This window comes from Hemitrygon akajei, chromosome 7 (assembly GCF_048418815.1).
Source record: "Hemitrygon akajei chromosome 7, sHemAka1.3, whole genome shotgun sequence".
Lineage (NCBI taxonomy): Eukaryota > Metazoa > Chordata > Chondrichthyes > Myliobatiformes > Dasyatidae > Hemitrygon > Hemitrygon akajei.
Window position 1 is genome coordinate 113,882,384 of NC_133130.1, and position 72,089 is coordinate 113,954,472.

At 43.8% G+C, this 72,089-nt stretch overlaps 2 protein-coding genes across 2 annotated transcripts; one reads left to right on the plus strand and one right to left on the minus strand.

Annotated features, from left to right (window-relative positions):
- Positions 1-17,473: 17,473 nt before the first annotated feature.
- LOC140730039 (histone H3) lies at positions 17,474-17,979 on the plus strand. The gene has a single exon (XM_073050184.1). The coding sequence runs from the start codon at positions 17,507-17,509 to the stop codon at positions 17,915-17,917; it is 411 nt and encodes a 136-aa protein (XP_072906285.1). The 5' UTR covers positions 17,474-17,506; the 3' UTR covers positions 17,918-17,979.
- A 12,909-nt stretch (positions 17,980-30,888) lies between these two features.
- Positions 30,889-34,087, minus strand: LOC140730834 (uncharacterized). The gene is made up of 2 exons (XM_073051776.1): positions 34,060-34,087; positions 30,889-32,948 (listed from the first exon to the last, which is right to left on the minus strand). Exon 2 carries the CDS (start codon positions 32,532-32,534, stop codon positions 31,074-31,076), a length of 1,461 nt encoding a protein of 486 aa, XP_072907877.1. The 5' UTR covers positions 32,535-32,948; positions 34,060-34,087; the 3' UTR covers positions 30,889-31,073.
- Between the last annotated feature and the right edge of the window lie 38,002 nt (positions 34,088-72,089).

The window sequence follows — 72,089 nt, forward strand, 5'->3', positions numbered from 1 at the left end:
CGTCCTTGGCTAATTTTCCCACAGAAGTGTCATTGCCTTCTTCTGGGCAGTGTCTTTACAAGACAGCAACCCCAGCCATTATCAGTACCCTTCAGAGATTGTCTGTTTGGTGTCAGTGCTCACATAACAAGGACATGACAGGCACCGGCTGCTCATACGACAATCCACCACCAGCTCCCGTGGCTTCACATGACCCTGATCGGGGAGATAAACAGGTATAATACCTTGCCCCAGTCTAGGGGGAGCGTTTGCTACTGCTGTTCAGGAGGATTTAAACTAATGTGGCAGGGGGATGGGAACAAGTGCAGAGAGACAGACGGGTGTAAAATGAGGGTAGAAGCAAAAAGTAGTAAGGTGAAAGGTAAAAGTGGCAGGCAGGCAAATCCAGGGCAAAAAGCAAAAAGGGCCACTTTTCAACATAATTGTATAAGGGCTAAGAGTGTTGTAAAAACAAACCTGAAGACTTTGTGTGTCAATGCGAGGAGCATTCGTAACGAGGTGGATGAATTGAATATGCAGATAGTTATTAATGAATATGATATAGTTAGGATCACAGAGACATGGCTCCAGGGTGACCAAGGATGGGAGCTCAACATCCAGGGATATAATGTCAAGATAGAAAGGTTTTTATCACAAATAACTCTTCCAAAATTGAATACGGAAGAACAGAAGGGATTAGATATGCCTTTTACATTAAAAGAGGTTGAAGAAGCTCTAGGATCATTTCAAAGTAATAAATCTCCAGAAGATGGTTTTCCGCCTGAATTTTATAAAAAGTTTAAAGATTTATTAATTCCTCCTTTTATGGAGTTAATACATCAAGCGGAAAGAACGCATGAACTTCCAGAATCTTTTCCGACAGCTATTTTAATAGTATTGCCAAAAAAAGATAGAGATCTTTTAAAGCCAACATCATATAGACCTATTTCTTTGTTAAACACTGATTATAAAATAATAGCAAAAATCTTATCTAATAGATTATCTAAATACTTACCAAAATTAATACATATGGATCAAACAGGATTTATTAAAAATAGACAATTGGCAGATAATGTAACTCGATTATTTAGTATAATTCATTTGGCTCAAAAGAGGGAGGAAATGAGTGTGGCAGTTGCTTTAGATGCAGAAAAAGCATTTGATAGATTGGAATGGGATTTTTTATTTAAGGTATTGGAAAAATATGGATTAGGAGTATCTTTTATAAAATGGATTAAAAATACTAATCCCAAAGCTAAAGTAATAACAAATGGTCAAATTTCAACACCATTTCAGTTAACAAGGTCAACTAGGCAAGGTTGTCCATTATCACCTGCTTTATTCGTGTTGGCGATAGAACCATTAGCTGAATTAATTAGAATGGACCCAGATATTAAGGGCTTCAGAGTTAACCAGGAGGAATACAAGATTAACTTATTTGCTGATGATGTTCTGCTTTATTTAACAAACCCATTGCACACGTTGCGTAAATTATCCTCTAGATTAGAAGAATATGGGAAAATATCAGGTTACAAAATAAATTGGGATAAAAGTGAAATTTTACCTCTTACTAAAGGAGATTATAGTCAATGTCGATTAATAACTCAATTTAGATGGCTGACAAATGGTATAAAATATTTAGGTATAAGAGTTGATAATGATATAAAGAACTTATATAAATTAAATTACTTACCATTATTGAAAAAAATTAAAGATCTTGATAAATGGATGATATTACCAATAACATTAGTAGCTAGAGTAAATACCGTAAAAATGAATATATTCCCTAGACTACAATACTTATTCCAATCACTACCAATACAACTACCCCAGAAGTTTTTTCAAGAGTTAAATAAATATGTGAAGAAGTTTCTTTGGAAAGGTAAGATGTCAAGAATATCGTTGGAAAAATTGACATGGAAATTTGATCTAGGAGGGTTACAACTTCCAAATTTTAAGAATTATTATAAAGCAAATCAACTTAGATTTATTGCATCTTTTTTTGAGAAAGGTAGACCGGCATGGATTAGAATAGAACTAGATAAAATAGGAGAAAATACACCAGAAGATTTTATATATAAATGGGAATCTAAATGGATACGGGAAAAGAAAGAATCTCCTATATTAAAACATTTGATTGACTTATGGAATAAGATAAATGTTGATGATGAGACAAAGAAATCTTTATTAGTTAAGAGATCTTTAATTCAAAATAGATTTTATTCCTTTTACAATGGATAATCAACTTTTATATAATTGGTTTCAAAAAGGGATTAGATATATAGGAGATTGTTTTGAAGGAGGTATATTAATGTCATTTGATCAATTAAAGAATAAATATAAAATATCAAACAACACTCTTTTTTGTTATTTCCAATTAAGGGCTTATTTAAGAGAAAATTAGGTCAAACAATGTTATTGCCGAAATCTAATGAAATAGAAACTTTAATTCAAAAAGGAAAAACTAAAGAATTTATTTCTTGTATGTATAGCTTGATTCAAAAACAGGCAATTAAACAAGGAATCCATAAGTCAAGACAAAAATGGGAAAGTGACTTGAATATTAAAATTGAAGAAACAAATTGGTCAAGACTATGTCTTGATAGTATGACAAATACAACAAATGTCCGGTTAAGATTAGTGCAATATAATTTTTTACATCAATTATATATTACACCACAAAAAATAAATAAATTAAATCCAAATTTATCTGATCAGTGTTTCCGATGTAACCAAGAAATCGGTACTTTTTTACATTCTACTTGGTCTTGTTCTAAAATTCAACCTTTTTGGACAAATTTAAGAATTTTATTGGAACAAATTATTGGAACACAACTTCCACATAATCCAATATTATTTTTATTAGGTGATATTGAAGGGATAAAATCAAAACCCAAATTGAATAAATATCAGAAAGAATTCATAAAAATCGCATTGGCAGTAGCCAAAAAGGCTGTTGCAGTTACTTGGAAATCGGATTCATACTTAAGTATAGATCGTTGGAAGAATGAAATTTCCAGCTGTATTCCACTTGAAAAAATTACTTATAATTTAAGAGATAAATATGAAACATTTTTGAAAATTTGGCGCCCTTATTTACAAAAGACAGGATTAAATATATAGGTGCTCCGAAGATAAAATAATTGGTTATTTGGGGAAATAAATAAATATATATACTAAAGTTATTACGAACTCCGTGGAGCATGTGGGGATCTTCCAATATCCAGGCACCCTCTCTTTCTTTCTTTTTTTTTTCTTTTTCTTTTTCTTTTTTTCTATAGAGATGTTAGGGGGAGGGGCTAAGGGGAGGGGGAAGGGTATATATTTTTTTCTTTCTGTAATCATTTGAAAACTCAATTAAAAAAGTATTTTTTAAAAAAACATCCAGGGATATTCAATATTCAGGAGGGATAGACAGGAAAAAAAAAGGAGGTGGGGTAGCATTGCTGGTTAGAGAGGAGATTAACGCAATAGAAAGGAAGGACATTAGCCTGGAGGATGTGGAATCGATATGGGTAGAGCTGCATAACACTAAGGGGCAGAAAACACTGGTGGGAGTTTGTACAGACCACCTAACAGTAGTAGTGAGGTTGGAGATGGCATTAAACAGGAAATTAGAAATGCGTGCAATAAAGGAACAGTAGTTATAATGGGTGACTTCAATTTACACATAGACTGGGTGAACCAAATTGGTAAGGGTGCTGAGGAAGAGGATTTCTTGGAATGTATGCGGGATGGTTTGCTGAACCAATATGTCAAGGAACCAACTAGAGAGCAGGCCATTCTAGATTGGGTATTGAGCAATGAGGAAGGGTTAGTTAGCAATCTTGTCGTGCAAGGCCCCTTGGGTAAGAGTGACCATAAAATGGTGGAATTCTTCATTAAGATGGAGAGTGACATAGTTAATTCAGAAACAAAGGTTCTGAACTTAAAGAAGGGTATCTTTGAAGGTAGATAGATAGATAGATAGATACTTTATTCATCCCCATGGGGAAATTCAACTTTTTTTTTCCAATGTCCCATACACTTGCTGTAGCAAAACTAATTACATACAATACTTAACTCAGTAAAAAAAAAATATGATATGCATCTAAATCACCATCTCAAAAAGCATTAATAGCTTTTAAAAAGTTCTTAAGTCCTGGAGGTAGAATTGTAAAGCCTAATGGCATTGGGGAGTATTGACCTCTTCATCCTGTCTGAGGAGCATTGCATTGATAGTAACCTGTCACTGAAACTGCTTCTCTGTCTCTGGATGGTGCTATGTAGAGGATGTTCAGAGTTATCCATAATTGACCGTAGCCTACTCAGCGCCCTTCGCTCAGCTACCGATGTTAAACTCTCCAGTCCTTTGCCCACGACAGAGCCCGCCTTCCTTACCAGCTTATTAAGACGTGAGGCGTCCCTCTTCTTAATGCTTCCTCCCCAACACGCCACCACAAAGAAGAGGGCGCTCTCCACAACTGACCTATAGAACATCTTCAGCATCTCACTACAGACATTGAATGACGCCAACCTTCTTAGGAAGTACATTCGACTCTGTGCCTTCCTGCACAAGGCATCTGTGTTGGCAGTCCAGTCAAGCTTCTTGTCTAACTATACTCCCAGATACAGGTATGAGACATGAATTAGCTAAGACAGACTGGCAAATGATACTTAAAGGGTTGACGGAGGATATGCAATGGCAAGCATTTAAAGATCGCACGGATGAACTACAACAATTGTTCATCCCAGTTTGGCAAAAGAATAAACCAGGGAAGGTAGTGCACCCGTGGCTGACAAGGGAAATTAGGGATAGTATCAAGTCCAAAGAAGAAACATATAAATTAGCAAAAAAAAAAGCGGCACACCTGAGGACTGGGAGAAATTCAGAGACCAGCAGAGGAGGACAAAGGGCTTAATTAGGAAAGGGAAAAAAGATTATGAGAGAAAGCTGGCAGGGAACATAAAAACTGATTGTAAAAGCTTTTATAGATATGTGAAATGAAAAAGATTGGTCAAGACAAATGTAGGTCCTTTACAGTTAGAAACAGGTGAATTGATCATAGGGAACAAAGACATGGGAGACCAATTGAATAACTACTTTGGTTCTGTCTTCACTAAAGAGGACATAAACAATCTTCCGGAAATAGTAAGGGACCGAGGGTCTAGTGAGATGGAGGAAATGGAGGAAAATACATGTTAGTAGGGAAGTGGTGTTAGGTAAATTGAGGGGATTAAAGGCAGATAAATCCCCAGGGCCAGATAGTCTGCATCCCAGAGTGCTTAAGGAAGTAGCCCAAGAAATAGAGGATGCATTAGTGATAATTTTTCAAAACTCCTAGATTCTGGATTAGTTCCTGAGGATTGGAGAGTGGCTAATGTAACCCCACTTTTTAAAAAAGGAGGGAGAGAAAAACCGGGGAATTATAGACCGGTTAGTCTGACATCGGTGGTGGGAAAAATGCTAGAGTCGGTTATCAAAGATGTGATAACAGCACATTTGGAAAGAGGTGAAATCTTCAGACAAAGTCAGCATGGATTTGTGAAAGGAAAATCATGTCTGACGAATCTTATAGAATTTTTTGAAGATGTAACTAGTAGAGTGGATAGGGGAGAGCCAGTGGATGTGGTATATTTAGATTTTCAAAAGGCTTTTGACAAGGTCCCACACAGGAGATTAGTGTGCAAACTTAAAGCACACGGTATTGGGGGTATGGTATTGATGTGGATAGAGAATTGGTAGGCAGACAGGAAGCAAAGAGTGGGAGTAAACGGGACCTTTTCAGAATGGCAGGCAGTGACTAGTGGGGTACCGCAAGGCTCAGTGCTGGGACCCCAGTTGTTTACAATATATATTAATGATTTAGATGAGGGAATTAAATGCAGCATCTCCAAGTTTGCAGATGACACGAAGCTGGGCGGCGGTGTTAGCTGTGAGGAGGATGCTAAGAGGATGCAGGGTGACTTGGATAGGTTAGGGGAGTGGGCAAATTCATGGCAGATGCAATTTAATGTGGATAAATGTGAGGTTATCCACTTAGGTTGCAAGAACAGGAAAACAGATTATTATCTGAACAGTGGCCGATTAGGAAAAGGGGAGATGCAACGAGACCTGGGTGTCATTGTACACCAGTCATTGAAGGTGGGCATGCAGGTACAGCAGGCGGTGAAAAAGGCAAATGGTATGTTGGCATTCATAGCAAAAGGATTTGAGTACAGGAGCAGGGAGATTCTACTGCAGTTGTACAAGGCCTTGGTGAGACCGCACCTATAATATTGTGTGCAGTTTTGGTCCCCTAATCTGAGGAAAGACATTCTTGCCATAGAGGGAGTACAGAGAAGGTTCACCAGATTGATTCCTGGGATGGCAGGACTTTCATATGAAGAAAGACTGGATCGACTAGGCTTATACTCACTGGAATTTAAAAGATTGAGGGGGGATTTTATTGAAACGTATAAAATTCTAAAGGGATTGGACAGGCTAGATGCAGGAAGATTGCTTCCGATGTTGGGGAAGTCCAGAACGAGGGGTCACAGTTTAAGGATAAAGGGGAAGCCTTTTAGGACCGAGATGAGGAGAAACTTCTTCACTCAGAGAGTGGTGAATCTGTGGAATTCTCTGCCAGAAGAAACAGTTGAGGCCGGTTCATTGGCTATATTTAAGAGGAAGTTAGATATGGCCCTTATGGCTAAAGGGATCGGGGGTATGGAGAGAAAGCAGGTACAGGGTTCTGAGTTGGATGATTAGCCATGATCATACTGAATGGCGGTGCAGGCTCGAAGGGCCGAATGTCCTACTCCTGCACCTATTTTCTATGTTTCTATGTTTCTAACCTGCCGAGTAGCAGAGAGAAGGAGCGCCTTACACCTGTGGGCCAGTGTTAGAGTGGGAGACTTTGCTCAACAGGGTTAGACAAGCACAGGTTGAGTTCTAAGTAAGTTTGTAGTAAGTTATTTCTTCTCTTTCTTTGTGTGAGATTTGGGAACTCCGGGAGACCTAGTCTCCCTGATACTGTATCTGCATGAAGTGCACTGAGCTGCAGCTCCTTAGAGACCATGTTAAGCTGGATGACATTCAGCTCGAATGGGAGAATGAGGAGGTGATAGATAGGAGCTACAGTGAGGGAGTCACTCCAAAGTTGCAGAAGGCATGTAGCTGAGTGACTTGCAGGGGAGGAAAGGAGGATAGGCAGCCAGTGCAGAGTGCTCCTGTGGCTATTCCCCTCAACAACAGGTATTCCCCTCTCTGGATACTGTGGCTGGGGGGTGGGGGAGGTGACCTAGCAGAGGAAAGTCACAGCAGTCAGGTGTCTGGCACTAAGTCTGGCTCTGTAGCTCAGAACTGAATGGGGAGATGGACAAGCTGTCATGACTGAGGATTTGTTGATTAGGGGAACAGAAAGTGAGGGTAAGACTAGGATGAATTGGCAGATGAATGCATGGCTGAGGAATTGCTGCAGGGTGTATATTTTCAGATTTCTGGATCATTGGGATTTTTCTGGGGAAGACATGGCCGTACAAACGGAAGATGTTACAAGATGTTACACCAGAACCCAAGGGGGGATATGTGGGCAGCTTTGCTACTTCTGTGCCGAGTTTAAACTATTTTCGCAGGGGCTTAGGAAGCCGAGTGATATGGCTGAGGATGTATATACATGTAGATACAATGTGTAGTGAGACTGTGAGGAAGGACAGGCCGATGATAGGTCAAAATTGCAGTCATTGGGATGAGGTGTAGTGTACCCTGGGGGCAAAAATTGAAAAGGGTGTTGGATGCAGGACTGAAGATGTTCTATTTGAATGCACACAATATATACAATAAGATAGATGATCTTATAGTGCAGTTACAGATTGGCAGTTATTATGCTGTGGGCATCACTGATTCGTAGCTGAAAGAATATCACAGTTAGGAGCTTAACATCCAAGGATACACATTGTATTGAAAGGACAGGCAAAAGGGGTGGGTTGGCTCAATTGGTAAAAATAAAATCAATTCCTTGGAAAATGTTGCAGCCTTGAGGGGAGAGTTAAGAAACTGCACAGGTAAAAAGACTCTTATGGGAATTAAATATGTACAAGCGTCTGAACAGTAGCCAGGATGTGGGCTGGAGATTATAAGGGATAGAAAAGGCATGTAAAATGGGTAATGGCGGATTTCAATATACAGGTAGATTTGGAAAATCCAGTTGTGCTGGATCCCAGGAGGCAGAATCTATTAATAAGGAGAAGGTGCTTGGGAAGCTGAAAGATCTGAAGGTAGATTAAATCCCCTGGACCAGGGTTCTAAAAGAGGTAGCTGAGAGATTGTGGACTGATTAGTAATGATCTTTCAAAATTCACTAGATTCTGGAATGGTTCCAGTGGACTGGAAATTCGGAAATATCACTCCACTCTTAGGCCAGTTGTAGGAAATTGTAGGCCAGTTAGCCTGACTTCAGTGGTTGGGAAGATGTTGGGAGTCATTATGAAGGATCTGCTTTCGGCACGTGATAAAATAAACCAAAGTTAGCATCGTTTCCTTAAGAGAAAATCTTGTCTGACAAATTTGCTGTTGTCGTTCACTTGGATTTTCAGGTTGGCGCGTATGAGGCTGTTTAACAAGATCAGAGCCCATGGCATTACAGGAAAGATAGAAACATGGATAGAAGATCATCTGACAGGCAGGAGGCAAAGAGTGGGAATAAAGGGCACCTTTTCTGGTTGTCTGCTAGTGATTAATGGTTTTCCACAGGGGCTGGTGTTCGGACTGATCCTTTTCACGTTGTATGTCAATGATTTGCTTGTTGTAATTGACGCCTTTACTGCCAAGTTGGTGGACATAAAGGTTAAGTGGGGGGGTCAGGAAGTGCTGAGAAAGCCGAGAGTCTGCAGAAGGACTTAGATTGGGAGATTGGGGAAAGAAATGGCATTGGAATATAGTGCAGGGAAGTTTATGGTCTTGCATTTTGATAGACTATTTTCTATAAGGGAAGAAAATTCAATATCCTTGGTGCAAAATTCCCTAAAAGTTAACTTGCTGGTTCAGTTGGTGATAAGGAAGGCAAATGCAACATTAGCATTCTTTTTGAGAGGACTAGAATACAAGAGCAAGGATGTAATACTGACACTTTATAAGGCATTGGTCAGCCCACACTTGGAATATTGTGACCAGCTTTTGTCCCCTTGTCTAAGAAAAGATGTGCTGAATTGAAGAGGGTCCAGTGGTGGTTTACAAGAATGATTCTGGAAATGAAAGGATTAACATACGTGATGTGTTTGATGGCTCTGGGCTTGTAATCACTGGAGTTTAGAATAATGAGTGGGCATCTCTTTGAAGCCTATCAAATACAGTGGATGTGGAGAGGATGCTTCCTATAGTGGGTGAGTCTTGGACGAGAGGGCACAGCCTTAGAATAGACAGATGAACATGAAGAACAGAGATGAAGAGGAATTTCTTTAAGCAAAGGGTAGTGAACCTTTAGAATTCATTGTCACCAGAGGGCTGGGGAGACCAAGTCATTGGGTATATTTAGAGTGGAGATTCTTTGGTTTTTGATTAGTCAGGGCATCAAAGATTACAGGAAGTGGGCAGGAGAATAGGGTTGAGAGAGATAATTATCAGCCATGATGGAATGGCAGTGCAGACTTGATGGGCCAAATGGTCTATTTCTGCTCCTATGTCAGAATTCCCATGTCTAATTCTTTCACATAAAGGTGATCTGGTTAACTTTGGGGGATTTGAAATGCCTATTGGTGTGACCCTATTCCCATTACTCCTCTGTGTGATTTACCAACATACTTGCTCCTCAATCTCCCACCAACTGCTGGCAGACTTACAATATAATCGCTCGCTGCAATGTGTATATTTTATTTATTCCTAAACTCCACTCACACTGTCTCATGTGAAGAACCTTCTGAGACATCCGTTCTCATGACTGCAGTATGGTCTCCTTGATCAATAATGCAGCATTCCCCCATCCCCCTTTTTTATATCCCTTCCTGTCACATGCAAAGCTTCTGCATTGTCTGGAACAACATTCTGTGGACAGGTGACGCAAAAACATTTTGGCAGAAATGCACACCACTATGTTTGGAGTGAAAGGGGCACTGCACACCAACACCAAAACCACATCCCAACTGTGAAGCATGGTGGAAAGAGCATCATGGTTTGGGGCTGCTTTGCTGCCTCAAGCCCCGGACAGTTTGCAATCATTAAAGGAACAAGGAATTCAAAATTGAATCAAGACATTTTACAAGAGAATATCAGGGTAGCGGTCCGTCACCTTGATGCACCATCAATAACTCACTCTGAGACGTAAAGGCGAGGTATCGGCTTTTATTGACTGGAAGAAGGAACAAGCAGTGATTGACCACCATACTACATCCTGGAGACAGAGAGGCCAGGCTCAGACCTCCATCACTTTTATACAGAGGTCTGTGGGAGGAGCCACAGGAGCAGTCAGCAGGGGGTGTGTCCAGACAGGTATATGTAGTTCACCACACACCTGAAGCTTAATAGAAGTTGGATGATGGACAAAACAATGATCTGAAACACAAGAGTAAATCAACAACAGAATGGTTTTTAAAAAATCTGTTTTGGAATGGCCAAGTCAGATTCCAGTCCTTAACTCAATTCAGATGCTGTGGCATGACCTGAGGAGGGCTGTTCTTGTAAGTATTCCGGAGAAACTATAGAGGAATGGTCTAAAATTCCTCCTTGCCATTATGCAAGTCTGATCAGCAGCCACAGGAAATGTTTGGTGGAGGATATTGCTGCTGAAGGAGGTTCTGCCAGTTAATAAATACAAAGGTTCACATACTTTTCCAGCCTGGATTGTGAATGATGAAACAATAACGACATGAAAAGTGCAATTGTTCGTGTGTTATTAGTTTAGGTAGATTGTCTTTGTCTATTATTGTGATTTAGATGAAGATCAGACCACACTTTATAAGTAATTAATGCTGAAAAGCAGCAAAGGGTTCACAAATATTGTCCAACTTTATGAAGTTAGGAAGAAAGGTATCAGACAAGAAGGCTGAGGTTTAAGGAGACGAGTAAGAAGTTTAGTGGGGATCTGAGGAAAAATTTCTTCGCTCACCCAGAGAGACGTTATAATCTGGAACACACTGTCTGGCGGGGGCTGGGGGGTGCAGGTAGGTGTTTAAAAACCATTGGGATGAGCAGGTGAATTGCCAAACCATGGGAGGTGACAAACAAGTGCTGATTTATTGGAGACAGATTCTCGATGGTCGGCATAGACACGATAGGCTGATCTTGTTTTTCAACTGCGTAAACCATGGACTGTGAAAGTGTAGTGGGTGATAAAGGTCAAATAATGAACTACCTCTCTCCAATAATGTAGCAAAATCTCCCCGCTCCCCCATCACTGAGTGTGTTAAACTGGGATGCATCGACATCACTCTGTTTATTGGTAAATTTGTCAACCACTCTGGATAACATTAAGAGAGAGGACTGACAGCTCAATCACAGTGTGAGGGTTCATGTTTCTCCTCAGAGGACGAGGGGTTCAGTAAGGCAAGCTCAGAGCTGAGGACTAAGGCAGCCAAAGTCACTGCACAGATCAGTGGAGTGTCATCGAGTCATAGAGTTGTACAGCACAGAAACAGGCCCTTTGGCCCATCATATCTCTGTTGACCCTAATGCCCACCTATACTAATCCCACTTTCTGCATTACTTCCATATCTCTCTGTACCTTGCTCATCTAAGTACTTCTGCACATGCCTCAGATGTTGTTACAGTCCCTGAAAGTAGCAGATAGGATTGTGAAGAAGGTGTGTGGTCTTCCTGCTTTCATCAGCCAAGGAATAGAGTACAAGTGTTGTGACATTGTGTTTTAGATGTAAAGCTAGATGGTTAGGCTGCATTTGGAATATTGTGTACAGTTCTCGTTGCCACACTGCAGACGCGATGTGATTCAGCTCGGTTTGATTTTGCTGTCGTGAAGGAGACTGAGAGGTGACGTGAGAGGAATGGAGAATGATGTGGAGCATAGACTGGATAAATAGACAGAGTATCTTACCCATGGTACAGGTGTATAAAGCTACAGAGCAATGGTTTAACGTGATGGTATGCAGGATGAAGAGGATCTGAGGGGTGAATATCTCACACAAACAATAATTACATCTCGAATAAGGGAACAAAGGTAGTGGTGGAGGCAGGAACCCAGGAGATCTCTGTTCAGTAACACATCTCAGGACCCTGTCATTCACTGTGTGCACCCTGCCCTGGTTTAACTTCCCAAAACATGGTCATTGATTTGTACAACATGGAAATAGCCGTTTGGCCCAACTGGTCTGTGCCGACCAAGTTGTGGACCCAAACTGAACCCAACCTGCATTGGGCCCACATCCCTCTCAAGCTTTCTTATCAATGTACCTGGCAAAGTGACTTCACCCACCTCTACTGCACTGTTTGATAGCTTATTCCAGATACCCACCATGCTCTGCATGAAAACGTTGCACCTCAGGACTTGTTATATCTTTATATTCTCACATTATATTTATGTCCTTTACTCCTGGACTTCCCTACCCTGGGGAAAATATCTGTGGCCTTTCATCTTATCTATGCACCTCATCATTTTATAAACCTCTATAAAGTCACTCCTAAGCCTCCCACATTCCAGGGAAAACAGTCCCAGTCTAGCCAGTCTCTCCTTATACTCAAACTCTTCAGTCAGAGTCACATCCCTGTGGGTGTTATCTACTCCCCTTCCAGCTGAAATGACATCGTCCCCGTGACTCAGAGACCAAAACGGCACACAGTGCAACAAGTGCAGTCTCTCCAACATCCTGTGCAGTTTATTCATTTATCTAGAGATACAGCGTGGGACAGACCCTTCCGGCCCAACCAGCCACACCACCCAGCAGCCCGCCTATTCAACACTAGCCTAATCACAGGAACATTTACAGAAACCAATTAATTGTGACTGATACGTCCTCAGATTGTGGGAGAAAACCGGAGTACCCAGAGTAATCCCACGCGTTCATGGGGAGGGGGTACGCTCCTTTCAGATGGCACCGAAATTGAACTCCAAACCCCAGATCCCTGAGCCGTAACAGTGTCGTGATAACTGCTCCGCTGCAACACGACATCCCAGGTATTGTACTCAACACCCTGACTGGTGACAGCAAACGTACCAAATGCCCTCTTCACCACCCTGCCTCACTGCCCACTCGACCCCTAATACTGGAATTTTCTGATTGGCGGCCAGTGGCTAATGGGGTTCCACAGGGGTCAGCATCAGGACCACTTCTTCTAATATCAAATCTCAGTGCTTTGGGTGTTGGAACTGACGTCTTTCTGGTCAACTCTGAGGATGATACGAAGTTAGGTGGATTGGTAGGTGGAGATGAGGAAGCAGAGAGTGTGCAGTAGGACTCAGACAGATTGGGAGAATGGACAACAAAGTGACAGATGGTAGTGTAGCAAAGTGTATGGTCATACTTTCTGTGGAAAGGAAACCAGGATGTCAAAGCATGAGATAGAATATGAATATGAGATAGAAACATAGAAAACATGCAGTACAATAAAGCTGTGCCGAACATGTCCCTACCTTAGACCACCGGCAGCCCATTCCACACACTCACTACTCTCTGTGTCCACTTAACCCTGACATCTCCTCTGTACCTACTTCCAAACACCTTAAAACTATCGTGTTAGCCTTTTCAGCCCTGGGAAAAAGCCTCTGACTATCCACATGATCAATGCCTCTCATTATCTTGTACACCTCTATCAGGTCACCTCTCATCCTTCAACACTCCAAGGAGAAAAGGCCAAGATCACTCAACCTATTCTCATAAGCCATGCTCCCCAATCCAGGCAAATTCCTTGTAAATCTCCTCTGCACCCTTTCCATGGTTTCCACATCCTTCCTGTAGTGAGGCGACCAGAACTGAGCACAGTACTCAAGTGGGGTCTGACCAGGGTCCTATACAGCTGCAACATTACCTCTAGGCTATTAAACTCAATCCCACAGTTGATGAAGGCCAATGCACCGTAACCACAGAGTCAACCTGCACAGCAGCTTTGAGTGTCCTCTGGACTTGGACCCCAAGATCCCTCTGATCCACCACACTGGCAAAAGTCTTGCTATTATTGCTATATTCTGCCATCATATTTGACCTACCAAAATTAACCATCTCACACTTATCTGGGTTGAACTCCATCTGCCACCTCTCAGCCCAGTTTTTCATTCAATCAATGTCCCGCTGTAACCTCTGACAGCCCTCCACACTATCCACAACACCCCCAACCTTTGTGTCATCAGCAAATTTACTAACCCATCCCTCCACTTCCTCACCCAGGTCATTTATAAAAATCACAAAGAGTAGGGGTTCCAGAACAGATCCCTGAGGCACGCCACTGGTCACCGGCCTCCACGCAGAATATGACCCATCTACAACCACACTTTGCCTTATGTGGGCAAGCCAATTCTGGATCCACAAAGCAACGTCCCCTTGGATCCCATGCATCCTTACTTTCTCAATCAGCCTTGCATGGAGTACATTATCAAATGCCTTGTTAAAATCCATATACACTACATCTATGGCTCTACCTTCTTCAATCTGTTTAGTCACATCCTCAAAAAATTCAATCAGACTTATAAGGCACGACCTGCCTTTGACAAAGCCATGCTGACTATTCCTAATCATATTATGCCTCTCCAAATGTTCATAAATCCTGCCTCCCAGGATCTTTTCCATCAACTTACCAACCACTGAAGTAAGGTGTATAATTTCCCGGGCTCTCCCTACTCCCCTTCTTGAATAAGGGAACAACATCTGCAACCCTCCAATGTTCCGGAACCTCTCCTGTCCTCATTGATGATCAAAGATCATCACCAGAGGCTCAGCAATCTCCTCCCTCACTTCCCACAGTAGCCTAGGGTACATCCCATCCGGTCACACTGACTTATCCAACTTGATGCTTTCCAAAAGCTCCAGCACATCATCTTCCTTAATATCTACATGCACAAGCTTTTCAGTCCACTGCAAGTCACCTCTACAATCAGCAATATCCTTTTCCATAGTGAATACTGAAGCAAAGTATTCATCCAGTACCTCTGCTATCTCCTCCGGTTCCATACACACTTTTCCACTGCCACGCTTGATAGGTCCTATTCTTTTAAGTCTTATCCTCTTGCTCTTCACATACTTGTAGAATGCCTTGGGGTTTTCCTTAATTCTGCCTGCCAAGGCCTTCTCATGGTCCCTTCTGGCTCTTCTAATTTTATTCTTAAGCTCCTTCCCTGCTAGCCTTATTATCTTCTAGATCTCTATCATTACCTAGTTTTTTTAACCTTTTGCAAGCTTTTCTTTTCTTCTTGACTAGATTTTCAAAACCCTTTGTACACCACTGTTCCTGTACCCTACCATCCTTTCCCTGTCTCAATGGAAACAGAGTATTGTAGATACTCTACGCAGAACCCCACACAAATATCCCCTGAACATTTGCCACATTTCTTCCATATGTTTCCCTGAGAACATCTGTTTCCAATTTATGCTTGCAAGTTCCTACCTGATAGCCTCATATTTCCCCTTACTCCAATTAAACATCTCGTTAACTTGTCTGTTCCTATCCCTCTCCAAAGCTATGGTAAAGGAGATAGACTTGTGATCAGCCTCTTCAAAATTCTCTCCCACTGAGAGACCTGACACCTGACCAGGTTCATTTCCCAATTCCAGATCAAGTACAGCCTCTGCAGGCTTATCTACTTATTGTGTCAAGAAACCTTCCTGAACACACTTAACAAACTCCACCCCACCTAAACCCCTCACTCTAGGGAGATGCCAATCAATATTTGGGAAATTAAAATCTCCCACCACAACAACCCTCTTATTATTACTCCTTTCCAGAATCTGTCTCCCTATCTGCTCCTCAATGTCCCTGTTACTATTGGGTGGTCCATTAAAAACACCCAGTAGAATTATTGACCCCTTCCTATTCCTAATTTCCACCCACAGAGACTCCATAGACAATCCCTCCATGACTTCCTCCTTTTTTGCAGCCATGACACTATCCCTGATCAACAGTGCCTCTTCTCTCCCTGCACTTTCTGGAACATCTAAAGCCTGGCACTTGAAGTAGCCATTCCTGCCCCTGCACCAGCCAAGTCTCTGTAATGGCCACAACATCATAGCTCCAAGTGCTGATCTGGCAGGAAAGGTTAAGGAGTCTCCCAAAGGTTCTCTACTCAGTGTTAATTAACTAAGGAGAAAATCATGGCTCAAAAGATCAGGGAAACAAGTGGAGATCTTTTGTAGGACATCCGTGTTACCAAGGAGGAGGTATTTGTAACCTTACGGCGCATTTAGTTGGGTAGAAGGCCAGAACCTGACCGAGTGCTTCCTTGGACTTTCTGGGAGGACAGTGTACAAATTATGGAGCCCCTGTGGAGACACTTGCTTCATCATTAGCCACCCGTGAAGTTCCTGGAGACTAGAATGTGCCATTGTTATTCAACTGTTTAAAAAGAATAGCAAGGATAAGCCAGGGTAGTCAGCCTGACATCAATACTGGGGAAGTGACTGGAGGGGATTCCGAGGGACAGGAATCACTGGTATTTGGAGAGTCAGGGTGTGATTAGGAGTCAGCATGGCTTTGGTGTAGGAGGAATAGAGGCTGGTGACTCATGGTGTGCCTCAGGTGTTGGTGTTGACACCCTTGTTATTCATTTTTCTATATAAACGCTTTGAATACAAATGCATGAGACATGGCCAGTTTCTGAATGACACAAAATGAGGTACTTTTGACAATGAAGATGATTATAGGGGGATCTGAAACAAAACGGCTCTTTTAAGAGCCACCCACATCTCCCAGGAAAGAACTAGGAATTAGGCGGTTATAGTAAAGTCGAGAGTGAGCTGAAAAATGAGATGATGCTGTCTCTCTACTTCTCTCGGGCTGGTCAGGGCTGTGTGTATAAAAGTAGACAGCAGCTTTGACATTGAGTAGCGACAACAAATAAAGATTTTAACTATTTGATTGGAATGAATGCTTTTGTAGACATATCGAGCCGCATTTCAGTTCAGCGCACCTCTTTGAAAACCTTCTGCCCCCAATCATTTGTAAATTCAGTAAATTAAAAGCAATCTCAATCCTCTCGTTTCCGGCAGTACTGAATTCACTCACCTCGAGAAGCTATTCAGTAAAAGTATGTAAAAATTCAGATTAAGCTAATCGTTGATTTAAATGAAGGTGAAATCTGATCATCCATGATTCTATTTATTATAAGAAACCTGGTTGCTCTTGAAATTGGCGGCAATTTGAAATTGAACTGCACTCACTGCAGTCTGATTGGCTGAATTCTGACCCTTAGTCACCAGTTTCCATATTTGGTCACAGGCAACATTCCCCACCACCTCCTCCCACCGACCAACTTCACACTGGAAAAGACAGCCAATAGAAACGCTAGGACCCTGTAATTGACATCTTCCTTGCAACCAATCAGAAGGAATTGGGCGGCCCTCCATCAATCATTTAAAAGCCGGACCCGGCGTGTGCTCCGACCACTATTTGACGAAGCAGTTAGATTAGTGAAGGAGAATGGCCCGGACCAAGCAAACAGCGCGCAAATCCACCGGAGGGAAAGCTCCCCGCAAACAACTGGCCACCAAAGCGGCGCGGAAAAGCGCCCCAGCCACGGGCGGAGTGAAGAAGCCCCATCGCTACCGGCCCGGCACCGTGGCTCTGAGGGAGATCCGGCGCTACCAGAAATCCACCGAGCTGCTCATCCGCAAACTGCCCTTCCAGCGCCTGGTGCGGGAAATCGCTCAGGACTTCAAGACCGACCTGCGCTTCCAGAGCTCGGCCGTCATGGCCCTGCAGGAGGCCAGTGAAGCTTACCTGGTGGGGCTGTTTGAGGACACCAACCTGTGCGCCATCCACGCCAAGCGAGTCACCATCATGCCCAAGGACATCCAGCTGGCCCGCCGCATCCGTGGGGAGCGCGCCTGAATCCGGCCTCGGCACCAAGCACAACAAAAGGCTCTTTTAAGAGCCACTAACTCAGCAGTGGAAAGGGCTATCATTTGCTATTTACTCACCTTCTGTGTTATCGACACGCCATTTCCTTCCACGGTGGGTATAATATTGTTCAATAATTCATCCCGGTTTCTTACACAGGCTCCAACAGGCCAGACCCCATCAACACTGGGGAATCAGCAGTTCGGGGCCGTTGGGTTAACGGCAGCGCCAACACCCCGGCCGTCGCGATTTTCCAGGTATCTGTCGGAGAATGGGTTTTAATAATCTCCCCGTCCCATTTCTAGTCAAAACCATGATCAATTCACGAGCACATCAGTCTGCAGACACTGGAATCCCGGGTTTTTCCACACAACTTATTTTTTCGCGTTGCAAACTCGCCTGAGACCGAGTTGAGAGAGACCAGATCTGATGACGTTTATACACAGACCGACCGCGAGTATAAACTGCGAATCGGGTTTCGGAGGCTAAATGACCAGAAACGTTCAAACTGGTGAGTTAAATAATGTATGGGCGGTGACCGTAAAAAAATTCTTCATCCGATTAATAAATCAATGCACACTTTTACGGTCCACGATTGAGTGAGTAACTTTCGGCGGGCTTTTCAATTTCAGGCCATCCGGGGAACTGACGTACTTTGGCGCTTTTTTCTTTGCTGCTCTCCGTTCAATGGCGCTCCTCGTGACCCGGTAGCCGCTCCGGCCTGTGTTTGGAGCGGTTTCAATCCCGTGGTGTGATTATCAATAATTACATGACAACCTCATCCACTGTTCCTCTGAAATTCAATCTCACATTAAATGGTTAATATTTCAAAGAAGGTGGGAATCTGAGGAGACAGACGGGGAGGGGTAGAGAAGCATAATCTCTAGATTTTTTTTGCTGAGTATCTTTGGTTAAATTTCTCTGAAAATTCAGACCATAAGACATAGGAATAGAATTAGACCATTCAGCCCGTCAAGTCTACTCTGCCATTCCATCATGACTGATCCCAGATCCCACTCAACACCATGCACATGCCTTCTCGCCATATCTTTTTTTAAATATATTTTATTGTTTTATGTGAACAGACTTGCAAAAAACTAATGAAAAAAAATACAGCACAACCACAGCAAAATCAAATTAAATATTGAGCAGCAAAAGAGGAAAAAAATATAAAGGCAAAAAGTAAACATACACAGCAGAGGTGCACTGCACCGAAAAGCCTCAGTCTTCATCCCGTAAGAAAGTCCAGTACAGGGCCCCATATCCTTTCAAAGATGTCCCCTCTGTCCTCATTATGTAGTCTCAGTCTCTCTAAATGTAAAGTGCTTGCCATCATTCCTTTTTGCCCGGCCTGACTGATACTGTTTCTTCCACCTGTAAACAGAGAGGCATCTGTAGTATAGGTGACCTATATATTAATGGAATCTTCGCCTCACTTGCGCAGTTACAAGCAGTTTACAATATCCCTGCATCTAGTTTTTTTTTAGATATTTACAAATTGGAGATTATGTTGGGAAATATATACCTAACTTCGAGGTTTTAGACAAACATGAGTCCCTGGAGGCAATAAATAAATTTGATCCTGTTAATAAATATGATTGTGCGGTATCCTATTTTTATCAGATCCTACATAATGGAGCTTGAGTGAACACTGCAGGTCTTCTCACCATATCTTTAGATGCCCTGACCGATCAGGGAACCATCATCTTCCGTCTCCACTGCAGTCTGTGGCTAAGCATACCACACATTTACTTCTCTGGCTTAAAACAATCCTCCTTACCTCTGTTCTAAGAAGTCGGCCCTCAATTTTGAAGCAGTGCGCTCTCTTTCTAGACACCCTTGCCATCGGAAACATTCTCTCTGCATCCACCCTATCGAGTCCATTCAACATTCAATAGCTTTCAATGAGATCCGCCCCTGCATTCTTCTAAATTTCAGTGAGTACAGGCCCAAAGCTGCCAAATGCTCCTCATATGTTAACCCCTTCATTTCCTGAATCATCCTTGTGAATCTCCTCTGGATTCTCCAATGACAGCACATCCTTTCTGAGATATGGGGCCCAAAACAGTTGATAATACTCTATACCCAGCCTGACTAGTGTCTTATAAAGCCTCGGCATTATCTCCTTGTTTTTATATTCTATTCCCCTTGAAATAGGTGCCAACATTGCATTTTCCGCCTTTACCACAGACTCAACCTGTAAATTAACCTTCTGGGAGTCTTGCACGAGGACTCTTAATTCCCACTGCACCTCTGATGTTTGATAAAGTTGCCTCCTGCCTATCAGCCATTCTGCTATCCATGCTAGTATCTTTTCTGCAACACCTTAGGATTTTATTTTGTTAAGCAGCCTCATGTGTGGCACCTTTGTCCACCCTGCTTGTCATTCAAGATTTCCCTTCACAGAAATTATGCTGACTTTGAATTAATTTATCATTAGTCTCCAAGTACCTCAAAACCTTATCCAACACTTTCCCAACCACTGAGGTTAAACTAAATAGACTACAGTTTCCTTTCTTTTGCTTTCCTCGATTCTTAGGGAGTGGAGTGACATTTACAATCTTCTAGGCCTCTGGGACCATGCCAGAATCAAATGATTCTTGAAAGATTATAACCAATGATCCATTATCTCTTCAGCAACCTCTCTCAGGACTCTGGGATGATGATCATCATGGCTGATCCAATTTTCCTCTCGGCCCCAATCTGTTGCCTTTTCCCCATAACTCTTCATACCCCAACCAATCAAGAATCAACAATCTACATAAAGACGGCCTGCACAGCTGCCTGTAGCAAAGAATTCCACAGATTCATCTCTCTCTGGCTAATGATTTTGCTCCTCATTTCAGTTCTAAAAGTACGCCTTTCTATTCTGAGGCTGTGTCTCTAGTCTTAGATTCTCCCACCATAGGAAACATCCTTTCCACATCCACTCTATCAAGACCTTTCACCATTCAATAGATTTTAATGAGGTCACCCCTCATTCTTCTGAATTCTCATGAATACAGGTCCAGAGCCATCAGACACTCTTCATATGAGAAGCCATTCAATCCTGAATCATCTTCATGAACCTCCTTTGAACCATCTCCAGTTCAGCACATCCCTTCTAAGATAAGGGGCCCAAACCTGCTCACAATACTCTGTGAGGCCTCACCAGTGCCTTATATAGTTTCAACATTGCATACTTACTTTTGTATTCTAGTCCTCTTGAAATGAATGCTACCACTGGATTTGCTTTCCTCACCATAGATTCAACCTGCAAATTAACCTTCAGGGAATCTTGCACAAGGACACTCATTGATATCTGAAAAGCACTGCTAAAAGTAGTGTTGGAGTGAGATACAACTACTATATTTAAGAGGTAGCTGAAGGTAGCGGGGCAGAGATGAGTAAAACACCAGCATAGAGATGATGGGTCAAAGGGCCAAGGTCTGTGCTGTGCGAGTGGTGACAGAATGTTCCAGAGAAGGATGATTGATTCAGTTTGATTGATTTTGATTCAATTCCAGAACAAGGGGTCACAGTTTAAGGATAAAGGGGAAGCCTTTTAGGACCGAGATTCACACTTCACACAGAGAGTGGTGAATCTGTGGAATTCTCTGCCACAGGAAACAGTTGAGGCCGGTTCATTGGCTATATTTAAGAGGAAGTTAGATATGGCCCTTGTGGCTAAAGGGATCAGGGGGTATGGAGAGAAAGCAGGTACAGGGTTCTGAGTTGGATGATCAGCCATGATCATACTGAATGGTGGTGCAGGCTCGAAGTGCCGAATGGCCTACTCCTGCACCTATTTTCTATGTTTCTATGATGAGGAAGAGCATTAAAGCCTTATTTGTTCAAAGCTGTATGCACAAATGTATTTGCACACTCCTGGCTTTAACCTTCCACGTCTTTTCTATCTGCTCTTTCAAGCCCTGGTATTTCTCCAGCTTGTCGTATTACTTCTTCCTGATGTTACTGTCATTCGGGCTTGCCACATCTACTGCTTTCTGCTGTTCCTTGTCCAGTATTACTACGTCTGGTTGGTTGGCCAGTATCTGCTTATCGGTGTGTATTTGGAAGTCCCACAGGATCTCAGCTCCGTCATTCTCCAGTACCTTCTCTGGTGTTTCCCATTTGGACTTGGGCATGTCCGATCCATACTCACTGCAGGTATTCCTGTGCACAATTCCTGCAGCTTGGTTGTTCCATTCAGTGTATTCTGTTTCAGTGGATTCCTAGCGCAGTCTATATCTTAGGTTTTGCCTGGTGTGATAGACCCCTGCTTCTATTGCTCTTGTGCTTAGCGCCTGTCCTTATGCAGCCATGAGCAGTGCCTCTGTGCCGTCCCTCAGCCCTGCCATTTCCAGCCATTGGTAGGACTTTCTTATGCCAGCCTCCTCTGATATCTGGTGATGGTACGTCACATGCAGTGGTTTGTGACCTCTGATCCCTGGCTCAGCTTCACCCACTTCCATATCCCCTGCCTGCTGTCTGAGGTGTTGTCCTAGCAGGTCGTCCTTGGGGTCATCTTCCTGACATACTTGTGGAAGGCCACATACCAGATGTACAGGACAGCTGCAAATACCTGGGGCTCCTGCAGGAGCATGGAAACCATGATGAGGATACAAGGAAGTTTGCAACATCCAAGTACCTCCAAAGAGTGAGACAGGTCCTAAAAAGTCAGTTGAATGGGGAGAACAAGATCAAAGTCATCAACACATTTGCCCTACCAGTCATCAGATAGCCAGCTGCAATAGTGTGCTGGCCAAGGAACGAACTGGAGGTCACTGAGGTCAAGACCCCCGAAACTACATGTAGATTAGGATAGTAAACGTAGCTAACTTCATTAATGAAGTCAGCCTATTTGTTTTGTTCACAAGAATCCACTGACAATTAAAAATCCAAGAGCAAAAAAGTCTACTGAAGGTACCCAACAGCCCTAGCAGTACCGGTGGAAGAAAACAGATGGTCAACACTTCAAGTGAGAACCCCGCATCTGAGCTAAGTACTTGAATGGTAAATGGTTACAGTAACAATACTATTTAGGAAGTATTTTAGAAAACATAGTACCACCATCTCCAAAGGGATCCAACCTCTAAACATATCTTTACTTCTCCCCGCTCCCCACTAAAGTTTGCTGATGGCAATGAATCAACATCTAGGAGGGAGATTGAAAATCTAGTTGAGTGGTGTCATAACAACCTTTCACTCAATGTCAGCAAGACCAAGGAATTGATTATCAACTTCAGGAGAAGGAAGCCAGAGGTCCATCAGCCAGCCCTCATTGGAGGATCAGAGGTGAGGAGAATTAGCAACTTTAAATTCCTAGTTATTATTTCAGAGGACCTGTCCTGGGCTCAGCACGTAAGTGTAATTATGAAGAAAACATGGCAGTGCCTCTGCTTCTTTTAGCATTTGCAGAGATTTGTCATGGCATCTAAAACTTTGACAAACTTCTATACATGTGTAGTGGAGAGTATATTGACTGGCTGCATCACAGCCTGGTATGGAAACACCAGTGCCCTTCAGTGGAAAATTCAACACACAGTAGTGGCTATGGCCCAGTCCATCAAGGGTAAAGCCCTCCCCAACCATTGAGAACTTCTACATGAAATATTGTCACAGTAAATCAGTCTATCATCAGGGATCCCCACCACCCAAGACATGATCTCTCCTCACTGTTGCCATTGGAAGAAGATACAAGACTCACACCACCAGGTTGAGGATCAGTTACTACCCCTCAACCATCAGGCTCTTGAACCAGAGGGGATAACTTCACTCAATCTCACTTGCCCCTTCATTGAAATGTCCCCACAACCAATGGATTCACTTTGAAGGACTCTTCACCTCTTGTTCTCAATACTTACTACTTATCTATTTGTATTATAGTTTCTTCTTTTTACATTTCCACAGTTTGTTGTCTTCTGCACTCTGGTTGAACGCCCTAGTTGGGCAGTCATTCATTAATTCTGTTATAATTACTATTCTATAGATTTGTTCAGTATACCCACAAGCGAATGAATTTTAGCATTGTATATAGTGACATATATGTACTTTGATAATAAAATTGTTTTTGAAATTTGAACTTTAAGCACTTCAGGGTTAGAGACCTGCACAATCCTGTGTACAACATACTGCATTCACCATTCTCAAGGACCCCTCCCATCCATCCCACAATCTCTTTGACCATTGACCATTAGGTAGAAGGTACCACAGTATAAAGACAAGGACTGTTAGACTAGATTACAGCTTCCTCCAGGCTGTGACTTCTGTGCACCTTGATTTCCAACAGCACCAGTAGCAGTAATAGTATTGTATATTTAGCTGTATGTCACATATGCACTTTATGGCAACTTGCACAGTATATCCACAGATTACTTAGTTATCTGTTAATAGTATTGTGCTGATATTGTTTTATGTACCCTATGAGATACATGCACTATTTTACATACCTCAAACACATCCTCCAGCCATTTGTTCAACATAATTACCATGAACCAACAGCCTCTCAGGCCCTTTTAAATCTCTCCCCTCTCATCCTTAACATATGATCCCCAGTTTTAGTCTCCCCTATCCTGAGGAAAAGACTGTTACCATCCACCTGATCTATGCCCCTCATAACTTTAAACATTTCTGTCAGGTTGCTCACACAAAATGCTGGTGGAACACAGCAGGCCAGGCAGCATCTTTCGGAAGAAGTACAGTCGACATTTCGGGCCAAGACCCTTCGTCAGGACTAACTGAAAGAAGAGACAGTAAGAGATTTGAAAGTGGGAGAAGGTGGGGGAAATCCAAAATGATAGGAGAAGACAGGAGGGGGTGGGGTGAAGCTGAGAGCTGGAAACATGATTGGCAAAAGGGATACAGAGCTGGAGAAGGGGGAAGATTATGGGACAGGAGGCCTAGTGAGAAAAAAAGGGGGAGGGGAGCACCAGAGGGAGATGGAGAGCAGGCATGGAGTGATTGTGAGAGGGGCAGAGAGAGAAAAAAAGGGGGAATAATAAATAAATAAGGGGCGGGGTAAGAAGGGGAGGAGCAATGGCATGAACATTGATTTCTCTAACTTCCGTTAATGCCCCTCCTCCCCTTCTTACCCCATCCCTTATTTATTTATTTATTAATTATTTCCCCTCCCTTTTTTCTCTCTCTCTCTGCCTCTCTCACAATCACTCCTTGCCTGTTCTCCATCTCCCTCTGGTGCTTCCCCCCCTCTCCTTTCTTTCTCCCTAGGCCTCCCGTCCCATGATCTCTTCCCTTCTCCAGACTGCCAGCCTCTCCCTGCCACTTCAGTCCTCCAATGCAAGCAACATCCTCACAGATCTTTTCTGCATTCTTTCCAGTTAAACGATGTCTTTCTTGTCATAGGGTGACCAAGACAATACTCAGTCCTGGAAGTGAGGTCTCACTGACAACCTATACGACTGCAACACAACATCTCAGCTCCCGTACTCAATACCCTGCCGATGGAGGCCAGAGGACAAGCAACACCTTCAACACACTGTCTCAGTGACGCCTCTTTCAATGTACTAAGTGTTTGTATTCCCAGATTCTCTGTTCCATTACACTACCTAGTGATCTATTACTCATTGTATAAGCCCTGGTTTGACCTCCCATTATGCATCACCTCACACCTTTTGAAATGTATTTGACATGATAGTGCAGGAGGGATAGCATTAATAGTCAGGCAAAATGATACCACAGTGCTCAGCCAGGACAGGCTGGAGAGCTTGGCTACTGAGGCTATAGGGGTAGAACTGAAGAATAGGTAACTACTTGAATTGGAATATAGACCACCCAAAGGTCAGTGGAATTTAGAGTAAGTTTATAGACAGATACTAGTCAGTTGCAAGATAAGTAAGGTTTTGATAGTAGCTGATTTTAAATTTCCACATATTGAGTGTGTGTGGCGAACCACTTTCTGCGCAGGCGAATCGGCTCACAAATAGCCAGCGCGCGGGGGGAGACTTTGACAACGGACCTCTGACGTCATTTCCGCCCGGAGAGGAGCGGGCGCTAGGGATGAAATGCCAGCGCCGCGAAGTTTGAATAAACTAGTCTCGAAACGACTTACCGACTGCGTGTCGTTATTTCAGCGCTGTGTGTAGCAGATCGCTACATGTGAATCCGATTAGAGTAAAGGGGCTGGATGAAATAGAATTTGACAATTGTGTTCAGGAAAGTTTCCTTAATCAATACACAGAGGTCCTAACTAGAAAGAATGTGATACTGGATCTCCTATTCAGGAGTGAGACGAGCACGTGACAGAAGCGTATTGTGGAACACTTTGGAAATAGTCATCATAATTTCATTAGTTTCAAGGTAATTATAGAGAAGGATACAGTAGGTGTCGTCCTCAAGTTGAGGTTCAAAATTGGAGCATGGGAGAATGAGTGGAGATGTGATAGAGGTGAGCAAATTTATTGATAGGGTAAATGCAAGCAAGCTTTTTGCACTGAGGTTGAGTGAAACTGGAACTAGAGGTCATAGGTTAAGGGATAAAAGTGAAAGGTGAAATATCAGGGGGTACTACTTCAGGTGGTGACAGTGTGGAATGAGCTGCCTCCAGAGGTGGTGGTCGAGGGTTCAATTTCAATGTTTAAGAGTAATTTGGATAAGTACATAAATGGAAAGGAATGCTGTGGGAGTAGGTCAACGTGACCAGGCAGAATCGGCATGGACTCTATGGGTCAAAGGGCCTGTTTCTGTGCTGTACTGTTCTGTAACTCTATTTGCTCCACTTCTCTGTCTGACCAAGTGTTCAACGGGCCTGTTTTGTCCTGTAGCGTCTACTGCTGTTTGTCTCTCCTTGCTCCATTTCTCTAATTGATCAATTCCCTCTGTAATCTACAATAACCTTCACAATCAACAAAGTCTTGTAATTTGTGTTGTCCATTAACATACTGATGAAACCTTGTGCAATTACATCTAAGTCATTTATATAGATAACAAGGGTCCCAACATTGACCACTGTGGCATACCATTAGCCACTGGCCTCCATTCCAAGATAGTTAGCGAGACTGTAGATGACTCCAAAATTAGTGGCATAGTGGACAGTGAAGATTATCCAGGATTGCAGTGGGATTTTGATGAAGTGGTCCATTGAATGGCAGGTTAAATAGCAGAATGTGAAGTGTAAAAGAAAGGTGAGAATGGATATCGGAGTGGTGGAAAACAATGCTGGAGAGGTAGATATGGGCAACAACAAAATGTTGGATGAACTGAATAAGTATTTTGCATCAGTCTTCACTGTGGCAGACACTAGCAGTATGGTGGAAGTTCCAGGTGCAGGGGGAATGAAGTGTGTGATGTTACCGTAACTAGAGAGACAGTTCTGGGGAAACTGAAAGTACAGTAGATAAGTCACCTGGACTAGACAGTGTACAATCCAGAGTTCTGAAAGAGGTGGCTGAAGAGATTGCAGAAGCATTAATAATGATCTTTCGAGAATCACATTATTCCGGAATGGTTCTGGAAGAATGGGAAATTGTAAATATCACTCCACTCTTCAGGAAGGGAGAGAAGCAGAAGAAAGGAAACGATAGGCCAGTTAGTCTGACCTCATGTTTGGGAAGATGTTGGAGTCAATTATTAAGGATAAGATCTCAGAGTACTTGGAAGCACATGATAAAATAGGCCACAGTCAGCATAGTGTCCTCAAGGGAAAATCTTACCTGAGAAATCTGTTGGAATTCTTTGAAGACATAACAAGCAAGATAGACGGAGAATTAGTTGATGTTCTGTAATCAGATTTTCAGAAGGCCTTTGACAATGTGCTACACAGCTTGCTGCAAACATTCACCAATTAAATAATAATCAAATCTTCTATTTTTTTCCTTCCAACATGGTTGACCCAACATTATAATCCATCTGCAGGATCCTTGCCCTATGATACCAGATGTGGACTACATCTTCTAGCTACTCACCACACACCCCCTTATGAATGATCTGAGACATCTCTGATCCTGGCATCTAAATAAGTAAATAACATACATCCAAAAGTATCGTTTTCATCCATGGAATTTCCTGTCTCTACCCTTATCACTATCACATTCGCCCCCCCCCCCCACCTTCTCGTTTGAGCCACAGAGAGTCCCAGTGCCAGAGACGTGTCCATGGTGGCTTGTCCCTACTCTACACAACTTCTACCTCCAACTCAGGTCCCCAAGACCAGCCAACATCTGGGAATTGGAAGTTGTTTAACGGTGAAGTACTGAGAGTTCATGGTCACTGATTTCCAGAGGAGGGAAGGAGAAGGGAGGCCAAGGAATATTGACTGAAAGAATAAGCAGCATGTAGTAGGTGAAGATTGGTGGGCACAGAGTGTTGGGAATGTATTAAATAATCAGAAGAACAAAGTGGTGTCACAATATATCAGTAACATTGAATATTAATGAAAACCTCAATAAATACTAATAGTAACAAGTACTGTTCTAAGTATATTAAGAACAAGAGGGTAACAAGGGATGAACAAAACCAAAGTGACAACCATTGTGTGGGGCCAGACGATGTGGGCAGGGCCTGAAATGAGTATTTCTCATCAGCATTCACCAAGGAGAAAGACATTGTGATTGGAGATTTCAGGTTTGACAGTGAAATTCTTCAGCATGATAAGATTTAAAAGGAGGAATTATTCTATGTCTTTGCTGGGATAAAGGTAGATAAATGCCCAGGCCCTGATGAGATGTATCCCAAGCTGCTGAGGGAAACAACAGATTGTTGGAGCCCTGATGTAGACAGTAAATGTTCACTGGCCTCAACTGAGGTACCGGGTGACTAGAAGACAGCAAATGTGTGATCTTAATTCTACAGTTCCTTAGCATGGTCTGTTAGAAGCTGCAGCTCGATACACTTCCCGTGTGCAAAATGTGGCGAATGCCCCCTCTTGCTTCTTTTACTCTTTCTCCCTCCACACAATCCAATGTCTCCTCAGGAACCGTGGTGCACCAATGATATACTGGTGTTACAAGGGAAATATCTGTTAACTCCTTCAAGGACTCGAAGACATGACAAGGTTTATTTCCAAATTGCTTTCTCAAAATCTCACCCCTACACTGACATGTGTCCGGGTTTTCCTTTCTATGACTGACGTGATATCATACCTATCATCTCCATACCACATTCAAAGGTCAATGGTATTCCATTGCTCGTGAACTGACATACGCAGAACTAATGAGTTGTTCTGTTTGAGATTCCTGAACTCCAATCCTTTGCCTTTTCTACTCCGTAAAATGTTTACTAAAGACATCCATGGGTGAAGGACATTTCAGACGAGACAGTTTTAGTCTATCTGGTGATCTCTGTTGTCATACTGTTACAGTGAGCCTCAACACAAATTAAGAGAACAAATCCACATCTTCTGTCACGGTTTAGGCATCTGGCATCAGCATTAAATTCCATGTCTACCCGTCTGTATCAGAATGGGACCATCCTCCCTGTCATCTTTCTGTGATTTCACTCAGTGTCTCTCTCTCCATTGTGAAAGCATAACAGTTCCGGTAATATCCCACTGCCCTACTTGGAGCTCACGGTATTTACACGGCTGCTCCTGGAGACTTTCTGATCACTGTGACTCTGGGGTGATTGACGGTGGTGAACTCAGCAATGGCAATGAATGTCAAGGGGAGGTGATTAGACTTTCTCACTGGAGATTACTTCTGTGGTTTGAATTGCTACAGGTCACTTGTTACCCAAGACAGAGGTGTTCATTATCATGAAACACCCTTTAGCAGTAGATGAAACAAAGGAACGTTTGGCTGTTTAAGAAAGGCTCTAAAAATTAACAAGGAAATTATAGGCCAGTGAGTCTGACATCAGCAGTGGAAAGGTTATTGTAAGCCACTCTAAGGGACAAGATATATTGTGTCGAAGGCTATTGTGGCTTGCAGGGGATCTGCAGCAGCTGGAAAAATGGCAGATGGAATTTGATGCAGACAAGTGTGAGGTTTTGCACTTTGGTAGGACCAATGAGGGTCAATTTTACACAGTGAACAGTAGGGCTCTGAGGAGTGTGGTAGAACAAAAGGGATCCGGGAATACAGGTCCATAATTAATTGAAAGTGGCATCATTGTTAGGGTCGTAAAGAAAGCTTTTGGCATATTGGCCTTTGTTAATTATAAATTGGAGTACAAGAGTCTAGACTGACATTGCAATTTGTCCTCCACTGTGCCTATTGTCTTGTTTATTAATTATTGTACTGCCCTGCACTGTTCTGTGCACATTATGTAGTCCTGTGCAGGTCTGTAGTCTAGTGCAGTTTTTATGTTGTTTTACGTAGTCTAGTGTAGCCTTGTGCTGTCTCACATAGTCTAGTGTAGTTTTGTGTAGCACCAGGGTCCTGGAGGAACGTTGTTTCATTTTTACTATGTACCGTACCAGCAGTTTATGGTCGAAATGACAATGAAAGCAACTTGAACTTGTATAACACATTGGTGAGGCCTATTTTGGAGTATTGTGTACAGTTTTGTCACCTACCTACAGGAAAGATGTGAATAAACTTGCAAGGGCACTGAACACTAATGTTGCTGGGTCTGAAAGACCTGAGTTATAAAGAAAGATTTGAGGTTAGGACTTTATTCCTTGGAATGTAGTAGAGAGGAGATTTGATAGACATATACAGAATTATGAGGGATATAGATGCTGAGGTTGGATCATACTATAATCAGAGGCCACCAATTATGGGTGAAGTTTAAGGGAAACCTTAGAGGATCATGAGCGTGTGGAATGACCTGAAAGCACAAGTGATGCATGCGAGCTCGATTTCAACATTTAAGAGAAGTTTGGATAGGCACATAGAATAGAGGGGCATGGAGGGCTCTAGACCGAGTGGAGGTCTACGTGAGTAGGCAGTTTAAATGGTTCGGTATGGACAAGATGGACTGAAAGGCCTATTTTGATGCTGTACTTTTGAATGAACCTGTGACCAGCTGGGCTGAGTTGATTCCCTATTGTATACTGAGACAGAGTTTAAAATAGAACTGCTTTATTTGTCATAGAGCCAGGATATTAAACTCCAGTCCCCTTAGAGTTGAATATTAGCAGAAGAAACTCCTCCCACATCCAGTGACCAGGGTGGGGTGCAGAACCGGATGTAAAGAGCAGCAGCAATAATTGGAGTTCCACACCATCAGTCATTCTTGAACTTGCCTCTGGATTCAGCAACTGCGATGGTTAAATATCCAGCATGCAGCTTATTGCAACTTTTTCCCCAGTGTGAACCCGGTAGTGTGTCACAAGGTTCGATAACTGAATGAATCCCTTCCCACATTCAGAGCAGATGAACGGTCTCTCCCCAGTGTGAACTCGATGGTGTGTCTGTAGGCTGGATGACTGAGTGAATCGCTTCCCACATACTGAGCAGATGTACGGCCTCTCCCCAGTGTGAACTCGCTGGTGTATCTTCAGTTGAGATGACTGAGCAAATCCCTTTCCACAGTCTGAACAGGTGAATGGTTTCTCCCCAGTGTGAATTCGCTGGTGTGTCTGTAGACTGGATGACTGAGTGAATCCCTTACCACATTCAGCGCAGGTGAATGGCCTATCTCCAGTGTGAACTCGCTTGTGTAGCTTCAGTTGAAATGACTGAGGGAATCCCTTCCCACAATCTGAGCAGGTGAATGGTTTCTCCCCAGTGTGAACTGACTGGTGTCTCTGTAGACTGGATGACTGAGAGAATCCCTTACCGCATTCAGAGCAAGTGAATGGCCTCTCTCCACTGTGAACTCGATGGTGTAGCTTCAAGTGAGATGAGTGAGTAAATCCTTTTCCACAATCTGAACAGGTGAATGGTTTCTCCCCAGTGTGAATTCGCTGGTGTGTGTGTAGGTGGGATGGTCGTGTGAATCCCTTCCCACACTCAGAGCAGATGAACAACATCTCTCCTGTGTGAACTCGCTGATGCACCTTCAGTTCAAATGACTGAGTGAATCCCTTCCCACAGTCTGAGCAAATGAATGGCCTCTCCCCTGTGTGAACTTGCTGGTGTCTCTGTAGATTGGATAACTGAATGAATCCCTTCCCACATTCTGAGCAGGTGAACGGTCTGTCCCCAGTGTGAACTTGCTGATGTGCCAGTAGGTAAGATGACCGAGTGAATCCCTTCCCACAGTCTGAGCAGGTGAACGGCCTCTCCCCAGTGTGAACTCGCTGGTGTGTCTGTAGGTAGGATGGCCGAGTGAATCCCTTTCCACAATCTGAGCAGATGAATGGCCTCTCTCCCGTGTGAACACGCTGGTGTAGCTTCAGATGAAATGACCGAGTGAATCGCTTCCCACAGTCTGAGCAGGCGAACGGTTTCTCCCCAGTGTGAACTGACTGGTGTGCCAGAAGATCAGATGACCGAGTGAATCCTATCCCACAATCTGAGCAGATGAATGGCCTCTCCCCTGTGTGAACTAACTGGTGTGTCTGCAGGCTGGATGAAACAGTGAATCCCTTTCCACAGTCTGAGCAGGTGAACGGCCTCTCCCCAGTGTGAACTCGCTGGTGTACCTTCAGTTTAGATGATCGAGAAAATCCCATCCCACAGTCTGAGCAGGTGAATGGCTTTTCCCCAGTGTGAAATGACTGGTGTGCCAATAGGTCAGATGACCGAGTGAATCTCTTCCCACAGTCTGAACAGGTGAAAGGCATCTCCCCAGTGTGAACTCGCTTCAGTATCAGCAGATCAGATAACTAAGCACAGCTATTCCACACACAGAGCAGGTAAGTGGCCTCTCTTCCCTGTGAATCCCCGATTTTTCTGCCAGTGAGGTGATTTCTGCCCAGACATTAACAGGTGAACAGCCTCTCAATGTTGAGAATTTTCTCATTTATCCTCAGCTTGGAATACAGAATGAACCACTTCCTACAGTCAGAGCAGGTGAATCTTCTATCGCGTGAACTTGCTGATCTATCTTCAGGCTGAACAGATCCCTGTCACACACACAGCAGGTCAATGGCCTCTCCGCACTGTGAACTCACTGGTGTGACTGTGGGTTGGCTGAGTGAGTAAATTCCGTTGTTGTGTTTGAGATTCCCCTACACAAATTCTTTGCCATTTCTAACCTGTAAAAAGATTTACAAAAGACATGAATGAGTGAAGGACAACATTTCAGATTAGATAATTTTAGTCTGTATGGTGAGCTCTGACATCACACTGTTACAGCAATGTTCAACACAAGTTGGAGGAACAATTCCTCATCTTCCAATTGGACACAGATCAGGTATATGGACTGACATCAAATTACCTGACTGTTCTCCTGTCTGTATCAGAATGGATGATTTCTGCTTGTCTTTAATCTATGATTTGACTCAGTTTGTCTCTATCAGCATTATTTCAAGTTCCAGTCATATCCCACAGTGCTACAAAGAGCACATGATATAACATGACTGCTCTTACAGATTTCCTAATTACTCTGACACACCTCAGTGATTGATAGTGGTGAACTCATCATTGGCAATGCCAATAGATATGAGGGGGCAGGTGTAGTATTTCTTTCTCATTGGAATGTGGCACCTTTGTGATGTGAAACCTACAGATCACTTGTTACCTAGGACAATAGTTTTTGACATTACTATGCACCCAGACAGAATGGTACAAACCACATTCTCACAGGTAGAAGGGCCCAGTACAGGAGGAGGTTGAACAGAAGTGATTTCCTCAAGAACTAAAGCCCATGGAAGGATTCTAGTGTGTGTGTCTTTTCTTCATGCCACACTAACTGACATTTCCATTCACTGGAAGACAGACTCTTCATCCAAGATCAACTCATTGCAATATTTGAGTTCCGAGTTCCTAATCGTTGGAGTTTGATAGCTGGAGCTCAGCAGTGTCCGCTCTCATTCCCTTCCAAACGCGCCCGGTGGGCTGGCGGGGAAAGCTGTGTCTCCACGGCTGCCCCCATACCCAGAAACCCTCACGCACAAGAGACCTGTCTATCCGTTAGTGTCCCGGGGGCGCACATGCCCCTCAAAATGGCGCCAGCGCCGTCACTCATCAGCAGAAAACTCCCCCTCCAGGGGGGACTGGGTCTGAATCATGGGGTTGAGAGAGATACAAATGACAGGGACAAAACCCGGTCTGCGGGGCCACCGAACATCAGGAACTCACAGCAATCAGCCTGCAGTCGGGGTGCTGATGACCCCCACCCCACCCAGCCCGGAGCACCTATCCTACCTGCTGCCGGTCCTTCAGTCTTTTGTCCACTGAGCGCATGCGCGATTTCCGGGCACAATCTGCAACCTTTACGCCTGCGCATTCGATAGCGGGTCCGCGGAGGATAGTTCTGCAGCGTGGCCTTCTTTGTGTGGGTATAGTGCCATTAAAAGTGTCTGCAACCGCCGTTTCAACGCCACAAGCCTAAAAGATATTTAATGTTTTTATGTAGAAACTCAGCATATTTTAACGTAGCAAACTCCCACAAGCAATATACTCAATATCAATAGGTATTCCGTCTGTCAAATGTCAAAAACCAACTCACTTAAAAATGCAGATATAAAACACAAGACGCTGGGAATATAGAGCAACACACACAAAGTGCTGGAGGGACTTAGCAGGTCAAGCAGCATCTAAGCAGAAGAGTAAACAATCAACTTTACATACATTGCTAATCTTTCATTTGTTGCCATATCCTCCTGGTCAGATTCCCTCCTCCCTGTGAACTCTAGACCCTGCCACTTTCTGGATCCCCAAAGCCCTGACTTGTGCTGGCTCCCCTTTGGTTTTTGACCCTACTCCATCAACACCATTCCTCCACTATCCTTTAGAGGAGAGTGGTGTATTGCAACCATCGAGCCATGAGAGGCACAGCCTTTGAAATCAGTGAAAATGGCCCACAACGTTAAAATGAGCAGGGAAGAAGTTTATCCACACATGACATTCTTCTTGGACCCAGGGCTTATTAGGAACAGGAATGTCTGAGATAAAACCACAGTGAACTCATTGTCTTATTCAAGCTGCAGAAAGTCATGCAGAAAATTCAAGCAAAACTCTTCACCCACAGTGGTGACCAGTTGCAAACTGTCACCACAGGGACAGCAAGGGGTGAACAGCAGGGATGGATTTAAAAATATTGATATGGAACAGAAACACGGGCAGGGTCCAGCTGGACTGAGTGGCCTCTCTACAGTACATTGGGCGTGTGACAGAGACAGGAAGCACCTGAGACACAGGATTTGAAATGGAACAGATTTATTTATCACAGATCCACAACATTAAACTCCAGTCTAACTTAAGGCCAACAACAGCACAACAAACCCCTCCAATGCTCAGTGATGAGGGGTCTGTCCTGGGTGTGATGAGCAGCTGTAAAATCTACAGAAAGTGACATTACCCATCTCTTGTGAACTTTCAAGTGGATTCAGTCAGTCATCAGTATGGTTAAACATTTAACATACGGCTTTCTGAATTTGAACTTTCTCCCTGATGTGAAGTTGCTGGTGTTTCAGCAGGTAGGATGACTGAGTGAATCTCTTTGCTCTCTCAGGACTCTAGTTATTGTGAACTGTCCAGAGCATGACAAGGCAGGATAAATGAATCTCTTCCCACAGTCAAAACAGGTGTGTGGTTATTGCCCTGTGTGAACTGGTTGGTGTCTCTGTGTTTCCGATAACTGAGTAATTCCCTTCCCGTACTTGGAGTAGATGAATGCAGACTCTCTGGTGCTTCTGTGGATCAGATGTTTGAATGAATCCCTTCCCACTCACAGAGCAGGTGAATGTTCTCTCCTCAGTGTGAACTTGCTGGTGTATCTGAATGTACGAAGGCTTCATGAATCCCTTCCAAAATGAGAACCCATGGATGGCATCTCACTGTTGTCACCTTGATGGCAAATTATCAGGTCTGATCAAGGGTATGTACACACATTCGGGTTCTCCTGGCAATGACTGCAGAGTACGTCTGCAGGACCGGTGTTCTGTTCCGGGTGTCAGATGTGGGATTTCCGGGAGACTCACATCCTCCCTGATGGCCACTTCTGCACCAGGTCAATCAAGATGCAGCTCCTTGGAGACCGTATAAGGGAACTGGAGCTGCAGATTGATGACCTTCAGCTTGTTAGGGAAAATGATGAGGTGATAGACAGGAGCTACAGGAGGTAGTCACCCCAAGGCTACAGGAGACAGATAAATGGGTGACTGTCAGGAGAGGGAAGGGAGAACATCAGATAGTGGGGAAAACCCCTGTGGCCATCCCCCTCAACAACAAGTATTCCATTTTGAGTACTGTTGAGGGTTGGGGCCTACCAGGGGAAGCAACAGTGGCCGTGCCTTTGGCACTGAGTCTGGCTCTGTGGCTCAGGAGGGTAGGAAACTGAAAAGGATGACAGAGGTAATAGGGGACTCTGTAGTTGGCAGGACAGATAGGTGATTCTTTGGACACAAAAAAGAAACACGGATAGCAGACTGCCTCCCAGGTGCCAGGGTCCACAATGTTTCTGAACACATCCACAATATCCTGAAAAGGGAGGGTGAGTGGCCAGAAGTCGTGGGACATATTGGTACCAACGACCTAGGGAGAAAAAGGAAGGAGGTCCTGAAAACAGAATACAGGGAGTCAGGAAGCAAGTTGAGAAGCTGGACCTCATGAGCAGTCATTTTGGGATTGCTGCCTGTGTCACGTGACAGTGAGGATAGGAATAGAATGAGGTGGCAAATGAATGCCTGGCTGAAGGATTGGAGCGGGGGCAGGGATTCAGATTTCTGGATAGTTGGGACCTCTTCTGGCAGGTGTGACCTGTGGAAAAAAGGGACAGGTTGCACTTGAATCCGAGGGGGAACCAATATCCTTATGGGCAGGTTTGCAAAAGCTATTGGGAGTGGTTTAAACTAATATTGCAGTGGGATGGGAATCAGTTTGATAGAGCTAAGGATGAGCTGAGATGATGGGTGTAATATGAATGTAAGGAAGGACAAGCCAATGATTGGGTGCAAATGCAGAGTAAAGAGTTAAATTGTACCACAGAAGCAAAACTCAAAAGGACGAAGAATGCAGGACTGAAAGTGTTATATTTAAATGGACATGGCATTCGGAATAAGGTGGATGAACTCATGGTACAATTAGAGACTGGTCAGTAGGATGTTGTGGGCATCACTGAATCATGGCTGAAAGGTTATAGTTGGATAGCTTAATATCAAATATTATACTTTGTATCAAAAAGACAGGCAGGAAGGCATAGATGGTAGTGTGGCTTTGTTGGTAAGAGATGGAATTAAACCTTTAGAAAGAGGTGATATAGGGTCAGAGAATATTGAATCTTTGTGAGTGGAGTTAAGAAATTGCAAGTTATGAAAAAGCCATTACAGGAATCATATATAGGCCTCCAAATAGCAGCCGAGATGTGGGGTTGAGATTGAAAAGGGAGCTGAAAAGGCATGTAATAAGGGTAATGTCACAATTGTAATAGGGGGACTTCAGGGGACTGGGAAAATCAAGTTGATGTCAGATTGCAAGAGAGGGAATTTGCTGAATGCATAAGAGATGGCCTTTTGGAACAGATTGTGCTTGAGCCTACTGAGGGAAAGGCCATCTTAGATTGGGTGTTGTGCAATAATCCAGATATTACAAGGGAGCTTAAGGTAAAGGAACCCCCAGGAGGGTGAGCATAGCATAATTGAACTCACACTGCAATTTGAGAGGGAGAAGAATAAGTCAGATGTATCAGTATCACAATGGAATAGAGGGAATTACAGAGGCATGGGAGACGTGCTTGCCCAGGTGGACTGGAGGGAGATACTGGCAGAACCAGAACAGAGGTGGCTGAGGTTTCTGGGAATAGTTCATAAGGTACAGGATAGATACGTCCCACAGAAGGAAAAGTTCTCAAATGGCAGGGGTAGGCAACTGTGGCTGACAAAGGAAGTTAAAGACTGCATAAAGGCCAAGGAAAGGGCATACAAGACAGTAAAAGTGAGTGGGACGTTGGATGATTGGGAAGCTTTTAAAATCCAACAAAAGGCAACTAAAAAGCTATAAGTGAAAAGATGAAATATGAGGGTAAACTAGCCAATAATATAAAGCAGGAGACTAAAAGTTTTTTTCCAGTTATATGAAGAGTAAAAGGGAGGTGACAGTTGATATTGGACCACTGGAAAATAAGGCTGGTGAGGTATTAACGGGGACAAAGAAATGGTGGATGAACTTAATAAGTACTCAGCATCAGTCTTCACTGTGGATGACACGAGCATTCTGCCAGAGGTCCGTTAATGTCAGGGAGCAGGAGTGAGTGCCATTGCTATTACAAGGGAAAAAGTGCTAGGCAAACTGAAATGTCTTAAGGTGGGTAAATCACCTGCACCAGATGGACTACATCCCAGCGTTCTGAAAGAGGTTGCTGAAGAAATAGCAGGTGCATTAGTTATGTTATTTCAAGAATCATTTGACTGGTGTTGTTCAAGAGGACTGGAAAACTGCAATGGTGACTCCACTCTTTAAGATGGGAGGAAGACAAAAGAAAAGAAATTATAGGCCAGTTAGCCTAACCTCAGTGTTTGGGAAAGTGTTGGAGTCCATTATTAAGATTAGGTTTCAGTGTACTTGGAGAATGATGATAAAACAAGTCAAAGTCAGCATAGTTTCTGTAAATGGAAGTCTTGCCCGACAAATCAGTTAGAGTTCTTTGAGGAAGTAACAAGCAGGGTTGACAAAGGAGAGGCAGTGGATGTCATTTACTTGGATTTTCAGATGGCATTTGATAAGGTTGCACACGTGATGCTGCTTAACAAGATAAAATCCTATGGCACTACAGTTAAGATACTGGCATGGACAGAAGAATGGCAGACAGGCAGGAAGCAGTGAGTGGGAATAAAGGGGGGCTTTTTTGGTTGGCTGCCAGTGACTAGTGGTGTTCCTCAGGGGTAGTATTGGGACTGCTACTTTTCATATTGTTTGTTAATGATTTAGATAATGGAATTGATGGCTTTGTGGCAAAGTTTGCAGATGATACAAAGATAATTGGAGGGGTAGGAGGTGCTGAGGAAGCAATGTGATTTCAGCAGGACTTAGAGAAATTGGAGGAACGGGCAAAAATGTGGCAGATGGAACACAGTGTTGGGAAATGTCTGATACTGCATTTTGGTAAAAGGAACAAAAGTTCAGACTATTTAAATAGGGAGAAAACTCAAACATTAGATGTGCAGAAGGACTGAGGAGTCCTCGTGCAAGACTCCCAGAAGGCTAATTTACAAGTTGAGTCTGTGGTAAAAAAGGCAAATGCAATGGTGGCATTTATTTCTAGGGGAGTGTAATATAAAAGCAAGAAGACAATGCTGAGGCTTTATAAGACACTAGTCAGGTCGCATTTGGAGTATTGTCAACAATTCTGGGCCCCATATCTCAGAAAGGATGTGTTGTCATTGGAGAGAGTCCATGAAGATGATTCTGAGAATGAAGGGGTTACATATGAGGAGTGTTTGGCAGCTTTGGGTCTGTACTCACTGGAATTTAACAGAATGTGGGGAGATCTCATTGAAACCTACAGAATGCTGAAAGGATTAGATAAGGTTTATGTGGAGAGGATGTTTCCTATGATCAGGATGTCCAGGACCAGAGGACACAGCCTCAAGACTGAGAGGTGACCGTTTGGTTCAGAGGTAAGGAGGAATTTTTTTAGCCAGAGAATAATGAATCTGCCACAGACTCCTGTGGACACCAAGTCACTGGGGATATTTATAGCGAAAATTGATAGTTTCCTGATTGGCCAGGCATCACAGGTTATGGCGAGGAGGCAGGTGTCTGGGGCTGAGTGAGATCCGGGATCAGCCATGATGGAATTAAATCTGCTCCTATGCCTTATAATCTTATGGACTGGTGTGCTGTCTTCTCAAGAATCTCCTCCTCCACATTCAAGGATTGGTGGCATTCAAATGCTGTTAAACTGACAGACACAGCAGAATTGTGTGTTGGAGATACTCATACGCACATCCTTTGTCTTTTCTACCCTGTAAAAAGTTTACAAAGGATGTCAATGAGTGGAGGACAATGTTTCAGCTAAAATAATTTTGGTCTTCTAATTAGGCACAGTCAGGCATCTGAAGACAACATCAAATTGTCTGCCTTCGCTCCGTATCAGAATGGGTCATTTCTGCGCTTCATCAATCTGTGACTTGGTTCAGTCTGTCTCTCTCCATTAGTACAGCTTCACATTCTGTGCCTGTCCCACAGCCTTACTAAGAAAACATTGTATTTACACGGCTGTTTCTGGAGACTTCCTGGATATTGTGACCCTCCTGACATTTGACCGTGGTAAACTTGAGTCAGCAATGCCATTGACCCTCAAGAATAGGTGATGATGCTTTCTCATTGCTCTCCTTACTACCAACTTAATCTACAAATTAACCTTTAGGGACTCCTGCACAAGGACTCCCAAGTCTCTTTGCTCCTCTGGTATTTGAATCTTCTCCATTTAGAAAGTTTTCTACGCCTTTGTTCAATCTACCAAACTGCATGACCGTGCTCTTCCCTACACTATATTCCACCTGCCACTTCTTTGTCCGTTCTCCCAATCTGTCTCGTCCTTCTGCAGACACCCTGCTTCCTCAACATTACCTGTACCTCCACCTAGGAGGAAGAGACAGTTGGGAGAGGTGGATGGTGGGAGGGGAGAGTGAGTTGGAGAAAGTGAAGGGGGAGGTGGACAAGGGAAGGTGTGGATACCACACTGTGTCACTGTCCCTGAGCTAGGCTCAGTCAGCACCTGACCCCTCAGTCTGAGCCTGGACTTACCCAGACAGATGTGACAGGGTTTCGGCCCTGATGAACTGATGAAGGGTTTCGGCCCAAAACGTCGTCACTACCTCCTCCCATAGATGCTGTCTGGCCTGCTGAGTTCTGCCAGCGTTTTGTGTTTTTATTTAAATTTTAAAATAACTTTTGTTTACAGGCAATAGGGAGAATTGTCTGTAGATCAGTCACATTGCAGTCACGCCTTATTCTCCTACCCTCCAGGGAATAAAGAGACAGAGTGAACAACCTCTCCCTATAACTCAGGCTCTCTAGTCGGGCAATCATCCTCATAAATCTCCTCTGCACGTCTCCAGCTCGGCAATGTCTTCCCTACAACAGGGTGACCAGCACTGCACACAATATTCCAAGAGCGGACTCAACAATAACTGATATAAGTACATAATGCCGCTGCTCCTAAACTCGATGCTCTGAATGATGAAGGCCTTCATGCTAAAAGCCGCTTTCACCACTGTCTGCTTGTGCAGTCGCTTTCAGTGAACTGTGCACTTGTGCTCCCAGCTCCCTCTCTTCCACAGCACTCGTCAGTGCCTTGTCATTCATTGTGTGGGCCATACCCAGGTTTAAATGTACAAAATATGTCACTTCACACTGATCTAAATTGAAAAACATGTGACATTCCTCAGCCCATCTCCCTGACTGATCAAGATGACTTTGTAATTTCAGTGCAACTGAATTCATTATCAATTAAGACCCACTAAGTTAGTGGCAACAGTAACATTGCCGACTGTGCTGTGTACATTCACAACCAAATCCATAATGAATAACACAGGGGCCAGCACTGACTCCTCAGGCACCCCACTAGTCACGGTACTCCAGTCCGGAGGCCCAATCAGTGGCAGAAGCAGAACACCTCGACCAGTTTACTCGCAGGTCGGCGAAGCTTGTATGAAAGGAGAGCTTCGTAGGCGTTCAGACATTCCAGAAGCCCAATCAGCCATTGGAGCAGAGCACGGTGAATTAAATAAAAGTACAGAAGGGATAAGTGGGGCAGCCATCGTTGGGAGTAGGCCAGCAGTGAGGGTAGGAGTATCAGGCTTTGACGAGAAGAGGCTGGGGCCATAGAAACAGGTTAGGAGGGTTAGTTTTTCCTTTTGTTATTGCTGAGTGGGTTGCCCATTGCACAGTGCGGGCAGGATGGCAGATATGGCAGTGGAATGCTCCTCCTGCAGGATGTGGGAATTCATGGAATCTGATGGTCTCCCTGATGACTACACCTGCAGGAAGTGCAGCCAACTCCAACTCCTGAAAGACCACATTGAGGAGCTGGAGATGGATGATCTGGGAAGCAGAACAATTGATAGATACAACTTTTGAGCAGGTAGTTACACCCAGAGTGCAGAATTCATGGAGTAGATAGGTGAACATCAAGAGAGGTAAAGAGACATATTTTGCACCATCATAGGGAGTTTTGAGGTTCTATATGACAACATCTTACTGCCCCAAGTATGATATCATAAGCTCCAATAGAATGTAACTTTCCTTCAAGATCAACAAAAAATCCTGCATCTTCTATATTAGGTGCATATATGTTTGCTAAAATAATGTTGCTTCTGTATTTCTGCTAAAATAATAAGAATTCTCCCTGCTTCATCTTTGATTTGTTTCTCACATCTAAACTGCAGCCGCCTATTAATAAGTGTTACAACGCCCCTGCTCTGCACTGTAAAAAACATTATCTGTAAAACCCCCAGTAGCTTTACTGATTCCTCTGCTGATAAATGTGTTTCCTGTAGAAATACCACATCCCATCTTTGTTTCTTAAGCTTATTCATTACATTTTTTCCTTTTTATAGGATCCCCCAGTCTGTTAACATTCCATGTGATGAAACATATTTTATCTGAATTAAGAGAAGTCATCGTTAGGACAAACAAATACACTACAATTTTGACACTGACTCATAAACCCCCATTTAAAGTGAAAAGTAACAAAATGGTGCATAAAACTCTCCCGCACACAACAATGGCCACAGAACATGACCAAACGTCCCTTCCATAAAGGATTATGGTCCATGAAATGCCCAGACCAGTTTTAACTGCTCAGAAACGACACCGGTGCAATTTCACAGTCAACATAGCACACTTAACAACATGTAAGCCCTCGTGAGAATAAGGTAGCTTCAGTACAATACAATCCGGCAAGATTTTAAAAAATAACAAACACAACCCGACTCACATCTTGCTCAATTTAACTAGCGTAGTTAAACTACCCCATTTCCTCAATAAATTTTCTTGCTTTACATGGGCACTCAAAAGACTTGAAACTGTCCTTAGTCTGTATTCATATGTGTAAAGCCCTCAGGCTCGTGGATGTTTGGTGCCTTATGAATCCCACTTGGAGGGATTACGCATTTTTTTCTGCAGTTCATAAAACATACACAAGGACTGGTTTCTTCCTTATATCCAAGTCACTTACTCAGTCTGTTCTCAATGTGCAATTGGTAATATTATAATATCAGATCATGCTTGGGTTTGGCTGGAGACAATACCTCAGTATAAGAGAATGCAGTCACATAGATGGAGATTTAATTCATCCTTGTTACAAGATTCAATATTTAGGCAAGCTATGAGACAACAAATCAAGGAGTATTTAGAGATAAATACACCTACGGCCTCCTCGGCAGGGACTAACTGGGAAGCCCTGAAGGCAGTCTTGAGGGGATATACTATTCAACATACTTCTTATGTAAAAAAACAGAATAATCAGAAATTTACAAACTTAGAAAATAAAATCAAAGAGATTGAGACAAAATTGAAGCAGCGGATGTCATCCAAAGATTTGAGAGAACTAACACGGCTGAAATATCAATACAATCTAATATTATCCCAGAAAGTAGTATTTTGGCTTTTCAGGGCAAGACAAAGGCGATTTGAATCAGGGAGAGAGCTGGCAAGCTTCTGGCAAGGTGTATAAAACAGAGAATCAATATCTATCATCTCAGCTATTAGATCAGCAACAGGGGATACTTTGACAACACCTAAAGATATTAATGGTGGATCCCAAGAGTTTTATAAGGACATATATACATCAACCTCCAACTCCAGTGAGGAAGAAATTGATGGCTTTCCGAGGCCATTAGGGTTACCTAAGTTGACAAAAGAACAACAACAATACCTTGATTCCACTATAACATTGGAAGAAATTATATCAGTGACTCAGACCTTACCTACTGGGAAAGCTCCTGGCCCAGATGGATTTACAGCAGAATTTTTTAAATGCTGTGTGGAGGAGCTAGCTCCTCTACTGCCGAATATGTACAATGAGTCTATAGAGCTGAGTAATTTACCCCCTACTTTATCACAAGCACTAATTACATTGATTCTGAAAGAGGGTAAAGACCCAAGTGAATGTAAGAATTATAGATCAATTTCCCTAATCCCAATAGATGTGAAAATTCTATCAAAGATCCTTGCAAACTGTTTAGATATAGTAATAACACAGTTGATACATAGTGATCAGGTGGGATTTATCAGGGGCCGCAGCTAATCTGATAACATAAGGCGTCTGGTGAATATTATGTGGTCGGTTGCCGATAATCAGTCACCTATACCAGCTATCTCACTCAATGCTGAAAAAGCATTTGATCGGGTGGAATGGGGCTACCTGTTTAAGATTCTTCAATATTTTGGATTTGGACCCATCTTTTTAAAATGTATTAGACTGTTATATAATAACCCCGAAGTAGTGGTTCAAACTAGTGGTTACATTTCACCTTACTTCTCTCTCAGAAAGGGTACCCAACAGGGTAAGGGAGAGCCATCCAAAATGCTAATGAGAGAGAGATAACAAGAGAGAGACACACATAATTCAGTATCTTGGCGTCTGCACTGCTACTGCCACGGACATTTGCTTTGAACATGAACTGCTGATAACGAGAGAGAGACAAATAATTCAGTATTTTGGCGTCTGCACCGATACTGCCACGGACATTTGCTTTGAACCTGAACTGTTTGTTAACACTCCTGCTGAGACAACAGGAAGTGGTGAAGTTTGATGGACAGGTGATACCCCATCAGGGGGGATAAAATAGCTGGTTTGCTAAGACACCGCAGTCACGCCACAAGACCCTGAAGAGACCATTGTGCCCCCACAAGTCGGTGGGAGTTTGGAGGACCGATTTGCAGGAATCGGTCAGAGGCTCACAGGGTGTAAAGATACGACCGGTGGGGACCTGTTGTGTGTCCACCCTTGGCTGGATGACGGGTTCACCACTGAAGAACGGTCGCATCTGGAATGGAGGGGTCATAGTCGGCGACCACAACGGGACAACAGTCGCATCTGGAACGGAGGGGTCACAGTCGGTGACCACAATGGGACAACGGTCGCATCCGGAACGGAGGGGTCACAGTCGGTGACCACAATGGGACAACGGTCGCATCCGGAATGGAGGGGTCACAGTCGGTGACCACAATGGGACAACGGTCGCATCCGGAACGGAGGGGTCACAGTCGGTGACCACAACGGGACAACGGTCGCATCCGGAACAGAGGGGTCACAGTCGGTGACCACAACGGGACAACGGTCGCATCCGGAACAGTGGGGTCACAGTCGGTGACCACAACGGGACAACGGTCGCATCCGGAACGGAGGGTCACAAGTCGGTGACCACAACAGGACAACGGTCGCATCCGGAACGGAGGGGTCACAGTCGGTGACCACAACGGGACAACGGTCGCATCCGGAACAGTGGGGTCACAGTCGGTGACCACAACGGGACAACGGTCGCATCCGGAACAGAGGGGTCACAGTCGGTGACCACAACGGGACAACGGTCGCATCCGGAACAGTGGGGTCACAGTCGGTGACCACAACGGGACAACGGTCGCATCCGGAACGGAGGGTCACAAGTCGGTGACCACAACAGGACAACGGTCGCATCCGGAACGGAGGGGTCACAGTCGGTGACCACAACAGGACAACGGTTGCATCCGGAACGGAGGGGTCACAGTCGGTGACCACAACGGGACAACGGTCGCATCTGGAATGGAGGGGTCACAGTCGGTGACCACAACAGGACAAGAAGACAACGGAAGTTTTGCCTGAAATTTCAACTGTATCTCTCACTCTCTCTCTCTCTCTCCAACAGTACCACAACAATTACCTCGAACTACACTAAACTGAACTGAACTCTGCTTCACTTGAAAACTGATCATTTACCCCTAGACTTTGATAGAGCTTGGCTGATTCCTATTCCCATATTTCTGTGTATAGGTGTATATTATCATTGCTAACCTGTTACATTTATATCCTTGCATTTAGTGTACTGTATTACTTAATTTACTAATAAACTTTATTAGTTTCTAGTAATTACAGACTCCAACGAGTGTTCCATTTCTGCTAGTTTGACAACCCAGTTAAGGGGTATGTAACAAATTCAATAACATTTAAATCATAAAAAAAGAGAGAGGTAAAGGGAGAAGAAGTCAGTGCAAGTTCCCCTGTGTCCATTTGCCTCACCAAGAGGTATATCCCTTTGGATACTGCTGAGGGGGATGATCTATCTGGGCAAGACAGCAGCAGCCAGACCAATGACACTTAGGTCGACTCTGAGCCTCAAAAGGGTAGGGTGTAGTCAAACGGAGCAATAATTGGGATTATTGGGGGGTCGATAGAAGATTCTGCAGCAGCAAAAGAGATGCAGGGGTAAAAACATAGAAAAGCTACAGCACAATACAGGCCCTTCGGCCCACAATGCTGTGCCAAACATGTACTTACTTTAGAAATTACCTAGGGTTACCAACAACCCTCTATTTTTCTAAGCTCCATGTATCTATCCAGGAGTCTCTTAAAAGACCCTATCGTATCCACCTCCACCACCATTGCCAGCAGCCCATTCCATGCACTCACCACTCTCTGCGTAAAAAACTTACCCCTGACATCTCCTCTGTACCTACTTCCAAGCACCTTAAAACTTAGCCTTGCAGGTGCTGGGGTCCAGGATGTTTCTGAGCGGTTGCAGAATATTCTCGAAGGGGAGGGTGAGCAGCCAGAGGTTGTGGTACATGTTGGTACCAATGACATAAGCAGGAGAGGGGTAGAAGTCCTGCACAGTAAGTTTAGGGAGTTAGGAAGGAAGCTGAAGAGCAGGACCTCCAAGGTGAATCTCCAGATTACTCCCAGTGCTATGAGCTAGTGAAGGTCGGAACAGGAAGATAGCGCAGATGAATGAGTGGCTGGGGAGATGATGCAGGGGGCAGGGTTTCAAGTTCTTGGATAATTGGAACCTTTTCTGAGGAAGAGGTGACCTGTACAAGTGGGAGTGTGGTTTGCTTATGCTATTGGGGAGGTTTTAAACTACAAAGTAGATTGGGGGGGGGGAACTAAAGTGAAGAGGCAGAGGATGGGGCAGTTTACGTACAAGTAGAGACAGTTTATAGAGAGATTATGAGGAAGGATGAGCAGATGATAGAGCAAAGATGCACTCAGCCAGATGGTTTGAGGTGTATCTATTTTAATGCAAAGACTATCATAAACAAGGTGAATGAACTCAGAGTGTGGATCAATATCTGGAACTATGATGCTGTGGTCATTACAGAGACTTGGATGTCTCAGGGGCAGGAATGGCTGCCGAGTGTGCCAAGCTTTAGATGTTTTGAAAACGACAGGGAGGGAGGCAAAAGAGGTGGGAGCATGGCATTGCTAATCAGGGATAGTATCATGGCTGCAGAAAAGGAAGAAGTCATAGAGGGATTATCCACTGAGTCAGTGTGGGTGGAAGTTAGAAACAGGAAGGAGGCAATAACTCTACTGGGTGTATTTATACATCCCCCCCCCCCCCCATACTAACAGAGACATTGAGAAGCAGATAGGGAGCAGATACTGGAATAGTGCAATAATAATAGGGTTTTTGTGATGGATGTTTTTAACTTTCTTAATATTCACTGGTATCTCCTTAGAGCAAGGGGGTTAGATGGGGTGGAGTTTGTTAGGTGTATTCAGGAAGATGTTCTGCCACAATATGTAGATAAGCCAACTAGAGGAGAAGCTGTACTCAATCAGGTGTTGGGAAATTAACCTGGTCAGCTGACAGATCTCTTGGTGGGAGAGCATTTTGGAGGTAGTGATCACAATTCTATCTCCTTTACTGTAGTACTATAGAGTGATAGGATCAGAAACATGATGCTATTAGGCAGGAACTTGGAAACATAAATTGGGAGCAGATGTTCTCAGGGAAATGCACGGCAGAAATGTGGCAAATGCTCAGGGAACATATGCATGGCATTCTGTATAAGTATGTTCCATTGAGGCAAAGACAGGATGGTAGGGTAAAAGATCCATGGTATGCAAAGGATATAGAAAATCTAGTTCAGAAAAGAAAAGCCTATGAAAGGTTTATAGACTAGGTACAGTTGGAGCTCGAGAAAATTAGGTGCCAGAAAGGAGATCAAGAATGAAATTAGGAGAGCTAGAAGGGGCCATGAGAGGGCTTTGGTGAGCAGGATTGAGGAAAACCCCAAGGCATTCTACAAGTATGTGAAGAGCAAGAGGATGAGCCGTGTGAGAATAGGACTAATCAAGAGCGATAGTGGAAACATGGAGACGAAGGAAGTAGCGGAGGTACTTAATGAATATTTTGCTTCAGTATTCACCAGTGAAAAGGTCCTTGGCAATTGTGGGGATGATTTACAGCAGACTGAAATGCTTGAGCGTATAGACAGCAAGAAAGAGGATGTGCTGGAGCTTTTGAAAGGTATTAAGTTAGATAAGTCACAGGACCAGGCGAGATATACCCTAGGCTACTTTGGGAGTGAGTGAGGAGATTGCTGAGCCTCTGGTGATGATTTTTGCATCATCAATAGGGACGGGAGAAGTATCAGAGGAGTGGAAAGTTGCAAATGTTGTTCCCTTGTTCAAGAAAGGGAGTAGAGATAACCCAAGAAATTATAGACCAGTGAGTCTGACTTCAGTGGTGGGCAAGTTGTTGGAGAAGATCCTGAGAAGCAGGATTTATGAGCATTTGGAAAGACATAATCAAATTAGGGATAGTTAGCATAGCTTTGTCAAGGGCACATTGTGCCTTACAAGCCTGATTGAATTCTTTGAGGATGTAACAAAACACATTGATGAAGGTAGAGCAGTGGATGTACTGTTTATGGATTTCAATAAGGCATTTGATAAAGTTCCCATGCAAGGCTCATTCAGAAAGTATTGAGGCATGGGATCCAAGGAGACCTTACTTTGTGGATCCAGAATTGGCCTGCCCACAGAAGGCGAAGGGTGGTTGTAGATGGTTCGTATCCTGCATGGAGGATGGTGACCTGTGGTGTTCTACAGGGATCTGTTCTGGAACCCCTCCTCTTTGTGATTTTTATAAATGACCTGGATGATGAAGTAGAAGGGTGGGTTGGTAAGTTTACTGATGACACAAAAGTTGAGGATGTTGTGCATAGGCTGGAGGGTTGTCAGAGGTTACAGCGGGACATCGATAGGATGCAGAACTGGACTGAGAAATGGCAGATGGAGTTAAACCCAGCTAAGTCTGAAGTGGTTCATTTTGGTGTGTCAAATTTGAAGACAGAATATAATATTAATGGTAAAACTCTTGGCAATGTGGAGGATCAGAGGGATCTTGGGGTCTGTGTCCACAGGACACTCAAAGCTGCTACGCAGGTTGACAGTGTTGTTAAGAAGGTGTATGGTGTGATAGCCTTCATCAACCATGAGATTGAGTTCAAGAGGCCATGAGGTAATGATAAACCTATGTAAGACCTTAGTTAGATCCCACATGGAGTACTGTGTTCAGTTCTGGTCAGCTCCCTACAGGAAGGATGTGGATACTACAGAGAGAGTGCAGAGGAGATTTATAAGAATGTTGCCTGCATTGGAGAGTGTGCCTTATGAAAATAGATTGCGTGAACTTGGCTTTTTCTTCTTTGAGCGACGGAGAATGAGACTGACCTGATAAAGCTGTACAAGATGATAAGGGGCATTGATTGTGTGGATAGCCAGAGGCTTTGTCCCAGGGCTGAAATGGCTAACGTGAGAGGGCATAGTTTCAAGGTGCTTGGAAGCAGGTACAGAGGGGATGTCAGAGGTAAGTTTTTCACACAGAGAGGTGTGGGTGTGTGGAATGCACCGTCAGCAGCGGTGGTGGAGGCAGATACATTAGGATCTTTTAAGCGTCTCTTAGATAGGTACATGGAGGGCTATGCGGTAGGGAAATTCCAGGCAGTTTCCAGAGTAGGTTACATGGTCGGCACAACATTGTGGGCCGAAGGGCCTGTAATGTGCTGAAGACTTCTATGGTCTATGTAATCCATACACAATCCTAATCATATAATCTGATACTAACTCTTGAATTCCACTTAATCCAATGCAATTCCCCAAGTCCTCATTTCATTCCAATATATTTCCTCAAATCCCTCCAGACCATCACGTCACACGTTCCCAGGGACGTGGTCAGACACAGGAATCCCTCCACACACCATCCCACAGCAGACTCCCAGGGACAGCGTCAGACACAGTCTGAGCCCTGCGGCGTGAAAGGGAGAAGCTAAAATCGGATGTATTGATAGTGGAGTAAAGGTAATTTGGGTAGCCAGGTGGAGATATACCAAAGGTGCCCCTTCCCTCTGCTAGCCTGCTGGCAAGGGGCAGCACCTGCTGAGCCCCTCCATCAAGGTCATGTGGTGGATGGTCATATGAGCAGCTGGTAAATATCACAAGTGCTGGTTTGTGAACACTGATGCCAGGCAGACAATCTCTGAAGAGTATTGATAATGACTGGGGTCACCCGTCTTGTAAAGACACTGTCCAGAAGAAGGCTATGGCAAACCAGTTCTGTAGGAAAATTTGCCAAGAACAACCATGGGGATGGAGACCTTGATCGCCCACGTCATACGACTCAGCACGTAACCATGATGATGATGAAAGTTAACCACAGGGGCGTGACAGCGTGGACAGGAAGGGGACATTAGCTGGGATGATGATAGAGCAGCAACTGCTGGAGTTTCTAAGAGTAATTCTGAAGATCGGTTCATCCCAAAGAAGAAGTTTTTGAAGGGAGGATGAGGCAACCGTAGCTGACAAAGGAAATTATAAAGCATCAAACCAAAGGAGAGGGCAGGTATAGAAATTGTGGGAAGCTAAAGGATTGGGAAGCTTTTTCGAAAGCAACAGAATGTAACTAAAAAAGCAATGAGAGATGAGATGAAATTTGAAGATAACCAAGCCAGTAATATAAAAGAGGATATCAATTTAAAGAGAGGTGAGAGTGGCTGGGAAATGGTGCTGGAGATGTAGTGACGAGGAATAGCGGGTGAACTGAAGGAAGTATTTTGCATCAGTCCTCATTATGGAGAACACCAGCAGTGTCATCCCATGCCCACACTTTGGAAAGTCTGATCACCTGGCTGTACTTTTACTGCCTGAGTATAGGCAGAGACTGAAGACCGCACCACTAGTAAGTAGCGAGGACCAAGAAGGTCTGGACAAGGGAGGCGCAGGAGCACTTACAGGACTGCTTTGAGTTAGTCGACTGGACTGTATTCAGGAATTCCTCTTTGATTCTGAATGACTACGCCACAGTTGCCACTGACTTCATTAAAACATGTGTGGCTATATGTATGCCTACAAGAACATATCAAAAGCCGGAGATGAATCTGGAGGTTCATAGTCTGCTGAGGGCTAGATCTGTGGCATTCAAGCAACACACACAAAATACTGGTGGAACGCAGCAGGCCAGGCGCAGGGGTGTCAAACTCATTTTAGGTCACGGGCCGGATTGAGCAAAATGCAGCTTCATGCGGGCCGGATCAGTCGGACGCGTGCGAACGCAGCTTTCGTTGCCTCCGTTTTTTCAGCCTGCTCGCATGTGTCTCAGTCTCTGCTATAACTACAAAGTGTTTCACTTTACAAATTCCGTTTCTTATGAAGAAGACTGCCGAGCAAGACTGCCGAATAAACATTAAAAACCCTGAAAACCTGGTACCTGAATAAACTCAGCATTAGCCATATCATACGCCATAGGCGCTTCGATTACTGGGGCCAGCTTTAATGGTAATTAGATATTATCTCGCGGGCCAAAGATAATTCCACCGCGGGCCGGATTTGGCCCGCGGGCCTTGAGTTTGACATATATGATCTACAGGAAGAAGTACAGTTGACGCCTGGGGCCGAGACCTCTCCCCCTCCCCGCCAGGGCCAACCGAAAGAAGAGACAGCAAGAGTCCCAAAAGTTGGAGGGGGAGGGGGAAATCTGAAACAATAGAAGACAGGAGTGGGAGGGATGAAGCCAAGAGACAGGGTGTGGGGTGGGGGGTGGAGCTGAGGGAGACGTCCCAGAGATGCAGGGGAGAGGAAAGTGAGCAGCCTACTGAAGGGGCAGTGGAGAGGGGTGTGGAGGGACCCAAAGACTAGTGAGAGGGGTGACCTAGTGCCAAAGGGAAGGGAACAACCCTGAGATGGGCAAGGGGTGAGATGAGTGCAGGAGAAGGAATAGGGAGACCTAGACAGCGGGCGATGAGGGGACTCAGTCTGACACGTCGACAGTTTAATCTGAGTTCCTCAGCACGTTGTGTGTAAAATGTGTGTAGTTTTGCTGGTTATTATGACCAGTAAGAATGTATCATGATAAGTATTCTATATTTGCAAATAAGGGATTGGAAGCTGCACAGATTTCAATTGGCCAATATCCATATAAAACTGACAATTCTGAGCGAAGTTTCCGAACAATTTGGTGACAGGGGCTGGTCTGTTACCCTGGGGCACAAGGAAATAAAGTTTGAAGGAAGAACGAGTGCAAGTTGTCAGAGACCAGCTGAGCAGTGACGTCACTTCCTCATCCAGAGTGATGACCATTCGGAACCCGTCTCCACAGGGGCAGCCGGAGGTGAGCAGCTGGGATGGATTTCAGGGAAGGCTGGGTGAATGGAAAGAGAAAGAAAAGAACATCGCTACAGGGTGATGAGAGGAGACGGAACAGAAACACTGACAGGGACCAGAGAGGAGGAATGGCCTCTCTGCTGGGGAGTAAAGGCAGGTGAGGAGAGGCAAAAGGTCAGAGTGGGGAATAGAGGAAGGGAGAGTGGAAGTTTTTTCTTACCAAAGGAGAAATCAGTATTGATGCCGTTAGGTTGGAGGCCACCCAGACCGAATATAAAGTGTCACTCCTCCACCCTGAGAATGGCCTCATCGTGGCACAAGAAGAGGCCATGGACCGTCATGTTGGAATGGGAATGAGAATTAAAATGTTTGGCCTCGGGAAGTTCAGCTTTTGGCAGATGGAGTGGAGATTCTCAGTGAAGTGCCCCCCCCCCCCAATTTACAATGGATCACACCAAGGGGAGGAGGTCACATTGGGAGCATGGGGCATACTAGAAGCCCCTGGCAGATTTTCAGGCGAGGTGTTGCCTCACCTGGGAGGGCTGTTTCGAGCCCTGAAAGGACGCGAGGGAGGAGGAGAATGGCAGGTGTAGCACTTTGACCACTTGCCGGGATAAGTACTGGGAGGGAGATTAGTGGGGAAGGATGAATGGACAAGGGAACCAAGGAGGGAGCAATCCCTACAGAAACGGCCGGGGGGGTGGGGGGGGGGGGGTTGCTGGGGAAGGTAAAGACACGTTTGGTGGCAGGATCTGGTTGGAGATGCAGAAGTTGTGCATGATGATGTGTCGGATGTGGAGGCTCGTGGGGAGCAAGAGGAACCATATCGCCGTTAAGGCAACAGGAAGATGGTGTAAATGCAGATGTTTAGAAAATGGAGGAGATGCAGGTGAGGGCAGCATCAACAGTGGAGGGAGGGATACCCAGTTCTTTGAAGAAGGAGGATGCCTCTGATGTTCTGGAAAGGAAGGCTGCATCCTGGGAACAGATGCAGTGGAGGCAACAGAACTGAGAATATGGAATGCCATTTTGACGGGAGATTGGGTGGGAAGGGGTATTGTCAAGATAAATGTGGGAATGGGTAGGTATATAAAAGATGTTGGTTGACAATTTGTCTCCATAGATGGAGATGGAGAGATCAATGAAGGGAAGAGAGGTGTCTGAAATGGACCAAATTAATTTAAGGTCACGGTAGAAGTTGGAGGCAAACTTGATGAAAATGACCAGCTCAGAACAGGTGCACGAAGCAGCACCAATGCAATCAACAATGAAATAGAGGAAGAGCTGGCTACGTCTTCAATGGGGCATGGCGTGAAACTGAAGAGGGGCCTCCACAAGTCAGGTCTTTGGGGTGCCAGGAACTGGTGGGGGCTACAGCTTACAAGGAGGAGGAGGAGGAGGGAATCAGACCAGGAGTTTGTGGCTACAAATGAAAGATCAGCAACATTTCAAAAATGATTGACTGAAAAAATGTTGTTTATTTCTGCAAAATGCTGGAGGAACCCAGAAGGTCAAGCAGCATCTATGGAGAGGAATAAACAGTCAGCATTTCGAGCCAAGACCCTGTCACTAAAGTCTGCTCGCATTGGGGTTATAAATTCAATCCATTTATTCCAAATTTGATTTTAAAATTTCTTCTTGAATTCTCAGGGAGTAAGTCATCCTTTCCATTTTAAATATTTCCTAAACAATTTCATGCCAATCTTCTAAAGTGGGTGATACTGGATTTAGCCACTTTCTGGTGATTGATTTCTTACTTGCCGCTAAAAGGGCCTGCAGCAACTTTATATCCTTCTTCTGTTCCAAAAACAATACATACCCCAAATAGTGAGCGACAAAGTCCGAGAGGTATCTGTATCTGTGAATACCTTTCCAATATAAACTTAATTTAGGGCAATCCCAGAAAATATGGAAATGATTTGCCTCTTTGGAGCCACATCTTCTCCAACACGCCAAATTTGAGTCTTTATATTTTTCCTGGTATGGGTTCTTGAAGTATTTTATAATATTTTTTCCAGCAATGTTCTCTCCAAACCGAAGTTAGTTGAAGACCACTGAAAGCTGCATACTTTCCCCCAAGCCTCCTCTGAAAGTACCAACCCCGCTTCTTTCTCCCACTTCTCTTTAATGTAAAATGTGTTTTCATTTTTGGCATGACAGAGGGCATTATATCATCGAGAAATTGATTTACTTGGTACGGAGCTATAAGCCGAATTCAAAATCAGCGATCAAATGCGCAGGCGTAAAGGTCGCAGCTGGGTTCCGAAAATCGCGCATGCGCTCAGTGGACGAAAGGCTCTGGCGGATTGGCCGCAGGTAGGAGCGGGTAGCGGAGTGATAACTGTTTCGGGCGGATAATTAGGGAATATGTGCGAGAGTGTGGTTTTGGGATTTACGGATTAGCCCAACTGTGAGCTAGCCTGGAGTTCCCGTGGAAATTTCTGGAAGAGGGAATAGGTTTGACGTTACTGGGGGATAGTCAGGAGGTGAGAGGGTGTCTGGTCATTTACAGCTGCAGCAGGTTTCCTTTTTGCCCATCTTCACACATGGTGCTGAAGACCCGGTTAGTGACCGGGTGAGCTCTGGGGTATTCATCCCCTGCTTTAATGCTGAGGTGGGGAAAAGGCTGACAGATGGGTTGTCCGTCTGTACAGCAGAATTTCTGGCCGTTATCGTTAGTCTGCATTGAGATGAATGAGTTAAGCTGAACAGAGTCGTGATCTGCCTCGGTAATGCAGAGTTGGGAATCGAAACGTTCAAGGGTCAGGGTTAGGAATGGAGGTGAATTATATGTTCTGGAGAGCGCGGGAATAGTAGTCCAGTTCTTTTGGGTAATTGCACATGTGGATGTATCGGGTAATGAATAGGCCTGGCCAAAGAACACTGAGGCTGTCTACAAGAAGGGTCAGAGCCGTCTCTATTTCCTGAGGAGACTGAGGTCCTTTAACATCTGCCGGACGATGCTGAGGATGTTCTATGAGGCTGTGGTGGCCAGTGCTATCATGTTTGCTGTTGTGTGCTGGGGCAGCAGACACCAACAGAATTAACAATCTCATTCGTAAGGCCAGTGATGTTGTGGGGGTGGAACTGGACTCTCTGACGGTGGTGTCTGAAAAGAGGATGCCGTCCAAGTTGCATGCCATCTTGGACAATGACTCCCATCCACTCCATAATGTACTGGTTAGGCACAGGAGTACATTCAGCCAGAGACTCATTCCAGCGAGATCTAACACTGAACGTCATAGGAAGTCATTCCTACCTGTGGCCATCAAACTTTACAACTCCTCCCTCAGATTGTCAGACACCCTGAGCCAATGGGCTGGTCGTGGACTTATTTCCACTTGGCATGATTAGCTTATTATTATTTAATTATTTATGGTTTTATATTGCTATTTCTACACTATTCTTGGTTGGTGCAACTGTATTTCCCAATTTCCCTCGGGATCAATAAAGTATGTCTGTCTGTCTGTCTGTCTACATTCTCGCAAAACAGCCACTTACTATGTCGGAGGCAGGGATTATAGTCAATGTGGGAAATTATGATGCCAAATCTTGTATTAGGTTGGCTGGGATTGGGAAATAGTGGAAACTGTGGGAGAGGGGGATGGCGTTACAATTTGTTTCCATCAGTCCAGGGGAGGCACCTTTTGGGAAGGAACAGGAGGGGAGATGTGTGGTTGACGAGACTGAGGGTTGAACATACGGGGTTGCACCCCACTTTGGCACTTCTTGTTAAGCATGGGAATGGGTGGTGTTATTTTTGTAAGGCCCCAGAGATGGTGGAACATGTGATCAGGGTGTGATATACCACAGATATTTGTTGTAATGTGGGAAGCTGTTTGGGCAATTATTGGGGATCTTTGGGGTAGCTAATTTGCAGGATATTCTGCCACCTGAGGCAGGGACAGTTAAGTTGCATGGGTCCCTAATGAACTTTTTATTTAAAACAGGTTTGGGAGTTCGGATCTGATCCCTGTCACGTCTCTCTTCATTCTCCGTTACAGTTGGTGGCAGTAATGCTTCTTCCTGAGAGGTGTGAGCTGGCATTAATTAGCACGAAAGAAGGAGGCAGGATCGGGGCTCCGAGCGGGTGTTTCATCAGCATCGGTGTCTGCACCACAAGTGAGAGACAATTGCTGTGAGCTCCGGACACACTGTGGCCCTGCAAACCCAGGACAGACCCGGTCCTTTCCCCTCGATCCACACCCAGGCCCTGGATAGATGGGTCTCTCGTTAATGGGGTTTTCTGGGTATAGGGGCAGCCATGGGTGACACTCCCGATGCTTCCCCACCGTTCTTCAGGGCGTGTTTCTGTAGTCAAGAGCCCCTCTTCAGCAGCATTCTGTTGCATCATGAGCCCTACAGGTGGGTCAGTTTCCCGACAGACGTATCCTGTTTAGTTGAAACATTAGCAGGTGTCCATCAAATCAGCTCAGCTCAAAGGTTTTCCGCCTCATTCCTTAAAATCTCTATCTCTGTGGTATCAGGGGCCACTTTGGCAACAGAGGCCATCACTGAAGATACTACTGTGCTTTTGGAAACTCCTGTTTCTCAATCACGTTTTCCTCCTTTCTAAATTCTCTGAGTAACTCTGTAAAAGATGGAGTGCACATCCTGCAGATCATTCAAACCCACAGAGCAATCACAGCGTGTGACAGTGTCCTTCACAACATTCTCCATCCTCAAGCAATTTCTCTCAAGACAGCTGAATGCCCCTTTTGTGGTACAAACAATGCAGCAGTTTCTCCAACATAAAAATGTAGGCAGACAGCATTTGTTCTTCCTGGAACGTGAGCCCAAACTTCATCATCGGATTGGCTGCACTTTCAGCAGCACCAAAAGCATCTTACAGAGCTTGCAGGTAAGTAGCTGACGTGGGGAATGGGTTTTCTATCTTTAGCAGCCTCACTATATCAGCCGCTGGACCCTTTAAGCTCTCGACCAGTGTCTTTTTTTTCCAAATTATCTGAGCACTGCCATTCATTCAGTAACTGAGACGTCTGCTCAGCCCCAGCCTCATATTTTTCTACCCCATCGGTTGTGGGCTTGACTCCGGAGAACACTTCCAGCCTACAATAACTGGCTCTTTGCAGATACATTTCTGCATTTGATAACCAGTGCTGGAATATCCAAAACCAACTCGGAATTTAAATCAACCTCTGAAGGACCCACTAGAGCTTTCACATCAGACAACTCCTTTCCCCTCACTTCGCAGAAATGAGAACAACTTGTTTTTAAAGTTTTCACCCTCAGCTACATACCCCTATTCTCGAAAACTATTGACTGCCCATGGCTCCACCTCTTTAGGATCTCCCAACCTATCAGGCAGCAGGACTTCAGTCACATCACAGCTGGTCTGGACTAACATGACATCTTTACCAACTGATTGGTCAAAATGGCATTCACTCAGTGTTCCCTAAACCCTGAAAAAAAACTTAGCACTCTGAACACAGGTTCATCACAAATTTGGACATCCACTCTGCTCAGGCATCGTTTGTAGATAATCTCTGAATTGGACCAACCCTTAATCCCTGCAGCGTCCATAATAACGTACCTTACTCACTTTCCCTGACGTTAGTTTAAACTAGTGGTTGCCAACCAGTCGATCTTTGAGACTTTCCCAGTTGATCCCAAAAAATAATGAAAAATAAATACAAATACATTATGCCTGATAAACCTTTTGATGCTAAAGCAAATTTTACCCCTAGAGCGCATATGTGAGTCGTTTTCAACCCATACTTAGTTGCTTCCCCGGTTATTGTGTTTCTCTTTTTCCACTGCCCAGCATCGTGCGTCACATGTGTGACATCATGTGACTATTGCCACCGTCTGTCAAATTTCCATGGAGCGTGGGAAAACTTAATTTATCTCAAACGTAAATAAACGGGCAAACTGTCCAATGGCGAAAGAAAACACCACGTGTGGGTAAAACTGACTCACTTATGCAATCATGACTTAACTAAAATCTGATCAACTTTAATCGGTTTTGATTCTACTATGCTGCTACTTATATTGCGTCAGTTATGCAAAAGTTTGATCAGTTGTACTGCTCTTTCTTTCTTCAAATTCTTTGATAGAGTGAATTCATGTTTAGCATTTCGGATAGTGTGCCAGTAATTAGCATTAATTTTAGTTTTTACTGAAAAGTTAGTGCCTCTCTCTCTCTTTTGATTTAGCTGTTTTTTCAGCGTAGCTTGTGCTGCATCAAAGTGACCAGTGAGATTAGATAAGAGTACAGATTGTCGCAAACATCACTATAATGCACTCGCTGGCGATATCCTGCAAGGTAGCTAGCGAGCATGGCAAAGGCGAAAGTTGAGGAGCTGAAATTGGGGTTGAAAGCCCAGCAATCGTTTTTCACAAAACATGCTGCCCAAATAAGGCTGCTATTGAAGCATCATTTCGTGTAAGTCACCTTTTGGCTAAACACAAGAAGCCTTTTAGAGATGGCGATTTATTCAAGGAAGCAATGGCCATTACTGCAGAGACTGTTTTTAATGACTTTTAAAAACAAAAACGACATCAAAACCGCAATATGTAATGTACCACTTGGCCCTACAACAGTGACAAGGAGGGTGGAGTCACTGTCAGAGGACGTGGATCGACAAGTATTAAAGGACTTGCCGCTCTGTGAGTATTTTTCACGACAGTTCGATGAATCCCTGGATGTAATGCAAACAGCTCAGCTTGTATTTGTCAGAATGGCTTTCCAGGACTTTACAACAAAGGAGGACTTCCTCACTCTTTTGCACTTAAAGGAGAGAACAAGAGGTGAGGATATTTACAATGAGTTTAAAAGATGTGTCCATGAAAATGTCATCCCCATTTATAAACTGGTGGCAATTACAACTGATGGGGCCCCAGCAATGCGCATTGCTGAGCGCGTTGGTTTTATAGCACTATGCCATAATGACCCTGATTTTCCCGACTTACTGAATTATCACTGTGTGATTCATCAGCAGGCCTTGGCTGGGAAGATCGTGGACTTTTCTCATGTAATGACACTGGTGGTATTGGAGTATAAAATATTATGGAGTATAAAACTCAATGCTAAAAACTATGTGGAATGCTAGAGACAATGGTGTGTTGGTATATGCTAGTGAGAGGTGGCTGGGAGAGGTAGTCAGCTTTGAAGTTGGCTATGTGCTAAACTTGCCTGCTGTGTAACTAAAAGCTATGTAGTCAGCCTTGATGTAGATTATGTAGTCTGAACTTGTTATCTGAAATCTTAAGAATGTAGGAGACAATATGTGTTAATAAAAGGTAGCTAAGAGCTGTAGACTAGAACATGAATAAGTCAATAGGTAAAAACAATAGGGACAAGATAGTACGTGTGATATGCAACTATAGCAACGGGTCCAGGAGATTGCTTTAAAAAGCTGCTGTATCCGAGAATCGAGAATCGGTAGACAATCAGCGACTAGCTCAATGACTGTCTCAGCTTTGATTTGCAAATTAAAGTTTAACCCTTCTTGAAGAATCTTCTGCGTCTCCTGGTCATTTGTAAGGCACGAAAAACCACGACATAATTGGCGTCACGAACAGGATCGGGTAGAGACCCGCGGAAGGGAAACGGCAGATTGGGAACGCTTCCCGGTCCTCTAGGGATCCCCACAAGGCTAACAGAATTAAGGGTGCACCCAAAACAAAAGGAAAGCACTTTTTGCAACAATTTGGACTAAGAATTCTGTTGGCTTTGAGGAGGTCTTGGAGTCTCGGAAGTGTGGAACCGCTGCCAAAGGGTCTCTCCAGTCCAAAGAATCTGGCAGAATTGGGGGTTAACGGAGGAGGCTCAGAGGATTGCTCAAGAACACTGCAGTGAGGGTAAGTACAAATAAGTTAATACGTTAAGAAAAAGTCCACGTGGTGTTGGTAAATCCCTGTGAGTACCGCTTCGTATGAAACGAAGGGCTGAACGGGCAGGGAAAGTAGAATAGAATTAGGGTAGAAAGTCCTCGTGGTTACCGCCTTAAGAGAGAAGGGTCTGCTCGGGCGAGGTGTTAGAATAGGTGTAGAATTAGAGTAAATAATATTATCCAGTAAACAAACTATGAATCTCTGAAATACCTTAACAAGAGAGAATAACATGACAGGTAAAGGAACAGCAGTAGCGATTCTGAGCAAAAAAATTCCCATTTGTTCAAAATGAGATCACAAAAACTTCAGAAAAATGGAAAAAAGAACCAAAAACCTGGTCACAAAGTGGCCAAGAGAAGGAACATTTGATGTAAGTTTGTGCGAAGAAATGGAGGGACTAATTAAAAAGTACAAATCAAAAGATAAATCTAAGAAAGGAAAGCAAAAAAGAGAACGAGAAATGGAAGTGCTAAAACTCTTTAGAACGGAGGGAGAAAGGCTGAGGAGGACAGGTAGAATATTGATTACAAGTGAGGAAGACACTAAGGTGCTGGAGAAACAGCCTGTTAGAGAGAGAGAGAGAGAGAGAGAGAGAAAGGTACAGTGAGAAGCTGGCTTCAGCTCCGTACATGGCTACTGGATTTAGGGTTTCCTGACAGACCTAACAGCTAAATTAAACGCACTTAACAACAAGCTCATGGGAAAAGACCGACACCTGCCCCACATGATAAGTGCAGTAAATGAGTTTAAGGCCAAGCTCAGTATTTGGATTTCAAATTTAAAGGAAGGGAGGCTGACACACTTTCCCAACTTGGAGAAAATGTTACAGGCCATCAAGAAAAATGCTTTTCGCCCTGAGCAGTACTGTGCTTACCTAAACAAACTGGCAATAGAGTTCGATCAGCGTTTTGGGGAGTTAAACGTCATGAAAGATATTGCTGCATTTATTTCAAACCCATTTCTGCCGATCAATATAGAACAGATAGCAGCCAAATTCCAGCAAGTATTTGGTGTGCCAAATGATATTGAAATGGAAATAATTGATTTGCAAAATGACATCAAGCTTAAAGCAAGATCAAAGGGCAGTGACTTTTGGGGGCTTGTCAGCAGGGAGAAGTTTCCTCATCTCACCACGTGTGCACTAAAAGTCCGTGCCTACTCCAGGTCAACTTAACTGTGTGAAATTGCATTTTCACAGATGAAAATTATTACGGTAAATCTAAGTACAGGAGCTGTCTTACTGACAGACACCTCACAGACAGTCTCAGACTGGCTGTCTGCAGTTATAGAGCTAAATTTCAGGGAGCTAGCAGAAAGTATTCAGCCCCAGTCATCACACTGAGAGCAACAGTCAATTTTTATACATTTTTTTTGTGTTGAAATAAAATTAAATAATGAAACTTGGAATTAAAGGTATGAAGTATTGTAATATTCTTAAAGAAAGATGGCTATGGCCCATTTAATATGCTAATTATTGTTTTCTTGGTTGAATTAATTTGAAAGTTTGACAAAAGCATTTTATGTAATTCAAATACAATTAGCCCAGATAAAAGGCCTCAAGTTGGAAGTACAATCCGAGCTGTTGTTTCTCTGAACGATTCAGTCGGTCGATCTTGCCTTTCACTAAGGCCGAGGTAGGGAATCTTGGGCTTAAAAAGGTTGGCGACCACTAGTTTAAACATGCTTAAACATACAAACCGCTTAATCATTTCTTAACAGCAGTGAATCCCGGATGAGCCCCTACTGTATTCCATTTACCATGTCTTTGCCCATTCTCCTAAACTTTTTAACTTTTACTGTAGCCTCTCTGCTTTCTTAACACTACCTACCCCACCACCCACCTTTATAATGTCCACAAACTTGGCCACAAAGCCATCAATTCCATCTCCCTCTGGTGCTCCCCCCTCCCCCTTTCTTTCTCCCTAGGCCTCCTGTCCCATGATCCTTTCCCTTCTCCAGCTCTGTATCACTTTTGCCAATCACCTTTCCAGCTCTTAGCTTCATCCCACCCCCTCCGGTCTTCTCCTATCATTTCGCATTTCCCCCTCCCTCCACTACTTTCAAATCTCTTACTATCTTTCCTTTCGGTTTGTCCTGACGAAGGGTCTCAGCCCGAAACGTCGACAGTGCTTCTCCCTATAGATCCTGCCTGGCCTGCTGCGTTCCACCAGCATTTTGTGTGTGTTGTTGTTTGAATTTCCAGCATTTGCAGATTTCCTCGTGTTTGCTCTTTAAATTCCATCATCATTGACATACATTGCAAAAAGAAACAGTCCCAACACAGACCCGTGTAGAACACAACTTGTCACCAGCAGCCAACAAGAGATGGCTCCCTTTATTCACACTCCTTTTCTCCTGCCCATCAGCCAATGCTCTCTTCATGCCAACATCTTTCCTGTAATACCACAGGCTCTTGTTAAGCAGCTTCATATGTGGCATCTAGTCAAAGGCCTTCTGAAAACTCAAGTACACAACATCTGCCAATTCTTCTTTGTCTATACTGTTTATTATCTCTTCAAAGAATTCCAACAGATTTGTCAGGCAAGAGTTTCCCTTAAAGAAAACCTGCTGACTTTGGTCTTTTTTATTTTGCGTCTCCAAGTACAGTTGGCCCTCCTTATCTGTGAGGGATTGGTTCCGGGACTCCTCGCGGATACCAAAATTCGCGGATGCTCAAGTCCCTAATTCAGCCTCTATCAATGCGGTGTATCTTAGGACCCAGTGGAACCCAAGACTTTATTTAACCTGTCTCAGTGCGATGGACATTAGGACCCAGCGGCAGAGATATGAATCTACAGCGTTTCTGTTCACGAAAATAATCACGATAACGATTGAAAATAAAGTGTGCTTCCCTTGTCCATACCTTCCTGGTCCTCACTACTGGTGCTGCAGTCTCTGCCTATACTCAGGGAGTAGAAGTACAGCCAGGTGATCAGACGTCCCGAAGTGAGGGCGTGGAATAGCACGGTAGGCATTCTTGATGGTGGTGTAGCAATGGTCCAGTGTGTTGTTTCCTCTGGTATTACAAGCGATCTGTTGATGGTAATTGCTTAGTGAGTTTTTTTAGACTGGCCTGGTTAAAATCTAAAACAATGGTGAAGGCGTTAGGGTGCGCTGTTTCGTGCATGTTGATCCATTGCTCAGATCATCTAAAGCCTGACCAAGGTTGGCCTGAGGTGGAATGTATACCGCTCCCGAAATGACCCCGGAGAACTCCCACAGTAGGTAAAAAGGACGGCACTTAACTGCTAGATGTTCCAGGTCTAGTGAGCAGAACTGGGACAGCACTGATACATTTGTCACCAAGAAGAGTTGATCATGTGACATACTCCTCCACCTCTTGCTTTTGAGAGGCTCTGTACATCTATCCTGATGGGGTACAGTAAACCACTTTCTTCAACTCTTTGGTGGCCTCTTGGATAGGAGTTGCAAAGTGAGTTATGTCTTCGGAATCACCTGTTATTTAAACTTGTCCAATCAGGGAATAAATATCTCCTTTTTTGGGTAAAACAAAGTCCAAAGCCATTCAGTTTGCAATGCTACTCTACAGACCACCATCAATTCTGCCAACAATTTAGATATTGTTTATTTGATCGAGAGCATGTGCAGTTTCATTTGTTAACTTTTTCCAACGCTGATGCCATGTTAATCAGTTCCTGTGCTGCTTTACCAGTTCCGTAGGCAAGTGTTACCTTTCCCCAAGGACAAGAATAACTCCATTTACTCAGGGCTTAGCATTGTCATATGGAGGTATATACCATCTTCTAAACCGCTTGTTTCCAAGTTAATATCCTCATCTTCCCCCAGTGACATTCTGGCTGTACTGATAAGAGAAAGAAGGGTGGTGGGGGGAGGTCTATGTTTCTGAGTCCCATCATCGTTGTACCAGACATAAACAAGGCAGGGGGCTTGGACAAATTAGAGCTACAGTTCACCTCTGTTTTGCTCTTGAATTGAATTGACTTTATTACTTACATCCTTCACATGCATGACGAGTAAAAATCTTTACATTATGTCTCCGTCTGAATGTGCAATGTGCAAATTATAGTAATTTGTAATAGATAGTATACAAATAAAATATACAACAGAAGAGTCAACATAGCATGCAAATACATTTGTATCAGCATGAGTTAATCAGTCTGATGGCCTGGTGGAGGAAGCTGTCCCGGAGCCTGTTGGTCCTGGCTTTCATGCTGCGGTACTGTTTCCTGGATGGTGGCAGCTGGAACAGTTTGTGGTTGGGGTGACTCAGGTCCCCAGTGATCCTTCCGGCCCTCTTTACACACATCTTTGTAAACATCCTGAACATTGGGAAGTTCACATCCACAGATGCGCTGGGCTGTCCGCACCACTCTCTGCAGAATCCTGCGATTGAGGGAAGTACAGTTCCCAACCAGGCAGTGATGTAGCCAGTCAGCATTCTCTCACTTGTGCCCCTAGAAAGTCTTTAGTTTGGGGACTCTTCAACCACCTTAGGTGAAAGAGGCGCTGCTGTGCGTTTTTCATCACACAGCCGGTAGGTACTGAAGGGCTTGGGTAAAAGGGGCACACTCAGCCATACAAACCCAGCAGCTTGAGAAATTGGTCCTGTCTGCATGTTCGTAAGTCATCCGTAAGAAAGCGTTCGTGGCTGTTACATCTGTCAGAGAAAGGAAAGGGCTAATCCAACTGCCACCTTTAAAACTCTCCGTGGTTTCAAAATTTCCCATGTCATTAGGCACCTTCTTACAGTCAGAAGTGCAAGTCCACGACAGCTTTTCTCTTACCTTGATGGTTGTATTGGCAACCAGCAATACCTGAAATGGTCCTTCAAATCATAGTTCCAAATAATTAATTCTTTCAAACATCCACATTACCACGGAATCTCTGGGATCATTATCATGGGACTTACTAGTTGCTGGACTTCCTTAACCTGGTGACGATATTTGGTAATGTCTTTTTCAGAATAATGCAATGGTTCTGAATATTCACGACCAGGTTATTTACATCCATCTGCCCAACTCACATTTGATGGCATGTGCAAGGGCTGTCCATTTATGATTTCATGTAAGGACAAGCCAAAAGTTCTAGTTGCAGTGGATCAAATAGTCATCAGAACCAAAAACAAAACCTGTTTCAGTCCTGTTTTCTCATGCATTTTGCTAAATTTATTCTTAATTGTTCATTTCATCCTTTCCACTAGGCCCACTGACTGAGGATGATGGTAGCTCCAATGGAAACGTTGATCCACCTTTAAGGCTTTGCATATTAATTTAATGACTTTATCAGTGAAATGGGTACCATTGTCCCTAGGTAGTGTCCAGGTGATCCCAAATCACGGGATTATTTCCTTTAACAAACATTTCGCCACTGTAACTGCATCATTCGTTCAACAAGGAAATGATTCAGCCCATCGTGAGAAGACATCTGTATTGACTAATACATACTTAGACCCTTCCCATTGAGGCAAATCAGTAAAGTCCATCTACAAGTGTACAAAGGGGTATGAACCCGTTTTCCCAATTCTGTAAAGCTCAAATTATACGTTGTCTACAGATTTCTTCTGCAACTTGAAATACTCTAGGGGCATACCAAATTTGGTTTATTTAATTAATTATTCACCTCTTGCCTCTCCCCCATGTGTAAAATTGTGAACAGAGCGGGAAATCTTTAGCACCATTTACCTAGGGCCACAAAGCATCCATCGGGGTGAAGCCACCTACCATCGTGCTGCTTTACCCAGTTTTTCCCCCTTCACCCTTCCGGTTGATGGAGCAGTGGATCGGAGTGCCCATACGTCCTCCAAAGTGGGAGGTGTCATCAGGGCCAACGACGTGGGGCCTCTTGTTTCCGGCACAAGGCTGGACCTAATTGCTGCCTCTTCTGCATTACAATCTGCCACTTTATTGCCCTCATCCGATTGTTCAGTATGTGCTGTGCATTTAGTAACCGCAACCTGTTTAGGCTCCTGTCATGCTGCCGATAAGTTTTGTATGTGCACTTATTTTTCTTTAAATAGAGGAACCTCCCAAGATTTAAAAAAAAAAGCACCATAATTTCCTGATATGTCCATAATCGTGTGCTACTTCAGAGGCATAGTACGAGTCAGTATAAGCATTACAGTCTGGCCTTTAGCAAGTACTCAACCCCAGTAAGCGCAAACAGTTTGGCTTGTGGTACCAAAGTAGGCACGGGAAGAGCCGCTGCCTCCATGACATGGGTGAGGGAAACAATTGCTTGTCCTGCGCGTGGTTTTCCCATGTGTAAAGCTGAGCCGTCAACAAAGGAAATCAATTCAGCATTGACAGGAGGAGTTCCAGTAAGGTCCACACGGGAGTTTTATTGTAACAGTTTCATGGCAGTGTGGATCAACATCTTCCTCTGGGGAGAAGAGTGGCCACATTAAAAGTTCCACAGTGAGTAATTCTAACATTCGGATTTATTAATGACTTGCTTTCGTACTGAGTTTATCGAGCGGGGGAGGGTGTTAGGTGGCATAGCAAGCCAGTAACGTTTCTGCTGAATGTGGGATGTGGACACGAGTAAGATGATTGCATTTGCTGAACAGCAAGTCAAGAGGCAGCAATTGCTGAAAACAACCGGGTAGACCTCTGCCTTTTGGGTCTAACTGAGCACTGAAATAAGCAGTCGGCACTTGTCTTCCCCTGTGGTCCTGAGTCCAAGTGGCCTGAACACAGCCATTGGGAGGCCCAAAGCAGGGCCAGAGATCATTGGGTCTTTTATACGTTAAAATGTCTCCTCGGCTTCTGGAATCCAGCATAATGGATCTGGTTGACTGGGAAGAGAGACTTTCTGGAGGGGCCTAACAATTGCTGCATAATCTAAAATTCACTGTAAACAATACCCTGTCATTCCCAAGAAATGCTTCATTTCTGTAAAAGTCGTTGGCTGCGGAGCTTTAACTATTGCTTCAGTCCAAGTCTTAATCAATGACTCAATATCCTGGGATAGGATAGGTCCTAGATAATTAACTTCTGGTTGTACAAACTGTAGTTTCGGCTTTGATACTTTATGGTTTTCTTAGCTAGTTTATGTAAAAGGTGAGGGAGTCCTGCTCACCAGCTCCCTTGCTTGGGGAAGTCGACAGGAGGTGGACAAGTGTGGAATATTTTAGGGTCTCCCTAAAATCAAATACATGGAAAACAAATAAGGAAACACAAACCAAAATAGAATATAGACAATACAGAACCCAAATCTAAGCTTGTACTTCTTTTCTTTGAGAACCTTCACAAGTAACTGCAAAACTTAAACAGTTAATAGTCACTGTGAAAAGCTTTCACATATTTTACAAAGAACCAGGAGAGGGAGAACTACTGCATAGGAACCCTGACATATTAACACATTTCGGAACACAAAATTGAGCAAACACTGAACAGTCTGCTCTCCTCTCTCTCTTACACACACGCACTTCCAAGTGAACTCACGTGTCCCCACACTTCACATAATTAAAAGCAAACCATTCACATTTTACTGCAGCTTTTGTATCTGCCTTAACCACTTTCTATGATCTCCAGTGTTAGAACATAGAAAACCTACAGCACGATACAGGCCCTTCGGCCCACAAAGCTGTTCCTAACATGCCCTTACCTTAGAACTACCTAGGTTTTACCCACAGCCCTCTATTCTTCTAAGCTCCATGTAGCCATCCAGGAGTCTCTTAAAAGACCCTATTGTTTCCACCTCCACCATCGTCGCTGGCAGCCCATTCCACACACTCACCACTCTCTGCGTTAAAAACTTACCCCTGATATCTCCTCTGTACCTACTTCCTACTTAAAACTATGCCCTCTCATGCTAACCATTTCAGTCCTGGGGAAAAGCCTCTGACTATCCACATGATCAATGCCTCTCATTATCTTGTACACCTCTATCAAGTCACCTCTCATCCTCCATCGCTCCAAGGAGAAAAGGCCAAGTTCACTCAACCTATTCTCATAAGGCATTCTCTCCAATCCAGGCAACATCCTTGTAAATCTCCTCTGCACCCTTTCAATGGTTTTCACGTCCTTTCTATAGTGAGGCAACCAGAACTGAGCACAGTACTCCAAGTGGGGTCTGACCAGGGTCCTATATAGCTGTAACACATTACCTATCGGCTCTTAAACTCAATCCCACAATTGATGAAGGCCAATGCACCGTATGCCTTCTTAACCACAGAGTCAACTTACATAGCAGCTTTGAGTGTCCTACGGACTTGGACCCCAAGATCACCTCTGATCCTCCACACTGCCAAGAGTCTTACCATTAGTAATATATTCTGCCATCGTATTTGACCTACCAAAATGAACCACCTCACACTGATCTGGGTTGAACTCCATCTGCCACTTCTCAGCCCAGTTTTGCATCCTATCAATGTCCTGTTGTAACTTCTGACAGCCAGTTGCGTTACTCTTCATTACCAATTTCTGTATCACATTCATAACCACCATTAAATCTACACTAAACCACTGTTTCTTTAATTACTTACCATTGAGTCTTTATTCAGTGCAGTCTATTCCTTCTCCACTGCAACATCCAGTAGGGTTCAAACCTTACATAATGTTATTTGGCTTTTATTGTAATTTTTGATGTAGTTTTGTTGATTTATGGGCAATCAATTACTACGGCTTCTCTTTGACTAACAATAACTTAGTGCATCCTAAATACTGGATCAACCCTTCCATGTGTCCCTGATACTATACTTTAACTTTTACCGACTTGACCCATGCAACCCAGATGCTGGGTCGATCATTCTTTCTGTCCCTGACCCTGAACTATGCAATTTGTTTGCTCACCACTTTCACACGAAACTTCTTACTGCCCCATTCATTTTAGCATTCTGTCACCATGCCAATTGCATTAGAGACATGGTGGAAGAAACCGATCTACTCAAGACCATAGCTCAAACCAGAGCGCACAGGGCAATAGCAAAACAGAAATCTGAGGTCCAACTCTGAGAGAGAAAATCCCTAGAACCGAATAGAGATTTGCCTTTTGCCGACCGTTGCTACCAGGGAATCTCTCAGACACCCAGCCACCGGGGTTCTCCCACACTATGATCATTCCTAGACAAGTGATGTCAGTTGGACCTCCAAATTCTGTCATGTACTTTTCGCTAAGTCTTATAACAAAGAACCAAAAAACAGAGTGGATCTGTTCAAAGGCATTTTTTTTACCTGCATGATTTTTCCTCATCTTCCGCTAGACGTACTTGTTTTCCCGCAAACTCCACTGTCTTGCACAGATATATTACCTTCTTTTCCATGTACGAATCTAATGATTTAATCAGCACTCTCCCAGCTTGCATTACTTTTTCAGAAATCTCTTTTTAAAAATAACAAGGCAGAAAGTCTTCAATCCTGATTTCCATCCAATGATGAAAGAGCCAGAACTATTTTTTTTAAAACACAGACAATTTGGAACATAAGAGGAGATTCTTACACCTTTTTGTTGCTTTTGCTAAAAAGTCTCTCTGCCTTGCATTGTTCTGAGCTCTAAATTCTAATGACTAGGCCACTGGGTGGAATTTGGTGTTTAAATCCAAGGTTATTTTAGAAGTCAGGAACAAGGCATAAAACTTCTTGCTTCTTGGTGGTTTTATTCAAAGTTGATAGAACAGAAACAGAACCACGTCAGGGGCCTAATACTTAAAGAAAGCAGAAGAACTAAAGATGGTGCCTAACATAACAGCTGCTTTTATATCCAAAGAAAAATACCATTCAAATCTATAGTTAATATTAATCCAGTTAGAAATCACTTAGTCAATACTGCAGCAAAAATCAACCAATGAGAAAACATTTACCCACTTTGTAAAGTACAAGAAATTTCCCAAATTATATTATGTCCAGCCACTAGAGGCATCTTAAACTGTTATGCATACAAAAGCTACTTAAGATACAAGCAATTAATCAATTGTTAAATTACAAAAAACGGGACAATTAAAATTCAACTGTTGGATCCAACAAACTCCCGTGCCCTACGCACTTGATTCACAGTAACAGGACATTCTGGAGCTCAGAGATTTCTGGGTAAGAACAGTGCCATTCAATGTGTTTACAAGCATTGCCTCCCCTCTGCCAAATGGCACCAATCCAGTCAATGTTTTTATGAGAACTCAGTAGGCAGTTTTACATAGCAAGTTCCCACAAGCAATGTAGTCGAATGTCAAAAGGCATTCTTGGTGTCAAAAGTCCATATTTTTTCTCTGTCAACCAGCTTCCAAATGTTGCTATTTTGTCCTTTGTTGCCACACCATACACACACAGCTCTGATTCCCTGATCCTTATCACATGCTCTTACCCATTCCATTGACCAGAGCACCAAACTCTGCTGTGTTGACCCGCCTCTAGTTTCTGACCCTGCTCCATTGAACATGCAAGTGGTTCTCCATTCTGTATTTAAACTTTAGAGGATAGTGGTGCATTTTAACATGACAGCTGTATGACTCACAGCCTTTTAGAAACAGTGAAAATGACCCACAATGTTGAAATGATCAGGAAATAAAGAAGTTTTGTTATTCTTCCTCAGCCCAGAAATTTGAGGGAGATAGAACACGTCAAACTCATCTTCTTCATCAGTCAGCAGAAAGTCATGCAGGAAATTCAAGGGAAATCTCTTCATTCAGAGAGTGGTGACTATTCACCACAGGGAGAGTGAAAGGTAAGCAGCAGGGATGGATTTGAAAGGACTGTCATGGAACAGAAACACTGGTTAGTACCAGCAAGACTGAGTTGACTCCCTACTGTACACTGGGTGTGATGTAGATTCACTAAGCACTTGAGGCAGGGTTTAAAATGGAACTGATTTATTTGTCACAGATCCAAAATATGAAACTCCAGTCCCATTAAAGGTGAACATCAGCAGAAGAAACTCCTCCCATGCCCAGTGACCAGGGTGGAGAACTGGGTGTGATGAGCAGCAGTAATAATTGCAGAGTTCAACACCAACAGTCACTTTTGAACTTGCATCTGGATTCAACAACTGTGATGGTTCAATAGCCATTAAGCAGCTTATTAAACCTTTTTCTTAGTGTGGACTCGGTAGTGTTTCACAAGGTTGGATGACCGAGAGAATCCCTTCCCACATTCAGAGCACGTGAATGGCCTCTCCCCAGTGTGAACTCATTGATGTTCATTCAGATGAGTTGACTGAGGAAATCCCTTCCCACAGTCTGTGCAGGTGAATGGCCTCTCTCCAGTGTGAACTCACTGATGTACTTTCAGTTGAGATGGGTAAGAAAATCCCTTCCCACAGTCTGACCAGGTGAACGGCATGTCTCCAGTGTGAACTCGCTGGTGTGCCATCAGTTGAAATGATCAAGAGAATCCCTTCCCACAGTCTGAGCAGGTGAATGTCCTCTCCCCAGTGTGAACTCGCTGGTGTACCTTCAGTTGAAATGACTGAGAATCCCTTCCCACAGCCTGAGCAGGTGAGCGGCTTTTCCCTAGAGTGAATTCGTTCATGTGTCAACAGATCAGATGACTGAGTGAATGTCTTCCCACACACGGAACAGTTGAAAGATCACTGGTTTGTCTGTGGGTCGGCTGAGTGAGTGAATCTACTCTCAGACACAGAGCAGGTGAATGGCCCCTCACTGGTGTGTATCGTCACCTTGGATGACAGAAAGAATCACTTCGCTCAGTCAGAACAGGTGAACCCTCTCCCTGTGGTGTGAACTTGCTGATGTATCTTTAGGTTGGATTACTGAGTAGATCCCCTCCCACACACAGAACAGGTGAATGACCTCTCCCCACTGCAAAACTCACTAGTGTGTTGTTGGATCAACTCAGTAAGTGAATCTCATCTCACA

What these genes read in the sequence shown, in the direction of transcription:
- LOC140730039 (XM_073050184.1), top strand. Translation starts at nt 17,507, where the DNA reads ATGGCCCGGACCAAGCAAACAGCGCGCAAATCCACCGGAGGGAAAGCT.
- LOC140730834 (XM_073051776.1), bottom strand. Translation starts at nt 32,534, where the DNA reads ATGCCTTTCACCTGTTCAGACTGTGGGAAGAGATTCACTCGGTCATCT.